Source organism: Aegilops tauschii, chromosome 3 (genome assembly GCF_002575655.3).
Source record: "Aegilops tauschii subsp. strangulata cultivar AL8/78 chromosome 3, Aet v6.0, whole genome shotgun sequence".
Classification (NCBI taxonomy): Eukaryota; Viridiplantae; Streptophyta; class Magnoliopsida; order Poales; family Poaceae; genus Aegilops; species Aegilops tauschii.
In genome coordinates this window covers 269,196,097-269,268,185 of record NC_053037.3, presented here as the reverse complement: position 1 = coordinate 269,268,185, position 72,089 = coordinate 269,196,097, and the positions used below count along the sequence as shown (strand labels likewise).

At 48.0% G+C, this 72,089-nt stretch overlaps 1 protein-coding gene across 17 annotated transcripts; it reads right to left on the bottom strand.

Moving 5' to 3' along the window:
• Positions 1-28,675: 28,675 nt before the first annotated feature.
• On the bottom strand, positions 28,676-53,925 carry LOC120976671 (uncharacterized). 17 transcript variants are annotated; one of them, XM_073510405.1, is made up of 11 exons: positions 53,483-53,925; positions 53,090-53,361; positions 51,986-52,047; positions 50,907-51,282; positions 50,765-50,805; positions 49,913-50,010; positions 49,750-49,846; positions 48,711-48,887; positions 44,544-47,598; positions 33,899-34,623; positions 28,676-29,598 (listed from the first exon to the last, which is right to left on the bottom strand). In XM_073510405.1, exons 9-11 carry the CDS (start codon positions 45,260-45,262, stop codon positions 29,480-29,482), a joined length of 1,563 nt encoding a protein of 520 aa, XP_073366506.1. In that variant the 5' UTR covers positions 45,263-47,598; positions 48,711-48,887; positions 49,750-49,846; positions 49,913-50,010; positions 50,765-50,805; positions 50,907-51,282; positions 51,986-52,047; positions 53,090-53,361; positions 53,483-53,925; the 3' UTR covers positions 28,676-29,479. The 17 variants fall into 17 exon arrangements, with proteins under 17 accessions (XP_073366506.1, XP_073366490.1, XP_073366491.1 ...); XM_073510400.1 differs by lacking the exon at positions 28,676-29,598 and having other exon boundaries at positions 33,295-34,623; positions 44,544-45,237; positions 47,334-47,598; XM_073510401.1 differs by lacking the exon at positions 28,676-29,598 and having other exon boundaries at positions 33,295-34,623; positions 44,544-45,237; positions 47,357-47,598.
• Between the last annotated feature and the right edge of the window lie 18,164 nt (positions 53,926-72,089).

Below are 72,089 nucleotides of genomic sequence, written 5' to 3'. Positions count from 1 at the left end.
GGATTTTTATTAATACATTTTTATTCTTTAAAGAACAATTACTCTGGCTCGCGATGTTATCTATGCAAGACAATTATTTACTGCAAGAGCGATCGTCATGCCACGGATATAAAGCTCACATCCATAATATCATACACCAGCATCCGATCATACTGCATTGTTCAACAAATGTGTGTGCAAGTCACTAGTTTTGCAGCCCAGTCTACATCAACACGAGGTGACTCACTCGCCCATTCGCGCGGCTTACAACGTCGTGGCTGAATCGCCCGTTCCCACGGTTTTACAAAGCCACGGCCGATTCATGCATCCATGCCGTCTTCTAATGACCGTGATTAACTCTTGCATATACATCAACAAATCGGAGCCACGTCTACTCACACAAGCTACCCAATGGACATGTGCAAGTTGCCGCCCCGCGGTTTAGCATATTCCAGCAAACTCTGGAGCAAATAATAATATCAGCCTCCGCCGGCATCGGATGACTCAATGGACAAGCACACAAGTCGCCACCATTGCAGTTTTGGTTAACTTCAACAACCAGTCGGGATGAACCATTGACCGGATTATTGAAACAACTCATACGGGATCATCTCTAGCCCGCCATGGTCGACCTCAACCTTCTGTGGATTTACATCGTGTTATCAACGCCAAGGATATACAATGATTGTCGCGAAGATCATCAACTCGCCACCTCACCTCCAACTTCAACACATTCCAACATTCTACTATCAACTATATGCCGGCTTATGCCATGGCTAAACATGAAGAACCTCAAGCCAACTCCTCAAGTCGTCTTAAGACTCGGGAGCTACATAGTCATGACTCGGCAAACTTGGCCGATTTCAGCAAATTCAAGACCCTCGGGTTATTGCAGGGAAGACAACCCAGTCCCGGGGACCGCTGCCGCATTGGTGAAAAAATTAAAGATTGCTAGAAAATTTCAGGCTCAAAAAGTGCCGGGCAATCAGAAAATTTTCCAGCTCAAAAGAAAGTTTTCGGGTTATTAGAAAAGGTTCTGGCTCAACGTCAGGCTCAAGAGAAATTTGTCTCACAAAATTTTGAGTTCTCAATATCCGGTTCAGGAGGAATTCATCTCTTGCAAGTTCGAGTTCTCAGAAAAAATTAAAGGCTGCCAAAGAGAACTTGCTACCATGATGTGTGGTTCAAACATGGGTATCCTGCCTTATTGGCTTATCATATTATGATCAACGTAACAAAGCCGGCATCCCCAAAATTCGGGGCCTTTGTCGTTTCATCCCATATTTACTAGGTATTAGTCTTTATTAATTTATCATAAGCTCACTTGGGGGCTTCCAACTCACTGTGTTTAGCTTTCATACCCTCTTGACCGGCTTTATATCCCATATTGTGGGTTAAGCATGCCTGTTTGCAACTTGCTACTCCACCAGGTGACCTGATGTACTCTTCACAGTCAATCTTTCATGACCATGAACTTGTCAAGGTTAAAACGACGGCCTATGTCACGTGAGAGACGGCTTACAGAGAGCTAGGATAAACTCACCTTTCTGCTTGTTGCTACTCCGCTATGCGGCCCATCATACTCTTAACAGTCAATCTTTTATGACCCTGAACTAGTTAAGGTTAAACTGATGGATTTATGTCATGAGAGAGCTGGCTTACGGGATGATAGGCTATCATGCCAAGCTTCTTTGAAGCAAAAAAATGAGTTTTTCAAAACCATTTTTATACTCTATCATCATACACATACATCATCATACATTGCATCATCATAGCATGCATCATATATGCATGGATATACTGGTCTATATTGCAGGAACAGGTTTTCAAACCGGGTTATATTATTCAAATCTTAAATAGCCAACATGGCTGGGTTTTCCTTATGGTTATCATAGCCAATATTGCATGATTGAGGTTCTTCAAAGGTGCTTTAGTAAATGGCTATTATTCCCTCATCCAAAACTACCAGCTTACAGCAAGGAGCATGGTTAAACATTGATATGCAAGGCTTTCAGCAACATCATTCAGACGGTGGATATGATTTTATTCTACAATGGAAGGAATAGTCCTGAGTCGCTGCATGCACACGACCCGGAACTTGGGGGCTACATTATTGAAATCAACATTATATCAAGTATGCAAGTCCCATGTCACTTCAAGCATGCACCATGGCACTTGGGGGCTAATGCAAGTTACTTTTAAAGTTGTCACATTGTCAACAAAGCCGGTTATCTCAAGGAGATGAGAACGCCTTTTCATCATTTTCTAAGTCCCAGCCCAGTCTTATCTTACTGAGTCGGCACTTGAGGGCTACAGTATTCAGTTCTTTACCAAAGTCATAAGGTCTGATTGGGAAGACCCGACCCATCACATACTGATGACCCGGTCCTTGGGGGCTACACTTTGCTCCTCAAGTCTATATAAACAGATCTGCAAAAGTCCCTGCTCATTATTGCATAATGACCCGGCCCTTGGGGGCTACACTGGCTGAAGTTTTATGAGCATAAGGAAATTACAAGTCCTAGGTTGCTGCAGGCAAGACAACCCGGTACTTGGGGGCTACATATGTGGAACATTCAACTTATGACTGGTGACTCAGATGAAAAATCCAGATTTCTCCAAAGTTGCAGCATTTATATTGAAGCAAGTCTTAAGTTATCACTACGTTCCCCTCTTAAGACTTGGGGGCTATAGGTAATACAGATATAAGTACACCTTCAAATTCTCAGTTATGAGTGAACCAGGTCTCATATTTTTTGTGAAGAAATTGGCAAAAGTCTATCTTCTCCAAGCTAATCACACAAGTCAACTCAACATCATATGGATTTTTGTTCATCAAAATCTGAAGCATTAAAAGATTGGTACAATATTAGACGAATTTTCTTTTTATCAAGCCAAGGCGTTTTGAAGTCAACTCAAGATATCATATGGGTTATTTTTTCTGCATGGAATTATTATTGGCATATTGATATGACAGAGACCCAGGTTTTCAGGAGCTTGTTCACTATCTATTCTTATTTCAAGAAGTTGAGCATGAATGCATGACAAGTCTGTATTCAAGCTAGTCTGGGGGCTAATGTCGGGGGAATTACCCGCGGTTTAACCCGACTCACGGTGTTAAGTCATCTATGGACTTAAGCAGCCATGTTAACTCATTTCAGGACTTAACCCGACAGGTCCTGACCCGATAGGTTCTAGCCCAACAGACAGTTCTAACCCGGCAGATAGATTGTAACCCGACAGACAGTTGTAACCCGACAGACAGTTGTAACCTGGCAGACAGTTATAACTTGACAGATTGTGACCCGGTAGATGCATGGAGTCATGGAGATGAGCCCTGAAGATGAGCCGCGTGGTGTTAAGAAGCCCATGTTAAGAAGCCCAGAGTTAAGAAGCCCATGAAGAGAAGCCCAGGGTTAAGAAGCCCGCGAGAAGAAGCCAGAAATAGGCTAAGTCCTAATCCTACAAGGACTCTACATGTAACCCGCCCCTTCGACTTATATAGGGAGGGGCAGGGCGCCCCAAGAGGGTCGGGTTTTTACAGGTCAAAATAGTCAGGGCTTAGACAGACAAGTCTTCGATAAGATCAAAGTAGATGCTCTCGAGATAAAGGTAGCGAAACATCGCCCTTGTAACCAAGATCATCATTATCATCAATATAAATCAAGCAGGATGTAGGCTTTTACCTCCATCGTGAGGGGCTAAACCTGGGTAAAATCTCGCGTATCTCGTCCCGCTCAACCCCGTTCAAGCTACCACTTAGATGCGTTGGCCTCATGACTAAGTCCTCACACTAGGACACCTACCGTAACAAAACCACGACAAAGGTCCTCCTACAGGCAGAACCGGATGTCGTGGACGTGAACCGGGACGTGGAGGCTCAACTTGACACGGAGGGTGCGGATGCCACTGCCATCGAGGCCCTCCTAGACTTGAACAGGGTAGCGGAGGCTCAACTCGATGTGGAGCGCGCGGATGCCGCTGCCATTGAGGCCCTCTTGTAAGCCGAACCGAACATCGTGGACGTGAACCGGGCGCTACTCGCGTCCGTGCAGAGCGTCCGCATGCTTCACGTGAACGAGTAGCTGGAGGCCTAGGAAAACCACGTTGTGGAGACACACACCGGAAGCTCCGCCTGGTTCACGCCGGCAGCCAAAGACGACGAGGCCGACTCGTTCCGCGAGCAGTGATAGTTTTTCTTTATGTTGTTGTTTTTAGGGATCTTTTGCTGTTTTAAAACATATTTATGCGAGTCGACTCACTTTCATCATTTGGGTCAGTCGACCATTTTAGGCGGTTGGATGAAGATCCTACGTCTCCTAACCTTTCTTCTTACTCACCTCTTCTACTTCCCCAACAGGCCGCCGCATGGGCCGCACGGATCTTCCCCAACAGGCGGTTGGATGAACATACTATATGAATGAAAATTAGGTGTTAGCGGTTGGATGGCTGAGTTTGATTTGATCACATGCGGTACGTCCAGCTTAGCACGAATCTTCCTCACCTTTTCATTTTGAACTTGTAAATAATAACATCTGATTTGCGAGGGTGAGCGACTTCGATTTTAATACGTACTGTATTAAAAAGACGGGCGGGGTTTTCCTTCACGGGATCGATCGATACAAATCCCGATTAGAAATGCGACGGCGGGGCGGCCTAGTGTGTGTGTGGCCCATGGTCAGATTGCTGACATGCTTTCCCACATGCGAATGAAATACCAAGCCGATTTGCGTTGAGCCGCGTGGCAGATTGAACATGCGCTGGTCTGATGCGAACGCTACAGGCGTGTGGCGAGTGTTACTTTTCCTCGTTTTAAACTTATGAAGATAACCCCCTCAACAATTTTTTTTGAATATAACACTTGGTGGTTCTTTGCCTTCGTGCTATACATCAATGGAAATCCTGACTATAATGACGCTGAATTTTGAAGTACTAAATCTGGTAAAAAGGCGTCCTCTTCGCCCCTCCGGCCGCAATCATCGCGCTAATCATATACTCTCCCCATTTTTGTAGAAGTTGTAGGAACGAAGTATGTCTACCAGAGGGGCGGTGAATGTGAGTTTTAAATTTTCTTCGGAAAACTTAAATCTCTCAGAACCTAGCAGCGGAGTAAGCAACAAACAAAGTAAGAAGAACTACAACATATGACCGAAGGGAAACTAAAGCATGCATCAAAGTAAAATACATGAATAAAATGCATCAAAGGTAAACTTGAGTAACAGAGATAACCGGTGGTGCTTGATGGCGATAAGGTATTCGTTCGACCAGTTCATCCTTCTGTAGAAGGACTACGTCTGGTTGGAGGGGTTGTGACTTAACACGAAACATAAACTCTCTTCACCCTATTCTCCTCGACAATCGACTTGTCAGCCGATGCCGATCACTCTTGGTAGATACTTGAAGGCGATCTCCAAACATTTACGGACTTCTTCTTCGAGAACCACAATTACTCTTGGTCTCTGAAGAATTTGACACCTAACGGTCTAGACTTAGATTCCAGTGATGCTAAACCACTATCTAATTCTTTGGCTCTAGGGTTTTTCTCTCGGTGGATTTTAAACTCTAATCGCTTAGAGAGGGGGTTGCTCAACAATCTTCTCAGAATTCAAACAGACCAGCCACCGGACAATGCCGGCGCGGGGTGGCTATTTATAGCCGCAGCCTTCCTAGATGGGAAATTACCATTTGTGTAACACCCACGATGCGGCTATATCTCCCACATGCCGAGGCACGACTTGGAGGCATAACCGCATGGTGGTTTTGTCGCAAGAAGGGTCATCTTCACACAGTCCCATGTAATGAACAAGAATGGGATAAAGAGTTGGCTTACAATCGCCACTTCACACAATACATTAATTAAACATACATCATCCAAAATACACACATAGTCTGACTACGGACAACCAAATGAAAAGAAGATAACCCAACTGCTAGATCCCCGATCGTCCCAACTGGGCACCACTACTGATCATCAGGAAACGAAACATAGTAACGACCAAGTTCCTCGTCAAACTCCCACTTGAGTTCGGTAGCATCACTCGCACTGGTATCCTCGGCACCTGCAACTGTTTTGGTAGAATCTGTGAGTCACGAGGACTCAGCAATCTCACACCCGCGAGATAAAGACTATTTAAGCTTATGGGTAGGAAAGGGGTAATGAGGTGGAGCTGCAGCAAGCACTAAGCAAATATGGTGGCTAACATACGCAAATAAGAGCGAGAAGAGAAGCAACGCAATGGTCGTGAAGCTAGAAGTGAACAAGAAGTGATCCTGAAACTACTTACGTTCATACATAACCCAAACCGTGTTCACTTCCCGGACTCCGCCGAAAAGGGACCATCACGGCTACACAAGCGGATTGGTGTATTTTAATTAAGTCAAGTGTCAAGTTCTCTACAACCGGACATTAACAAATTCCCATTTGCCACATAACCGCGGGCACGGCTCTCGAAAGTTTATACCCTGCAGGGGTGTCCCAACTTAGCCCATCAGAAGCTCTCACGGTCAACGAAGGATATTCCTTCTCCCGGGAAGACTCGATCAGGCTCGCGATCCCGGTTACAAGACGTTTCGACAATGGTAAAACAAGACCAGCAAAGCCGCTCGATGTGCCGACAAATCCCGATAGGAGTCGCATGTATCTCGTTCTCAGGGCACACCGGATGAACACTACGTACAGCAACCGAAGACCCCGGGTGAGGGGGTGGCACCGCAAGTGGCTCTAGGTTGGACCAACACTCGGAGGAGCATTGGCCCAGGGGGGTAAATAAAGATGACCCTTGAGTCTGCAGAACCCAAGGGAAAAAGGCTTAGGTGGCAAATGTTAAAACCAAGGTTGGGCCTTGCTGGAGGAGTTTTATTCAAAGCGAACTGTCAAGGGGTTCCCATAACACCCAACCGCGTAAGGAACACAAAATCAAGGAACGTAACACCGGTATGACGAAAACTAGGGCGGCAAGAGTGGAACAAAACACCAGGCATAAGGCCGAGCCTTCCACCCTTTACCAAGTATATAGATGCATTAATTAAAATAAGAGATATTGTGATATCCCAACATATCCATGTTCCAACATGGAACCAACTTCAACTTCACCTGCAACTAACAATGCTATAAGAGGGGCTGAGCAAAAGCAGTAACATAGCTAAACAACGGCTTGCTAGGAAAGGATGGTTAGAGGCTTGACATGGCAATATGGGAGGCATGATAAACAAGTGGTAGGTAGCGCGACATAGCGATAGAGCGAACAACTAGCAAGCAAAGATAGAAGTGATATCGAGGGTAATGGTCATCTTGCCTGGGATCCCGCAAGGAAGAAGAACGAGTCCATGAAGTAGACGAACCAAAGTAGTCGAACGGATCCTCACAACCGCAACATAACCGGAACTATCGAGAAGAAGCACAACCGAAAAGAAGCAAACAACATGGTAAACAAACATCACATAGACATGGCATGATGCACAATCAAGTATGATGCATGTCCGATTTAATGAGCATGGCCTGGCAAATTGCAAGAAACAACACTACAAATTAAGTGGAGCTCAATATGCAACGAGTTGCATATTGACGAAACACCACACTCAAGTTATTTAGTTCGCTCTCGTTTATGTACCCAACAATATTATATGTTGATTAACATGGCAAGAGGTGAAGCATAAGTAAACTACTATTTAGGCAAGTTTAAATGAGGCCGGAACAACAAACAACAATTCCGGAAAATCCTCATGTCCATATTTTGAATTAGCTACTGTTCTGCCCTAAATCATATTTTGAATTTGTTAAACATCAAAGAAAGTGAACCAAGTTATTCTATGCATTTTCTACCCCATTTACATATAAAGTTTATTTAAAATGGAGCTACGGTTATTTAGTTATGAAATAAAGCATTTTAGCATGGCATTTATACAAACTTATGCAAACAGCAAGTTTAAACATTTTAAACATGCATGAAAGTTGGATATTATGAAACTAGATGAAATTCTAAGCACTTTTCATATATAAATTATTTACATATGATGCATGATTAATTAGTTATTAGATGCATGAACACTAGGGGTTTTTCTGTAAAACTGCACTCTCTGGATAATTAGCAAATTCGCAGAACAGGGAAAAAACATGACACGGGCCGCATCTGAATAGTGCACTGGGTGGCTGGGTTGCTCACCTAGCTGGGCTCGGCCCAGGTCGGTGGAGGTGGGAGCTGGGCCGCGGTCAACAGGTGAAGGGGAGGTGGCCTCGCGCGGGCGAGCGGCGCTCGTCCACGCTGGCGCTGGACCGGTCAACGCAGGGGGGCGGCAGCGCTTGCTCAAATCGGACGAAGCAGAGGCGAGGTCGGGCATGGCGGCGCGGGACTTGGCGAGGCGGCGGGGCCGGGCAGACCGAGGGTCGGGGAGCTGGTTCCCGACAACGAGGAACTCCGGCGATGGCGCTGCTCGAAGAAGAGGCGAGGCCAAGTAGGTTACTGTTACCTGAAGAAAAACAATGGAGAGAACGACAGAGAGAGTTGAGCGAGAGAAGCAGAGAGAAGACGGCGGGAAGAAGCAGAACGCAAAGAGGAGGAGGCAGGGCACGGCGACATGACCTGCTGGTCGCCGGCGGCGGCAAAATGAGGTGGCGTCGGGGTTCGCAGGGGGGTCGGAGAGGAACTTGGTGCTGGGTCGTCCTCCTCGCGCAAGGGCGAAGCAGAGGAGGCAAGCAGGTCAGCGGTGGCTGAGAGCAGAGCTCCAGCGAGCGGTGCGAAGGGGCGGCGAGGTCTTGGGCGTCCGGATCTGGCCGGGAACGGGCTTGGACGGCGCCGGTGCAGGGACGACGCGGGGACGGACTTGAGGCGCAGGGGAGCGGCAGCGGCGGCAAACCAGAAGCGGAGGCGGAGCTCGAGCGAGGTGCCCCCATGGCGTCCTGTGGAACACAGAAAGCAAGAGAGTTTGAGAGACCAAAGGGAGAGAGAGAACCGAAGGGAGAGAGAAGGAAGCAGGGGCATGGCCTGGCCGTGGTCGATGCGGCGCCGAGCGCCATGGACCGAGAGATGGGAGCTTGAGCTCCTGGATGCTGCTGGTCGAGGAGGGCCGTGGGGATCTCTGGTTGGTGGGGATCGATGGATGGATGGATCGACGGGATTGAGTGGCAGGGGAGATCGAGGTAGGAGGAGGCTGCGGCTGGTTGGTCCGGTGAAGAAAACGAGGGGGGTTTTTTGGATCGGGAGGGGATCCCGAGGTGGGAGACGACCAGGTGGAGTGTGGCGGCGGCTAGGAGGACAAGGGGGAGGATTTTTAGGGTTATCCAAAATGGACTAGGAATGGACTATATATATGGAAAGGAGGGAAGTTTGGATCTTCTGATTGAAATCTGACGGACGAGAATAAATAGGCTACGGAGTCCAATAAATAAAACAACGATATCTTAGGGATACTTGGAGATTATCCGGATCCATCGGTAACGACAGCCGGGTTTGGGTTCGGGGAAGTTTCGGAAGTGCGCGCAAGGGGGTCTGAGAATTGTGTAGAGAGGGTCAAACGGTTGGATGACAAAAGAACGATTGGTTTGAGAAAGATCAACAGAGGCGATGAAGATGCGGCAACTACGAACGGACCACGAGTTTTAAGAAAAACATGCGGATGCAATGCGGATGATGCGATGATGAATGCAACAAGCAAAATAAAACACATGACGATAATGAAAAACATGGAAGGCGTCTGAAGCGTCGGTCTCGGGGCGTTACAACACTCCACCACTACAAGAGGATCTCGTCCCGAGATCTAGGATGGCACTGGAGAAAAGCGAAAGAGGTAAAACAAAGTTGCTTCTTTGACAAACGAGTGAAACCAATGAACCTTGAGAGGTTGAAAAGTTGAAAGAAAGAACACAATAGAGTTGAACACAATTGAGAGCACTCCAATAGAAAAGAGAACCAAGGAACACCATGTGAACCTTGGAGGTTGCAAAGCTATGAATGACGAGCACAATGGACAAGAAGGAATCGAAACCACTCTGGTTGAAACGAGATAAACAAGGAACAAGGAAGAACAAATTCGGACAGCACTCCGGTTGAAAAGAGATGCAAGACTTGACAAAAAGGGAAGAACTTGAAAAGAGGACACGACACTCCGGTTAAATGGATAAGCAAGAAAAAGAACATGATCTTTACAAAACGAGGTGATGGGTGAAGAGAGCAACATCACAATGCCTCCGGAAACAATGCATGATAGTTAGATCGTTGGAATGAATAGAACGAAGAATGAAACCAACATCTCCTACCATAACTGAATTTGAAAGAGCATCCTTACGAAGTAGGATTGAACGGAGTTGTTTGAAAAACAACAACGGTAAGAATAAGCTTGTAGCGGGCTTATGGAAACATCTCAAAATTATGAGGTGAGCTTCTGCCACCAACGGAAACAAATGATTGGATTGATATCAACAAGGAGACGAGAAACTTATTTCACCGGGAGGACAAATGAAGAACTTGGGTCATTTATAAGCACCATAAATAGCAACAATCCTTAGGGAAAGCTTTAGGTGAAATATAACCCAAGATAACTCCAATGAAGAGATTGATGGATTTAAAATACCTCATTCTTGACAACATGTGAATCATGAAGCATGAAGGGAAATTGTCAAGAATGACATAACACCACCTCAAAAGATAAGGTAGAAAGAATTGCACTTCAGAATGCAAGATCAAGAAATGCTTGAACTCCTCCAAACAAAACATGTGTTGAACACCATGTTTATTTTAGAGTATAGCTTGGCGGATCTTAACTTTGAAAGAAATCTTGAATAACAATTGAAGAATGAAAGGAATCCTTGACGAACCACCATGTAGAGCCTCCATGAAGAACTCCAGTAATAAAAGGATGCTAAAAAGAAAGAGAAGTTGACAACACAAGGTGTAGCCTTGGAATGATTTAGATGAAGCTTCGGGACGATATAACCGAGAAAACTTGGAACTCCGGAAAGAAATATGAACAACATAGAACTGAGAAATTGATACCATTACGAACTCCGGAAGAAGGAATTAATCACTTGGATGAAACAAGAACAAGAATTATGTTATGCGTATGTAACACCCCGGATGTAACTTGCCATATTTGTAACTCCGACTCTTGCCATTTTCGGCTATGTGTTATGATATTCCCTCCGTGGTAGGGTTTTGTCTTTTGTTTTGCATTTTGTTTTCGTCATCCATCTTATATCATGTCATCATGTGCATTGCATTTGCATACGTGTTCGTCTTTTGCATCCGAGCATTTTCCCCGTTGTCCGATTTGCAATCCGGCACTCCCACCTCCTCCGGTGCACCCCTCTTGTTTTTTTTCGTAAGTGGGTGTTGAACGTTCTCGGAATGGACCGAGGCTTGTCAAGTGGCCTTGGTATACCACCGGTAGACCACCGGTCAAGTTTCGTTCCATTTGGAGGTCGTTTGGTACTCCAACGGTTAACCGGGTAACCGCAAAGTCCGTTTGTGTGTTCCAGCAAAACCCCCTCTCTAAACAGCCCAAAACCCCTCTAAGTCACTTCCATGCTCTAGGTCGTTCGATCACGATCGTGTGGGCGAAAACCGCACCTCATTTGGAGTCTCCTAGCTCCCTCTACCTATATATACACCTCCCCTCCCGAAATACATTCGCAGATCAAACCCTAGCCCGTTCCCCTCGCGCCGCCGGACGTGTCCGCCGCCGGCCGGACGCGAACCCGCCGCCGCCCTCGCCCACTCGCAGAGTGCCACGTGGCACCCCGGGCAGCCCCGCGCCGCCGGCCCGAAGAGCCCGCGGGAGGCCCCCGAGCCCGTCTCCTCGCCCGCGCGCCCCGCCTCCTTCCTCCACGCCGACGCCGGTCGCCGCCCGGCCTACGCCGCCGCCGTCCTCCGCTCGCCGGACCCCGACCACCGCCGCCGCCCGCGCCCACGGCTCCGCCCGCGACCGCCGTCCTCCTTCCCCGACCCCGGCGCCTCCTCTCCGTCCCGTCGCCGGCCGCCGCCGTCCGCTGCTCCGGCGAGCCGTCCCGTCGCCGGCCGCCGCCGTCCGCTGCTCCGGCGAGCCGCCCCGTCGAGCTCGCGCCCCGGCCAGATCCAATCGAGCACCGGAGGTTGACTTTTTCTTCTCCCCGAAATAATCTCCAAGTCCTGAAATTTTGACATTACATGCCCATGTTCATCGCATCATAACTCTCTGCATATAGCTTCGTTTCGTGCGTGTAATATATCGAAATGTTCGCCTCGTGATGCTCTTCATTTTGTTCCATTGCACCATATTCATTTGAGTCCATCTTGATGCCCAAATCTCTGTTGCAAGAGTGCTAGTTCCTGTTGACTGCTGTTACTTATCAGAACTTGAGGCTTTGTTATTTTTGTTGCATTTAATCTGTGCATCTTATGGGCATGAGCTCTACATGTGTTTTGTTGTATGACATGCCATCTTTACATAGGTGTATGCCATGTATTTTTGTGATCTCTGTGGTGACTAGCACAAGCATGCAAACTAGGCTTCGTGATGTTTCTGATTTCAGGGATTTAGTGATTTTACTGTCTGTGACTGCTGTTATTTTGTTGCTTTGTATCCATGTGTCTACAGAGAGATCCATGATCCTTTTGGAGATGTTCAGTAAGGATGTTTTGTAGATATTGTTGTAGTTGATTCATTCATGCCCTTGTTTGCAATTATGGAGTGCCCTAGCATGACTCAATCTTGCTCTACTTTTGCTATAAAATATTTCTGGCAGATGGTTTATGTGTTATTCAATTTTGCCAAGCTTGTTGTAGTTGATCCATACATGCTATGTACTTTCTCTTGCCATGGATAGCTTCATAAACATGCCATCTTGCTGTAGGTATGCTTTTTTGTCATGGATTGCTTTGTGATGAGTGCATCAAGCTCACAAAGATGCCCTCATAATGTCTGTTTCTGTCATTCTCTGTTTTCTGCTAAGTCTGAAACCTGTTAACGAAACTTGCTATGTTTACATGGTTGCCATCATATCTTCTGGTCCTTTTTGGCTTATGGTCAGTAAGGGACTTTTCTCATATGCATTTAGTAGAATACTACCATGCCTTGTTTTGCTATGTTAAGATCCTGTAGTATGTTGATTTCGTGCTCTGAACATTGCTATCTGATGCTGTTTCAGGCATGTCCAGTAATTTTCACCAAGTCTGTGAACCTGATATCTTTTGCACTTTTGCCATGCTTGTTTGAACCTGTTATGTTATGATCTAGCCATAGCTCAGTGTTCATCTTTTGTCAAGCATCTCCTGTAGATTACTGCCATAGGCTTTGTTGCTACGTTGGAGTGCTATAGCTTTGTTATTGTTGCATTCTAAGTGCTATCATGCTGTTAATCGCAGATTCGTGTCATTCTTGTTTTGCTTGCCATTTGCAAACCGTGCATCCGTTTCCGGTGTTCTTTATATCGATTTCGACCGAAATCATCTCATCTTTCCAGTGGCATGCTTGGTTTGCCAAGTTACTTCCTTGTTCATCATTTCCCTTCCGGAGCACGCATATGCATCGCATATCATATCTTGCATATCATTCATGTATTGCATCATGTTGCTTGTGCATTCCCCGTGATTGATTGTGGTTCCATTGCTTGTGTTCTTGTTTTGGGTAGAGCCGGGAGACGAGTTCGTGAACGAGGAACCTGTTGAGTACGCTTACGAGGATCCAGCTTTCGACAACTCTGAGAACCTTGCAGGCAAGATGACCATACCCTCGAAATCACTTCTATCTTTGCTTTGCTAGTTGTTCGCTCTATTGCCATGCTGCGCTACCTACCACTTGCTATATCATTCCTCTCATATTGCCATGTCAGCCCCTAACCATCCTTTCCTAGCAAACCGTTGTTTGGCTAAGTTACCGCTTTTGCTAAGCCTTTCTTATAGCGTTGCTAGTTGCAGGTGAAGATGAAGTTGGTTCCATGTCGGAACATGGATATTTTGGAATATCACAATATCTCTTATTTAATTAATGCATCTATATATTTGGTAAAGGGTGGAAGGCTCGGCCTTATGCCTGGTGTTTTGTTCCACTCTTGCCGCCCTAGTTTCCGTCATACCGGTATTATGTTCCTTGAGTTTGCGTTCCTTACGCGGTTGGGTGATTTATGGGACCCCCTTGACAGTTCGCCTTGAATAAAACTCCTCCAGCAAGGCTCAACCATGGTTTTACCATTTGCCACCTAAGCCTTTTCCCCCGGGTTTTCGCGAGCCCGAGGGTCATCTTATTTTAACCCCCCGGGCCAGTGCTCCTTCGAGTGTTGGTCCGAACTGAGTAGACTGCGGGGCCCCCTCATGGAAACTCGAGGTCTGGTTTTACTCGTAGGATGTCTCATCCGGTGTGCCCTGAGAACGAGATATGTGCAGCTCCTATCGGGATTTGTCGGCACATCGGGCGGTTTTGCTGGTCTTGTTTTACCATTGTCGAAATGTCTTGTAAACCGGGATTCCGAGACTGATCGGGTCTTTCCGGGAGAAGGTTTATCCTTTGTTGACTGTGAGAGCTTATGATGGGCTAAGTTGGGACACCCCTGCAGGGTATTATCATTCGAAAGCCGTGCCCGCGGTTATGAGGCAGATGGGAATTTGTTAATGTCCGGTTGTAGAGAATTTGTCTCTTGACTTAATTAAAATACATCAACCGCGTGTGTAGCCATGATGGTCTTTTCTCGGTGGAGTCCGGGAAGTGAACACGGTTTGAGTTATGAATGACGTAAGTAGGAGTTCAGGATCACTTCTTGGTCATTACTAGATGACGACCGTTCCGTTGCTTCTCTTCTCGCTCTCTTTTGCGTATGTTAGCCACCATATATGCTTAGTGCCTGCTGCAGCTCCACCTCATTACATCATCCTTTCCTGTAAGCTTAAATAGTCTTGATCTCGCGGGTGTGAGATTACTGAGTCCTCGTGACTCACAAATACTTCCAAAATAGTTGCAGGTGCCGACGATGCCAGTGCAGATGATGTAATCGACCTCAAGTGGGAGTTCGACGAGGAACGTGGTCGTTACTATGTGTCTTTTCCTGATGATCAGTAGTGGAGCCCAGTTGGGACGATCGGGGATCTAGCATTTGGGGTTATCTTTTTTTCATTTGGATTTGACCGTAGTCTGTCTATGTGTGTATTTTGGATGATGTATGATTTATATTTATGTATTGTGTGAAGTGGCGATTGTAAGCCAACTCTCGTTATCCCATTCTTGTTCATTACATGGGATTGTGTGAAGATGACCCTTCTTGCGACAAAACCACAATGTGGTTATGCCTCTAAGTCGTGCCTCGACACGTGGGAGATATAGCCGCATCGTGGGCGTTACAGCGTATCCTTCACCAATATAAATTGATGACAAGCAACGGATTTGGCATACTACTTATTCTCGTAGAAAGGATTGAAAAGAGATATTGCTCAACTTGGGAAGGTCTTCAACGAATCACCGGTAGGATTGAAACAACGAATACATTAATATGAGGACATAGGAAAATGAATCTTGAACGAACCACCGTAAGAATTGAAAATGAATGAAGAAAAGAGAACGAATCACCGGGAGGCATTAGAAAACGACGTTGATACTTGAGGGAATTTAGATACAAATGAACGAATAGATCATGAGCTGATTAGAGAATGCTTGAATGATGCACCGGTAAGATTTGGAGAACGAGAGCTGAAAGTTGAGAATGAATAAACCCAAAATGATGGCCTTCGTAGGAATAAAATGGAAAGAACTCATGAAATGCTTCGGGTGGGTGTGAAAAGAATTCTCGCAAACGAAAATAATTATGAGAGGATGGAATCAAGCTTGAACCATGAATCTTTGGAGAATGGGTAAGGATTTGGAGGAAAAACTCTTCTTCGGTCTTCAAAATCCGAGAATGACAATGAGAAACGACCACCATGAATTGTTGAGATACTCCGGGATGAAAATTAGAAAGATTGAACTAACAATGAAAAAAATTGAAAGATCTTGGAGAAGGACATTTGACTGATGATAATTCACTCTTACATCAAACTTTGAAATGAATTCGAGAATAACTCCGGAAAAATAGAAGAGTCAGGTAAGATCCTGGGAAAAGACCTGTGGATTAGGGCCCACTCAAAAGAAACACCGTTGAACGATTTAAAAGATAGATTGTGCCGGTTGAATTAAATGGCTTGAATAAGTTAAGACCTCGAAATAGCTTGAAAGGATTACGAATAGAAACTTGAATCTTCTGGGATATCTTCAGCACTCCAGATAACATGAATAGCAAGAGGTGGATGATTAAGAGATGCACCGACATGAGAAAGCATTTGGAACGAGGAAAGAAATACGATGAACACTGAAAGCTTGAATTGAATCCACCGGAAAAGAATACGAGAATGAAGAATGATAAACTTGAAGCTTCCTGAGAATCACCGGATAAGAACATTGATGGAAAAGAATGGAGAGACTTCGCATCAATAAAATGGACACTAGATTAAGAAATCTGAGTCCTTGAAGAAAGAGGGTGGGAGGGCGGGAAAACAAAGGCAACTTGGGATGAATGAAACAGACATCATTGAGAAAACTTAGAATTGATCTTGCGGATGGGGAGAATGATGGGATCATCTTGAAGAGAAGCGCACCAGTTGGAAATAGAATTGGGATGACACTCTTGATGACCAAGAAGGATTAACACTCCCATAGAAACATGAGAACACCACTTGGAAAAGGTATGGAATCAACACTTGACATTGAAGCAACTCGAATACCACAACTTAAAACAAAACAAGGGATTGGCTTGCAAAATAAGCCGGAACAAATACATATGATAGAGATTTACCCAATCCCATATCATGCATCTGTCGAAAAGATATCCTACGAGATACTTGAATTCCCACCTATAAACTCCCGAAACTTTCTGGTTATGCAATCAGGTGTTGGGGATACAGGGGACGCAATATACCTCACCCAAACTAACAATCCCTTGATCCAGCTGTATCCATCCGTCAATACATAACCAAGAAAACTCCGGAAATTGTGTACCTCAACCTTCGAAAAGCATCCGTTATACGAGTTTTGGTAATACTCCCGAACTCCCACCCTAGTACTGGGTGGCGTCGAGGTACTCTCACCAACAACTGCATAAAAGAGATTTTCGATGTCGGCGAAACTCAGGTATTCCAGAACTGCAACGATAAAATTGTGATGACAACACCTCGGAGCTCAACTCCCCGGGACACTGCCACAACCCCTAAATGTCAGGAGGCACCAAGAACAATGTTCTCGTCACAAGAATATTGGAATGATTCCAAGATACCCGCGTGATCCTAAAAAATTTAGTGAAATTTGAGGAGAGGAAAGTCAAAACATCTACGTCAGGAGACCTCAGCAAAGCGGCGAAGGGACTGAGGAGTAAAAAGAATCCTACTCTCCGATATATATAATCCTAAGACTCAAAACATTTTTTTTGTTCTAGACTCAACAACGCCAGCGATTCGATCAAGCAGGGGGCTCCTAAGTCGGGGATGGCTCTGATACCAACTTGTAACACCCACGATGCGGCTATATCTCCCACGTGTCGAGGCACGACTTGGAGGCATAACCGCATGGTGGTTTTGTCGCAAGAAGGGTCATCTTCACACATTCCCATGTAATGAACAAGAATGGGATAAAGAGTTGGCTTACAATCGCCACTTCACACAATACATTAATTAAACATACATCAGCCAAAATACACACATAGTCCGACTACGGACAACCAAATGAAAAGAAGATAACCCAACTGCTAGATCCCCGATCGTCCCAACTGGGCACCACTACTGATCATCAGGAAACGAAACATAGTAACGACCAAGTTCCTCGTCGAACTCCCACTTGAGTTCGGTAGCATCACTTGCACTGGTATCCTCGGCACCTGCAACTATTTTGGTAGAACCTGTGAGTCACGAGGACTCAGAAATCTCACACCCGCGAGATCAAGACTATTTAAGCTTATGGGTAGGCAAGGGGTGATGAGGTGGAGCTGCAGCAAGCACTAAGCAAATATGGTGGCTAACATACACAAATAAGAGCGAGAAGAGAAGTAACGCAACAGTGTGAAGCTAGAAGTGATCAAGAAGTGATCCTGAAACTACTTACGTTCATACATAACCCAAACCGTGTTCACTTCCCGGACTCCACCGAAAAGAGACCATCACGGCTACACACGCGGATTGGTGTATTTTAATTAAGTCAAGTGTCAAGTTCTCTACAACCGGACATTAACAAATTCCCATCTACCGCATAACTGCGGGCACGGCTCTCGAAAGTTTATACCCTGCAGGGGTGTCCCAACTTAGCCCATCACAAGCTCTCACGGGCAACGAAGGATATTGCTTCTCCCGGGAAGACCCGATCAGGCTCGGGATCCCAGTTACAAGACGTTTCGACAATGGTAAAACAAGACTAGCAAAGCCGCCCGATGTGCCGACAAATCCCGAGAGGAGTCGCACGTATCTCGTTCTCAGGGCACACCGGATGAACACTACGTACAGCAACCGAAGACCCCGGGTGAGGGCTGGCACCGCAAGTGGCTCTAGGTTGGACCAACACTCGGAGGAGCATTGGCCCATGGGGGGTAAATAAAGATGACCCTTGAGTCTGCAAAACCCAAGGGAAAAAGGCTTAGGTGGCAAATGTTAAAACCAAGGTTGGGCCTTGTTGGAGGAGTTTTATTCAAAGCGAACTGTCAAGGGGTTCCCATAACACCCAACCACGTAAGGAACACAAAATCAAGGAACGTAACACCGGTATGACGAAAACTAGGGCGGCAAGAGTGGAACAAAACACCAGGCATAAGGCCGAGCCTTCCACCCTTTACCAAGTATATAGATGCATTAATTAAAATAAGATATATTGTGATATCCCAACATATCCATGTTCCAACATGGAACCAACTTCAACTTCACCTGCAACTAACAATGCTATAAGAGGGGCTGAGCAAAAGCGGTAACATAGCCAAACAACGGTTTGCTAGGAAAGGATGGTTAGAGGCTTGACATGGCAATATGGGAGGCATGATAAACAAGTGGTAGGTAGCGTGACATAGCGATAGAGCGAACAACTAGCAAGCAAAGATAGAAGTGATATCGAGGGTAATGGTCATCTTGCCTGGGATCCCGCAAGGAAGAAGAACGAGTCCATGAAATAGACGAACCAAAGTAGTCGAACGGATCCTCACAACCGCAACGTAACCGGAACTATCGAGAAGAAGCACAACCGGAAAGAAGCAAACAACATGGTAAACAAATATCACATAGACATGGCATGATGCACAATCAAGTATGATGCATGTCCGATTTAATGAGCATGGCCTGGCAAATTGCAACAAACAACACTACAAATTAAGTGGAGCTCAATATGCAACGAGTTGCATATTGACGAAACACCACACTCAAGTTATTTAGTTCGCTCTCGTTTATGTACCCAACAATATTATATGTTGATTAACATGGCAAGAGGTGAAGCATAAGTAAACTACTATTTAGGCAAGTTTAAATGAGGCTGGAACAACAAACAACAATTCCGGAAAATCCTCATGTCCATATTTTGAATTACCTACTGTTCTGCCCTAAATCCTATTTTGAAGTTGTTAAACATCAAAATAAAGTGAACCAAGTTATTCTATGCATTTTTGTACCCCATTTACATATAAAGTTTATTTAAAATGGAGCTACGGTTATTTAGTTATGAAATAAAGCATTTTAACATGACATTTATACAAACTTATGCAAACAGCAAGTTTAAACTTTTTACACATGCATGAAAGTTCGATATTATGAAACTAGAAGAAATTCTAAGCACTTTTCATATATAAATTATTTACATATGATGCATGATTAATTAGTTATTAGATGCATGAACACTAGGGGTTTTTCTGTAAAACTGCACTCTCTGGATAATTAGCAAATTCGCAGAACAGGGAAAAAACATAACACGGGCCGCATCTGAATAGTGCACTGGGTGGCTGGGCTGCTCACCTAGCTGGGCTCGGCCCAGGTCGGTGGAGGTGGGAGCTGGGCCGCGGTCAACAGGCAAAGGGGAGGTGGCCTCGCGCGGGCGAGTGGCGCTCGTCCACGTTGGCGCTGGACCGGTCAATGCAGGGGGGGCGGCAGCGCTTGCTCAAACTGGACAAAGCAGAGGCGAGGTCTGCCATGGCGGCGCGGGACTTGGCGAGGCGGCGGGGCCGGGCAGTCCGAGGGTCGGGGCGCTGGTTCCCGGCGACGAGGAACTCCAGCGATGGCGCTGCTCGAAGAAGAGGCGAGGCCAAGTAGGTTACTGTTACCTGAAGAAAAACAACCGAGAGAATGACAGAGAGAGTTGAGCGAGAGAAGTAGAGAGAAGACGGCGGGAAGAAGCAGAACGCGGAGAAGAGGAGGCAGGGCACGGCGACATGACCTGCTGGTCCCCGGCGGCGGCAGAATGAGGTGGCGTCGGGGTTCGCAGGGGGGGTCGATGAGGAACTTGGCGCTGGGTCGTCCTCCTCGCGCAAGGGCGAAGCAGAGGAGGCGAGCAGGTCAGCGGTGGCTGAGAGCAGTCTCCGGCGAGCGGGGCAAAGGGCGGCGAGGTCTTGGGCGTGCGGATCTGGCCGGGAACGGGCTTGGACGGCGCCGGTGCAGGGACGACGTGAGGACGGACTTGAGGTGCAGGGGAGCGGCAGCGGCAGCGAACCAGAAGCGGAGGCGGAGCTCGAGCGAGGTGCCCCCATGGCGTCCTGTGGAACACAGAAAGCAAGAAAGTTTGAGAGACCAGAGGGAGAGAGAGAACCGAAGGGAGAGAGAAGGAAGCAGGGGCATGGCCTGGCCGTGGTCGACGCGGCGTCGGGCGCCATGGACCGAGAGAAGGGAGCATGAGCTCCTGGATGCTGTCGGTCGAGGAGGGCCGTGGGGATCTCTGGTTGGTGGGGATCGATGGATGGATGGATCGACGGGACTGAGTGGCAGGGGAGATTGAGGTAGGAGGAGGCTGCGGCTGGTTGGTCCGGTGAAGAAAACGAGGGGGGTTTTGAATCGGGAGGGGATCCCGAGGTGGGAGACGACCAGGTGGAGTGTGGCGGCGGCTAGGAGGACAAGGGGGAGGATTTTTAGGGTTATCCAAAATGGACTAGGAATGGACTATATATATGGAAAGGAGGGAAGTTTGGATCTTCTGATTGAAATCTGACGAACGAGAATAAATAGGCTACGGAGTCCAATAAATAAAACAACGATATCTTAGGGATACTTGGAAATGATCCGGATCCATCGGTAACGACAGCCGGGTTCGGGTTCGGGGAAGTTTCGGAAGTGCGCGCAAGGGGGTTTGAGAATTGTGTAGAGAGGGTCAAACGGTTGGATGACAAAAGAACGATTGGTTTGAGAAAGATCAACAGAGGCGATGAAGATGCGGCAACCACGAACGGACCACGAGTTTTAAGAAAAACATGCGGATGCAATGCGGATGACGCGATGATGAATGCAACAAGCAAAAATAAAACACATGACGACAACGAAAAACATGGAAGGCGTTTGAAGCATCGGTCTCGGGGCGTTACAATTTCGGACACGAGGTCCAGCCAATGGCCAACCGACACGTTCTCAACGGTCGGATTTTTCAGCAAAGGTAACATTACTTGAGGAACAACTAATGCTAACTCCTCGGTTCGAGGCAAATCTCTCACAGCGAAGAATATCATAGTCTCTTGCTGGCAAGTATTTGCTCGGAGCACAAAGAGATTTCTCTCACAGCTTTCATAGGTTTGGGTTTAGCATCAGATTATCAAGGCTTCGAAACGCTATGCCCCTCTTAATAGTACGGTGGTCCTATGACTCAATGAAAGAAGAAGAACAACGAAATAAATGCTACGTCTTCACTTCATCTTCACTTTGTCTTCATTCTTCGTCGAACGCAGTCATTTGCTTCGAACAATCACCGACCAATTGCTTAGACTTCATCAATTTTTAGGGGTCACTCTTGCTAGCTTTATCTTCGGTGATAACATTCGTTGCCTCGCATGGAAATTATCTTCGTCATTTTCATCAAACACCTCGACTACTCCAGGGACATGTTACTCTGTGTGCACTAGCAAACACATAAGTCTCCAAACTGTTTATGTCAACAAACTCCAAAACATAAGGGGCCTATCATTGCACCAACAATCTCCCCCTTTTTGGACGGTTGTTGACGAACAGATAATCATCAAAGTGAAGATAGATTAAAAAAATTAAATCGAACAAGAGTGAACTTGCTTTACTTCACTCGATGTTGAAATATATTCCCCCTGGATGTATGCAGTTTCAATTGATATAAAATAGAATTCCTTGCGATTCATTTAAGAGTGTGGAGAATTTTTAATCATTAATCATACGAGGTAATGATTCGCACTGATGACGGATAATCCAATGAGAGTAAAGTGCAATCATTCATAACTTCTGTTACCAATTTCACCTGCAAAACAAAGAGCTTTGAGAGAGAGTAGTGCAGCAGGTGGGGTTATTGATATTACAGCTCATAACAAAAGTTTTACATCAGAGCGATAAGAAGATAAATACCAAATCCAACAAAGCAAATCTATGAAACTCTCGATGTTATTTTCCCCCTTTTTGTCAACTAGTGTCAAAAAGGTGATGAAAAAACACGAGTAGAAAACTATGAATATGATTCACTCTGAAGCATTGCCTGTGGAACTGTCTGACGAATTTTCTGATTTGGAAGTGTGCGGAATCTGTTCATCTTCAGCGGCAACAGCAGCAGCTGATCCTTCGAGACTGACTTAGTTCTTGGACGAGGAAGGAATATTGGGGCCAGCCTCATCACACTTGCGAGACAGATGATTTCTTCAAAAGGCTTGACAGTTGGCGAACTGGCTTCTAATTCATCAAGAAATTTGTGCAGCTGTATTCGAAGTAAATTCGTTGTAGGTTCACGAGCTGGCATAGGTGGAGTGGAGCGATCGTGAAAATCTTCATCAGTAAAGCCTTAGTCAATGTACTGATAGAGTTCTTGAAGGTGAGATTTGCTGAGTTGCTTCTTGGAGAAAAATTTCTGAAGTAATTTCCATATGCGCTTCTTGTTTTCTGCTATAATCATGTGCACAACTTTTGATCGGTTGTGAATAGCATTAAGTTCGGCAGCCAGATGTTCTTTCTCTTGGCGGTCTTCAGCCATATGCTTCAATAGCAACTGCTGAGTGCGCATGCTCACTTCAAGATGTGAAGGAGGTTGAGTATTCGGCAGACGATCACGCTTGGGAAGCTTCATTCCATTGAAAGTGCTGTGATAGTCAGAAGTGCTTGACCTTGGTGCTTTTATTGAAGAAATATGTTCCATAACTTTAAGCATATCACGCACATGAGGAAGGAAGCTCTTGCGATTGACTTTAGCAAGATATTCGCTCTTCATTGCATAGTTAACCACATCCTGAATCCATGGTACGAATACTTTGATGGTTTTAGGACACTGAACGGATTCCATTAGGATGTGCAAGAACATGTCTTCGACATCCACTACAAAAAAGACACATCCGTGACATTTTGGGCCGAACGAATTTTTTTTCTGTCATGCTTATGACACTTCTATGATGATAATTGTGACAAATCCCCGGTATCATTGTAGATGTGGTGGGCTCCTACTTCTATGACAAAAAATCATGACAGAAAATGGGCTTTTCGTCCTGGGCGGGCCGGAGACGCAGTTGCATGACATTCTTTGGGCCGTCCATGACAGAAAAAACCGTGGTAGAAGGGAGGGCGAGGATAATATCGGGGAGTTTCCGGTTACGGTGGGTGGTCGGGGCCGAGCGATGCACTGTGATTTGCGAGTTTCTCTCGTGTACGCGAGTGTGTGCGAGGCGTTGGCTAAGTGAACCCGAGCGATCGCACGTTACAGAACCCGAGCGATCGATCCCTTGGCAGTTAACTGAACCTGAGCGATTCATTCATTGCTGACTGAACCCGAGCAATTCCTTTGCTGCTGCTGCTAACTAAACCCGAGCGATCGATCACTGTTGCTGCTTACTGAAGCCGATTGAGCTCCCGTGCGAGACGTGGCCAGCCGGTGTTGGGTTGCCTCTCGATGAACAGTGACCATTGCTACCGTGCGTGCGGTACGTGGAACGTGTCGAGACGTGGTGAGTCGAGCCGGTTCATTGGATGTGGATGAACAATTCCCGATGGGAGTTGGATGAACTGTTCCCGGTGGGTGTTGGATGAATAGGACCCCGTGGTAGTAAGCCGTTGCTGCTAGATGAACAGGACCCCGAGGAGGCCGCCGCACCCCAGCCGGTTGGGGGTGGATGAACAGGACCCCGGGGAGGCTCTATGAACAGTAGCTGGTGGAGGCTGCATGAACAGTAGTCGTGCATGGACAGTAGCCCGTGGGGGTGGAGGAGGTCGACGGTGGATGAACAGTAGCCCATGGAGGCTAGAGCGAGGCAGTAGACTGTGGATGAACAGGACCCCGTTTCGACCGTAGGCGCTCCAACACAAGTCCGTTTCCTCCGTTTTGCGGTACGCCACACCCCTCCCGATCCATAGGACCCCGTTTCGACCGTAGGCACTCGAACACAAGTCCGTTTCCTCTGTTTTGCGGTACGCCAGACCCCTCCCGATGAACAGGATACCGTTTCGACCGTGGCCGGTTGAACACAAGCCCGTTTCCTCCATTCTGTGGTACGCTAGGCCCCGTTTCGGCTGTTCCGTCCAAGCCGGTTGGCTCCCGTTGAACAGGATGCATTCCGACCCAGTCGGTTGCCTCCCGATGAATAGGACGTTGTTTCTCCATTCCGACCCAGCCGGTTCGCTGCCCGATGAACAGGACGCCGTTGCTGCCATCCGTAGCCTCTCCATGTACACAAGCCCTGGACGTCCGTATATATACGCGCGAGTACGCGCTCGAGATCCCGCCCGTATGTACATGCATGACCGTATTTTTGCCCTGTGGCTGTACGTATGTGTACAGGACTTAGATGGGACTGCGTGAACTGCTATGTCGGGTGCTCTACAACGACACGTGCCGCTACTTACTCGGCCACGGTTCATACTTGTAGAGAGACCGATCGACCAGTATGTACGTACACGTTCACGACCAGACAGAAAACGCTACGTACGCTTTGACCAGGTGGGTCCCAGCGGTCAGGGAGGATAAGGACACACTTCCTTGCGTGCGAAGATATAACTTCTCGGTCCTAGCTGTCAGGGGAAGGAATCATTTTTATTTTGCGAGTAATAAGGAGGCACTTCCTTGTGTTCGAAGATGTAGCTGGTGGGTCCAGCTGTCAGCCTCACCTCCTAAAGTCATCTTCCGATGGCTATCCTTCATTGACCAAATTGACCGCATCGCGCTGAGAGCACCAAGGTGGTGGACGACGGCGAGGCCTAGGAAGGGAATGACGCGGAGCAGGAAGACACGACAGTGGATGCCCACGCGGAGGGGAGTACGTGGGTTGACTACTTCAGCTGCGGTGTGAGGGTGCTGTCGCCGGAGAATAACAGGAGGTGTGGGTGAGTATAGAGGGATGGCATGGCGAGCGGTGGCAGCACAGTCGGACACGGGAGGCAGCACCAGGCTGCACGGCCGACGCTGGTTTGGGCGGCTGGAGCAAGAAGACCAGAGGTTGAAGAAGCACGACGGCCGTTGGATGGACATCGTACGGTCACTGCAGCTAGAATCGTTTATATTGACTAAGTTGATAAAGCCCTTGGTACGCGTCAACTTAGTAGGCCCACAGGCCAGCCTCCAAAATGGTGCGCCCCAGATGTCAGGGGGAGGAATCATTTTTTGGGCGGCTGAAGCCGAGATTGTAGAAGAATCATGACATCCGTTGGATGGACATCCAACAGCAACTGCTGCTAGAACCGTGTGTTGACTATAAGTTGACAAAGCCTTGCATACGCGTCAACTTAGTTCTTGTTTTTTTAGGGGACGCGTCAACTTAGTAGTCCCACAAGTGTGTGACTGAGAACATATAGCCCATTTGCGATTTGTAAGAATGTACAACCCATTTTTGAATTCTAATGGAATTTACTACAACCCATTCACAGTTTGTTAAAAGTACAACCCATTTCTAGCTAGGACAACGATTAATAGTTTCAACCAACCGCTCAAAACAGAATTCAATAAAAATTTCCCACATTTTGATGGGATCCGAAATATTTTTATCCCGAAATTTCTAGTCAGATTAAATATAATTTCAAAATAAATTTGTATTACGTAAAAATTCAACGAAATATTGCGCGCGCAACAAGTAGTGAAATTAAAATTTTCAAATTCCAAAAATAATATATTTTTTAAACTAATTATGTGTTTGGTGCATTTTTTGTAGTTACTGCCCAGCTTTATAATTACATCCCATTATTATTTCTTAAAGCCCATTTTCTTGTTAAGCCTAATGCATCCCTCCTAGGAAAGATTTGCAGCCTAGCGGGGCGGAGAATAACCAGTTGACCCGGATATTGTGTACAACTGTCGGCCCAGTTGCATTGCTGATGTTGGAAAAAAAAGGCATGTGTAGTACAGTACAACTTTACATGGCTATGCAGCCCACATTGAGCGACGCCGGAAATGCACAAACAAGGCTTCTGTACAACTTTTTGAAGTCACTGAGCTCAATTAATAACTTAAGAAAAAAGTTAGAGTACAATGGAACCTAATTAAAAGCTGTCACGAGTGAAGAAATAATTCAACGGGTTCCACTTGTGCGTGTGTGTGTGTTTGTGTGTGTGTGAGTGAGAGAAAGAGAGAGAGAGAGAGAGAGAGAGAGAGACCCATCGGTCGATGCTCGTAAATACATCTTTCAGCCATGTGCATTATTGATGCTCAGTAAAAACTTATATAGTTGACACAATCATATAGAACATCATAGCACACTGAACTTGCATACAAAAATTTCACGCAGGCGACACAATCAGGGTGGAAGCAGTGGATCGCTACGGGTAGGGCTATGTTGAAACCAACGAACTCGTACGTAACGGTTCATCGTCTTTATCAATGATGGGGAAATACCTTGAATGTTGTGCAAAGAAAACAAACAAGCAACACAATATATAAGTTCTGCTAGAACATTAAGTTGACGTACAGCCCTTTCTAAAAAAAGTTCAGGTAAAAAAATAGAACAGGTCACAATCAAATGTACTGGCACATCACTTATTCACACCCATAGCTTGGATTTAACTAGTATCTGACAAGATTCAGTTGTTACCTCAAATTAGAGCACATCCAGGCAGCCAGCCCTGCCTCTTCTCCCAAAGAAGCAGTGGCCTCCGCCGCGCGATGGAGTAAGCCCTGTGCCATCCATCATTCCGAGCAACACGGGGAAAGTCTGACGTTGACTCTTGTAATGGACGTCGTTGACGGACCCGGGCACCAGCGGCGGCGGCAGGACTTCGATTGATGGATTGACCACTTCTTCGACATGCACGAACACTCGATACAGGTACATCCCTAACGTGGTCCGTGGTGGCCTTGGTGGCGATGAATAGTACAACCCCGGTTCCTGCACCGGTATCTCAACACCAATCTCCTTCGGTATGGTGGACGGCTTCCTCGTCCATGCCAAAACCGTCAGAGCCCAGCTGTCTGGAGGAACAAACATACTTACGAGCTCACCTCCAAGGTCGTTGATAAGCTCATTCATGGACTCGCTGTTCCAAGCACGTCGAGGCATGCCGTGGAAGGTAAGCTTTGTTAAAAACCCAAGCTCAGAGGACACCGAGCCCCATCCTGGGTGCCACCGATCGAAGCTCACTAGCGAGCCATCGCAGAACAAACACCGGGAAGATTTGAATACATGACTGTAGTCGAAAGTTGTCCTGAACCTGACGAAGAAATCAGCCGGTGGTGGACAGACATCGACGAGTAAGTCACTTATTTGGATGCCGTGTGCAATGCCAAGTGCTTTGACAAGGTCGTCTGGCGAGACGGGAGGCCGGTCGGCGTTGATGGTTACCATCAGTACTTTGCCAGCAAACTGGTCGTCAAGCGCCGCCATGCCACTGTTGAGCGACAGCACGCAGCGCTCGAAGGCAGGACGGACCTCAGGATCTCCGGCTCGGAGATCCGCATTGACCGGCGACATGATAGTGCGCTTGAGTACAGGGAGTACATGAGGAGGATTTGGGGGAACTAGAGTAGGAATCGAGATTCCAGAGGTGGGGGAGGGGCGGGAGATTGGGGATGAAAAGGTAGCATGAATTTCAAACATGCGCCAATATGCTCTTGGCGTGCAAGCGCACGAAAACACCAGTGGCGCCCACATGTCGGCCTAAGTGTCCGAATTCTTTCTTTTTTTGAGAGCCCGGCCTTTTTTTAGGATCTTTTGAGAGCCCGGCCTGAGAGTCATAATTGACCTGTTTGGCATCGTGTTACTACTCAGCCCATATTCGACGACACCTCACTGGCCCAAACAAGTGTACATCATTGAAAAGACACCGAGCTCAAATTATCTATCTACTCTTATAAAAAGCAGAGTTGGTGATGATGGTGTGCCTGCCATCCTGCAATATAGGCCGTCCGATCTATATCTAACGGATAGGAAGGAAACTATGACAATTTACCCGCACTCCTCTCCACATTTACAGATAAGGCCTTCCCTCGTTCATCCTTTTCTCCCACAAGATCTTGATGTTCCGTGCAACAGATGGGCATCTTGCTAGTAACTTGAAAAAAGAAGATATACTCTGAACACTGTAGAATGGTGATGCCCTCATTTAGCCCACCAGCAGTTTGAGACAATAAACAGTTCGAAACAACGATATATACAACATTCAAACACTGACTAGTGACTACTACTGACATAAACAACAAGACATGATAGTCCATAAGAAGTCTTGCTACACCACCAAAACGTACCCATCTGCAGCGCTAAGACTCTCGTGATCCAGACGAGAATGACATTCTAAATAGAGGCAACTATTACATATTAAGAGTGACATAGACGAGGATGACCAAATGACAAGGAATATGCAGAACAAAAGAGAGAGCTACCCATCTAGAACAAGCAGCAAAGACAACAAGTCATTCAAAGAGGGGTGATCCAACACCATCATAATTTGCAGCCCTACTTCAGCCACCAGTGATCCGGAGACACCAGTACTCCACCCTTTCGACGCAACAGCCCAATTACCTATCAACCTGAAGGCTTGAACCAAATTACTGTCTATCGGACTCGACACATCCAAGGATCAAAGTTAATCCAGATGCCTTTGTCATTCTCACCCTCTTTTGGCTGCAGGCTGTATCGTTGACAATCAGGGGGGTTTGCTCCCGAACTCCTAGGGCTCGCCGTGTGGACACAGTTTCCATAGCAAACAGAGCCTCTCTGCCATCAAGGTCCTTGCCAACGGTGATCTCCTGGTTAATCGGATAATTGAGTCCAAGAAACAGAGAGTGTGAACCAAGGTTGTTTACCCGCCTCCAACTCAAAAATCCTGAAGGCCCCAACAAGCTGGTATCCTGCTCATAGACGTAACAGCCACCGTCCGGATACTCACGTATTTCACGGTGCTTGTATACAGTGGGGGTTTTGCAATATAACTTTTCCGGCTCATGTGTACGAATGATCATCAGTCTTTTGTCGTCGTCTGATCGAGCGAGGAACCAGTTGTGCTTTCCTGTTTTTTGGCAAAGGTGGTGTGATTACAAAGGGCAGTAACTGTAGTGACACTGCATCATATCACAAAGGACATGCATTGTTAATGTAAGATCAGCATTGTTCAGAGTATGAGTAGGATAATGCAAGAAACAGCATTGATATGTCCCTGTTGGAACTGGGAGGAAAATACAGGGAAATGTATACTGGGTTCGAAAATATAGAAGTGCCATGCATGGTTATACTCATGTTATCTCACAATCGATTCTTCACAGGAAACTACCATGTCATGCATGTTATGTAATCATGTTCTCCTCACAAACATATTCTTCAAGGAAACTAACAGACCATGCATTGTTATGTACTCATGTTCTGTGGGCAAAATTTTTGTGAGGATATTATTCTAGCCATTGATTGCTGAAGGGTGAATATAGGTATGTACACATGGTAAGCATTGCAGGATTTCACTACTTCCAAATATAGAGTTCTCCATATGCACATTTACTTCCCTAATGTATGGTTAGATGAAACCAACAGCGTGATGCATGTTTCTACATCATGAAAATGAGGAAACTAACATGGCCATTGATACACACTCATATTTAGTAGTATATAGATTACTATAAAATAAGGAGAATATCCATATCTTCCTAACCGTTTGATTATTTAGGGGTACAAATTGGCTGTAATGACATGGTCACAATCGCATGAATTAACTCATTCCAAATATAGATGATTTACGGCGTCTCTAATACATTGCCATAGTTCTACTCAAATTCTGCTCAAACAAGGATACGCCAATCATCACAAAAAGTTCAAACAGTGTCATGGCGTCATCATTAACATAAGAAGGAAACAACTTACATCCGCTGTCCCAGAAATACGTGGTGCCATCTACTCTGTCGATCACATAGATGATGCCATTGTGCTCACTAGCATCACAGAAGTGTGTATCAGCTTTGACGATCCACTGAGAGGCGAGCTGTCTCCAGCTAAAGAAGGCACCAGCGGAAAGATAGGCGAGTCCGCAGTCGAACAAGGCAATTAGCTTGAAGTTTGCGTAATTCGCATGTCGTGTGGGCACTTGGCAGAATACAATCTTCTACAAAACAAGGTGCGTCCAACTGACTTTGTAATCTAGATGACTTGGACCGGGATGGTAAAACCTTATATAATCCAACGTAGGAAGGATGATCTCATGGGAGGTGTGGAAGTTCACGAGAACCAACTTTTTCCGGTCTTGTATGACGGCAGCCATCCAGCGGGAGCTCATGCCAACCCAGTACATACCTGCCAAGAAGTTTCGGGCGATGGTGATTGGATCGAAGTCGAGGATAATTATGTATGGCGACGCACTACATACCTGTAAAGAAGTTTCGGATAATGGAGGTCAGATTGAAGTCGAGGGGCATCATGTACGCCTCTGTATCATGGTGAGCAAATCTTTCAAGACCAGATAGCAGCAAACAGGGTGTCTTGAAAAGCTTAGGCCTCACTTCGATGATGGTCGTGTGCATGTCCCTCAAGCATGCAGTCAGCCGCAGGGCGCTCAACTTATCCATACACGAACAACAGAGCTCGAGGATGTCACTTGGGAGATTGCTCCAATCGCGGCTCATATGGATGTTGCGCGGTTCGCGTTCGGACATGGTGGACTTTGGAAGGTGGGGTTTTGGGGGGCTTGATTTGTGGGGGAGAAGGCTCTCGGTGCTGGAGCGGCTAGCGAGGGAATAGTGGTACTAGGGGAGGCGAGCGAGGCGAGGGTACGCGGGGGCACGGTGAGATGATGAAGAGTGACCTCAGGATCTCCGGCGAGATGGAGATGGAGATGGAGTGGTGCTAGGGGAGAGGGAGACGAGGCGAGGCATGCTATAGAGCGGCGGTGACAGTGACTGCACTGTACACAAGGTGAGGCTCACTTTGGTAACCAGGACACGCCGCCTGGACTGGTGTCACCTCGGGCGCAGGGTCTTGTCACTTTAGTAAGCTTGTCGATGACAACAAAGATAGCATCATTTCCACGCTTGGACTTTGGAAATCCAGTCACAAAGTCCATTTCGATATGATCAAACTTCCACTCTGGGATAGCAAGAGGTTGGAGGAGACCAGCTGGTCGTTGGTGTTCTGCTTTCACCCTTCGACAGACATCACATTCATTCACGAATTGAGCTATTTCTCGCTTCATTCGAGTCCACCAATACGACTGCTTGAGGTCATGGTACATCTTCGTACTTCCAGGATGAATGGAAAGAAGAGAATTGCGCGCCTCGTTCATAATGACTTTCCTTAGATCACCTTTAGGAACCACAGTCCGGTCCTCAAAGAATAAAGTGTCTCTGTCATCAATGCGATAGCACTTGTATTTGGAAAGACCCTTGTCGATACCACGTTTCACCTTCTTCACCATGGTATCCAGGAGTTGTGCCTCACGAATTTGATCTTCCAAAGTAGGAGAGACTATGAGGTTGGCAAGAAAGCCTTGAGGAACAACTTGGAGATTCAGCTTGCGGAAAGCTTCACAAAGATCCGGTTGGAATGGCTTGAGAATTAAGCTGTTGCAATAAGCCTTCCTGCTCAAAGCATCTGCAATGACATTGGCTTTGCCTGGAGTATATTCAATACTCGGATTGTACTCTTGAATCATTTCGACCCATCGAGTTTGCCTGAGGTTGAGGTTGGGCTGAGTGAAGATGTACTTGAGACTCTTGTGATCGGTGAATATGTCCACTTGTCTTCCCAACAAGAGATGTCTCCGTGTTATTAATGCATGGACAACTGCCGCCAACTCAAGATCGTGAGTGGGGTAGTTCTTTTCATTGGGCTTCAACTGACGAGAGGTATAGGCCACAACTTTCTTCTCTTGCATTAACACAGCACCGAGACCTTGAAGACAAGCATCACAGAAAACTTCAAAAGGCTTGGATTCATCAGGAGGAGTTAAGACAGGAGCTGTGATGAGTTTCTCTTTGAGAGTGTTGAAAGCAATGTCACACTCAGGAGACCAGACATACTTCACATGCTTCTGGAGGAGGTTGGAAAGAGGCTTTGCAATCTTAGAGAAATTCTCAACGAATCTTCGGCAATAGCTTGCAAGACCAAGAAAACTGCGAAGTTGCTTGACATTCTGAGGAGGTTCCCAATTCACAATTGCAGACACCTTCTCGGGATTAACAGCGATGCCCTTGGCAGAGATGATATGACCAAGGTAAAGAACTTCATCAAGCCAAAACTCACATTTTGAAAACTTCGCATAGAATTGATACTCTCTGAGCTTGTCGAGCACCAATCGCAAATGTTTGGCATGATCCTTCTTATTCTTGGAGAAGACCAAGATATCATCGAGATACACCAGGACGAATTCATTGGTATAGGGGTTGAAGATGAAATTCATCATCTGAGAGAATGTTGGAGGAGCATTGACAAGGCCGAAAGACATGACAGTGTATTCATAAGAACCAAAGCTTGTTCTGAATGCTGTCTTGGGAATATCTTCTTCACGAATGCGAATCTGATGATAACCCATACGAAGGTCAAGCTTGGATAAAACTTTAGCACCCTTAAGTTGCTCGAATAACTCATTAATGTTGGGAAGTGGATACTTGTTCTTGATTGTCTTCTTGTTCAATGGACGGTAGTTGGGAAGTGGATACTTGTTCTTGATTGTCTTCTTGTTCAATGGACGGTAGTCGACACAAAGTCGTTCCGTGCCATCCTTCTTCTGGACAAAAAGAACACCACAACCCCATGGAGATGAACTCGGTCTGATCAAACCCAGACGCTCTTATTCATCGAGCTGTTTCTTCAATTCCTTCAGCTCCTTGGGTCCAAGCTTGTATGGACGCTTGCAAACGGGTTCAGTGCCCGGCTCAAGATCGATAACAAACTCAACTAGCCGGTGAGGAGGCATACCCGGAAGCTCTTCTGGAAAGACATCTTGGTACTCACAAACGACTGGAATCTGAGAGATGGCATTCAATTCGCTCTTCTCATTGAGAGAAAATAACCGAATGGTTTCATCACGAGCGGCATAGATGATAACATCCTCAGAAGAGTGTGTCAATGGAATTTCCCTGGCAGCACAATCAAGTTGAGCCTTGTGCTTAGAAAGCCAGTCCATCCCGAGAATTAGATCAATATCCGAGTCACCAAGAACAATTGGAGAAGACAGAAATTTATAGTTTCCCATCTTGATAGAAACATCGGGAGCAACCAAACTAGAAGTCATAAGCTTTCGTGGAGAAACAACTTGCATAACTTTGGATAAAATCTCGGTGTCAACATTGTGCTTCGATGCAAATGGGTATGACATGAAAGAATGCGATGCACCAGTATCAAATAAAACTTTTGCAGGAATATCATTAACTGAGAGATTACCCATTATCACATCAGTAGATTCCTCCGCTTGAGCTGCATTCATCATGTTCACCTTTGCAGTCTTGGGATTATGCTTGACCACTGCATTGCTGGAAGATCTCACAGGAGGAGGAGGCGGAAGGCGCCTTTGGTTGAAGCACTTGTTAGCATAGTGACCTTTCTGCTGACACTTGTTGCAAGTCACCTCTGAGAGTGGACGATGATAAGGAGCATTCGACTTTGGAGCTTGATTCTGAGACTTGTTCTGATAGCCAGAGTTGGATGAGTGGGAAGATCCATGGCCACCTTTGTTCTTCTGCTGGTAAGGCTGACGAAACGGAGGAGGAGGAGGCAACCAGAACTTCTGTTGCTTAGCAGCCACTAGTGAGGAAGAAGAAGACTGAACTACGTCCTCAGGCCTGACATTGCTACATTCAAAATGCTTGTTGATGTCCACGAGCCAATCATCGGCATCTGTGGCCTCGGCACAGTAGCTGAAAGACTTGGGCTGATTTGCGAGAAACTGGTTGAGGGTAGCAAAGTGAGGCTGATTGTTGCCTTGGCCTTGATTTCCTTGATTGCCTTGCCCTTGGGTGCGTTCTTGCAAGAGTTGCAGAATCATCTGAGCATTGGCGTTGGTGGCTGCCATGATAGCTTGCCATGCCTCCGGAGGCGGAGGTGGTGGCGGAGGGTTCGCCCGACTCCCATCATTGCGTTTCGGATTCTGACGCGTTGGCGGAGCCATCCTGAAGAGGGTGACATGCGTTAGCATCTTGATAGACAAATAGTCAAGTTGAATCAACGGATAGAAATTGCAACATATAGTCTTCACAATAAACATTCGAACGAGGATGAACGAATGAATTCCATAGTAAATCATCACACTTCCATTAAGTTGAGAAGCCACTTAGAAAAAGGTATGGAATCAACATTTGACTTCGAAGCAACTCGAATACCACAATTCAAAACAAAACAAAGTATTGGCTTGCAGAATAAGCCGGAACAAACATATGATAGAGATTTCGTCCGAAGTTTTCATGGTGGGGCCCACACGGGCTCGATCATACAACACCATCATGTACAAGGCAGTGCACATGACATACGAAGCGTCCCCGAGTCGGCATAGCCAAGGACTCTTTAAGACACTACGAGACCACTGTAAAACCAACCGTGGAAAGGCGGACCACTAGACGTCGAACCCCAATCTCATATCATGCGTCTCTCAGAAAGATATCCTAGGAGCTACTTGAATTCCCACTTATAAACTCCCGAAACTTTCTGGTTATGCAATCTGGTGTTGGGGATACAGGGGACGCAAAATATATCACCCAAACTAGCAATCCCTAGATCCAGCTGTATCCATCCGTCTACACATAACCAAGAAACCTTCGAAAATCGTGTACCTCAACCTTCGAAAAGCATCCGTTATACGAGTTATGGCAATACTCCCGAACTCCCGCCCCAGTACTGGGTGGCGTCGAGGTGATCTCACCAACAACTGCATAAAAGAGATTTCGATGTCGGCGAAACTCATGTATTCCAGAACAGCAACGATAAAATTGTGACGACAACACCTCGGAGCTCAACTCCCCGGGACACTGCCACAACCCCTAAATGTCAGGAGGCACCAAGAACAATGTTCTCGTCACAAAACTATCGGAACGATTCTAAGATACCCGCGTGATCCTTAAAAAAAATAGTGAAATTTGAGGAGAGAATAGTCAAAACTTCTACGTCAGGAGGCCTCACCAGAGCGACGAAGGGACTGAAGAGTAAAAAGAATCCTACTCTCCGATATATATAATCCTACTCGTCGAACTCCCACTTGAGTTCGGTAGCATCACTTGCACTGGTATCCTCGGCACCTGCAACTATTTTGGTAGAATCTGTGTCACGAGGACTCAGCAATCTCACACCCGCGAGATCAAGACTATTTAAGCTTATAGGAAAGGATGGTGTAATGAGGTGGAGCTGCAGCAGGCACTAAGCATATATGGTGGCTAACATACGCAAATGAGAGCGAGAAGAGAAGCAACACAACGGTCAAGAAGCTAGAAATGATCAAGAAGTGATCCTGAAACTACTTACGTTCATGCATAACTCAAACCGTGTTCACTTCCCGGACTCCGCCGAGAAGAGACCATCACGGCTACACACACGGTTGATGCGTTTTAATTAAGTCAAGTGACAAGTTCTCTACAACCGGACATTAACAAATTCTCATCTGCCTCATAACCGCGGGCACGGCTTTCGAAAGATAATACCCTGCAGGGGTGTCCCAACTTAGCCCATTATAAACTCTCACGGTCAACGAAGGATAAACCTTCTCCCGAGAAGACCCGATCAGTCTCGGAATCCCGGTTTACAAGACATTTCGACAATGGTAAAACAAGACCAGCAAAGCCACCCGAATGTGCCGACAAATCCCGATAGGAGCTGCACATATCTCGTTCTCAGGGCACACCGGATGAGACATCCTATGAGTAAAACCAGGCCTCAAGTTTCCCCGAGGTGGCTCCGCAGTCTACTCATTTCGGACCAACACTCGAAGGAGCACTGGCCCGGGGGGTTAAAATAAAGATGACCCTCGGGCTCGCGAAACCCAAGGGAAAAGGCTTAGGTGGCAAATGGTAAAACCAAAGTTGGGCCTTGCTGGAAGAGTTTTATTCAAGCGAACTGTCAAGGGGGTCCCATAAATCACCCAACCGCGTAAGGAACGCAAACTCAAGGAACATAACACCGGTATGACGAAAACTAGGGCGGCAAGAGTGGAACAAAACACCAGGCATAAGGCCGAGCCTTCCACCCTTTACCAAATATATAGATGCATTAATTAAATAAGAGATATTGTGATATTCCAAAATATCCATGTTCCAACATGGAACCAACTTCAACTTCACCTGCAACTAGCAACGCTATAAGAAGGGCTTAGCAAAAGCGGTAACTTAGCCAAACAACGGTTTGGTAGGAAAGGATGGTTAGAGGTTTGACATGGCAATATGGGAGGAATGATATAGCAAGTGGTAGGTAGCGCAGCATGGCTATAGAACGAACAACTAGCAAAGCAAAGATAGAAGTGATTTCGAGGGTATGGTCATCTTGCCTGCAAGGTTCTCAGAGTTGTCTTAAGCTTGATCCTCGTAAGCGTACTCAACAGGTTCCTCGTTCACGAACTCGTCTCCCGACTCTACCCGCAGCAAGAACACAAGCAATGGAACCACAATCAATCACGGGAAATGCACAAGCAACATGATGCAAAACATGTGTGATATGCGAGATGAGGTAAGCGATGCATATGCGTGCTCCGAAAGAAAAATGATAAACAAGGCAGTAACTTGGCAAACCAAGCATGCCACTGGAAAGATGAGATGATTTCGGTCGAAATCGATATAAAGATCACCGGAAACGGATGCATGGTTTGCAAAAGGCAAGTAAAACAAGAATGACACGAATCTGTGATTAACAGCATGATAGCACTTAGAATGCAACAAGTAACTATACTACAGCACTCCAACATAGCAACAAAGCATATGGCAGTAATCTACAGGAGATGCTTGACAAAAGATGAACACTGAGATACGGCTAGATCACAACATAACAGGTTCAAACAAGCATGGCAAAAGTGCAAAAGGTATCAGGTTCACAGACTTAGTGAAATTACTGGACATGACAGAAACAGTATCAGGTAGCAATAGTCAGAGCAAGAAAACAACATGCTACGGGAACTTAACATAGCGAAACAAGGCATGGCATGAATCTACTAAATGCATAGAACAAATGTCCCTTACTGACCATGAGTCAAAAAGGATCAGAAGATATGATGGCACCCATATAAACATAGCAAGTTTCGTTAACAGGTTTCAGACTTAGCAGAAAACGGAGCATGGCAGAAACAGACATTATGAGGGCATCTTGGTGAGCTTGATGCACTCACCACAAAGAAATGCATGACAAAACAAGTATACCTACAGCAAGATGGCATGTTTATGAAGCTATCCATGGCAAGAGAAAGTTCATCGCATGTATGAAACAACTACAACAACCTTGGCAAAATTGAATATCATATTAACATTCTGCCAGAAATATTTTATAGCAAAAGTAGAGCAAGATTAAGACATGCTATGGTACTTCATAATTGCAAACAGAGGCATGGATGGATAGAGCACAACTATATCTACAAAACATTCTTACTAAACATCTCCGAAATAAGTATGGATCTCTCTATAGCCACATGGATACATAGCAACAAAATAACAGCAGTCACAGACTTGGTAAAATTACTAAGTCCCTGAAATCAGAAACATTACGAAGCCTAGTTTGCATGCTTGTGCTAGTCACCACATAGATCACAAAAATACATGGCATACACCTCTGTAAAGATGGCATGGCATAAATCAAAACACATGTAGAGCTCATGCCTATAAGATGCACACATCAAATGCAACAAAAATAACAAATCCTCAAGTTCTGATAAGTAACAGCAGGTAACAACATATAGCACTTTTGCACCAGAGATTTGGGCATCAAGATGGACTCAAATGAACATGGCATAATGAAACAAAATGAAGAGCATCTCGTAACGAACATTTCGATATATTACACACGCGAAACGGAGCAGTATGTAAAGAGTTATGATGCACTGAAGTATGCCACAAAATACAATATTTTTGGGGACTTGGCAGAAATTAGAGGGATCTCGGGGAAAAGTCAACCGTGCTCAGATCGGATCAGGGCCGAGCTCGCCGGAGAGAGCTCTCGCCGGAGCTCGCGGGGCAGGGGCCGGAGCTCGCGGGGGGAGAGGGAGGAGGCCGGCTGGAGGTCGGAGGAGGCGGCGGCGGAGCAGGGGGCTCGCTGGCTCGGGTGCGGGCACGGGCGGCGCCGGCGACGGGTGGCCGGAGATGGAACGGCGGCGGCGCGGGACTGCGGGAGGAGGCGCGCGGGCGGCGGGGCGCCTCGGGCCGCGGGGGCCGGACGCGGGCTCCCGGGCCGCGGGCGTACGGGCGGCTGGGTTGCTGACGTGGCGGCGCGGGATTGGTTGTGGGCGGCGGCGCGATTTCGTCCGGCGTCGGGCGGACACGTCCGACGGCGCGGAGGAGCGGGCTAGGGTTTCGGGGATCCGGAATTTCGGAGGGGAACACATATTTATAGGTAGAGGGAGCTAGGAGGCTCCAAATGAAGTGCGGTTTTCGCTCACACGATCGTGATCGAACGACCGAGAGCATGGAAGTGACTTAGATGGGTTTTTGGACTTTTTGGAGGGGGTTTTGCTGCAACACACAAAAGGACTTTGCGGTTGCCCGGTTAACCGTTGGAGCGTCAAACGACCTCCAAATGGAACGAAACTTGACAGGTGGTCTACCGGTGGTATACCAAGGCCACTTGACAAGACTCGGTCCATTCCGAGAACGTTCAACACCCGCTCACGAAAAGAAACAAGAGGGGTGCGCCGGAGGAGGTGGGAGTGCCGGATTGCAAAACGGACAACGGGGAAAATGTTCGGATGCATGAGACGAACATGTATGCAAATGAGATGCACATGATGACATGATATGAAATGCATGACATGAACAAAATGCAAAAACGAAAACGAAAACCCAACCACGGAGGGAAATATCATAACACATAGCCGAAAATGGCAAGAGTTGGAGTTACAAATATGGAAAGTTACATCCGGGATGTTACAAACATTGTCCATGTAAAACTTCAACTCTTCTGTTGCACAAACCGACTCAGCATAAGCCGCATCACCTTCTTCACACTCCAGAGCAATCTTGCGGCTCCCATGCACGGTTATAGTTCCCTTGTGACCCGGCATCTTGAGCTGCAGATAGACATAACAAGGTCGTGCCACAAACTTAGCATAAGCTGGCCGTCCAAATAGGGCATGATACGGGCTGCTGATTTTCACCACTTCAAAGATCAAGGTTTCTGATCTTGAGTCATGCTCATCTCCAAAAGCCACCTCCAGAGCTATCTTACCAACAGGATATGCCGACTTACCAGGCACCACACCATGGAACACCGTATTGGACGGTTTAAAATTTTTATCTGTTAGCCCCATGCGACGGAAAGTTTCATAATAAAGGATATTGATGCTACTCCCTCCATCCATGAGTACCTTAGTGAACTTATAACCTCCCACCTGAGGTGCCACCACCAGAGCCAGATGGCCTGGATTATCAACCCGGGGTGGATGATCTTCTCTACTCCACACAATCGGCTGCTCGGACCAGCGCAAATAACGGGGCACAGCCGGTTCAACGGCATTCACCACTCTTTTATGAAGCTTCTGATCGCGCTTGTCCAAGCTAGTGGTGAAGACATGATACTGTCCGCTATTCAACTGCTTTGGGTTGCTCTGGTAACCCGACTGCTGCTGCTGCTGATTGCCCTGATGATTATAGCCACTTTGATTACCCTGATTACTTTGATTGTTATGTCTACCCTGATTGCCATGGAATCCTGAACCGGAATTTCCTCCGCCATAACCCTGCCCATGAGAGCCAGAGCCTGAACCGCCTCCTGATCCATGATCATACCGGAAAGAGTCAGAATTTTTGAACTCTTGCATGATGTAACAATCTTTCCAGAGGTGTGTGGATGGTTCCTCCTTCGTCCCATGCTTTGGACAGGGCTGGTTCAACACATACGACAAACGGTCCGGATTAGGATTTGGCATTCCACTGCGCCGGGGCAGTTTACCCTTACGCCGCTGGTCCTTGTCGTGTGTACTAGTGTTAGCCACAAAGTCTAAACCGTGGTCCGCTTTACGCTTGCCACCGTTTCCATGACCCGCCGGGTTGGGGTGCTGCCCCTTGGTGTTGCCGCTCTTCTTTTCCTTCCCTGTCTTGTCCTCATCAGACTCGGGATCCTTGGTACTATCAGAGTCGGCATACTTCACTAGCGCAGCCATGAGGGTTCACATATCATTACAATGACGTTTGAGCCGTCCCAACTTCAACTTCAGGGGTTCAAACCGGCAATTGCCTTCCAATGTTAAAATTGCGGTGTCAGCGTTGATGCGGTCCGATGAGTGCAAAATCTCCGAAACCCGGCGCACCCAACGGGTTGTTGACTCTCCTTCCTCCTGGACACAGGCAGCTAAGTCCACAATTGACATGGGCTGCTTGCATGTATCTTTGAAATTCTGAATAAACCGGGCTCTCAACTCGGCCCATGACCTGATAGAATTAGCCGGTAAGCTCTTTAACCAAGTGCGGGTCGTTCCTTCTAGCATCATGGTGAAGTACTTCGCACATGCCGCATCATCCACATCCAGCATCTCCATGGCCATCTCATAGCTTTCGACCCATGTTTCAGGGGATAAATCGGCGGTGTAATTTGGCACCTTGCGCGGGCCCTTGAAATCTTTGGGCAAGCGCACATTGCGCAACGCTGGGACAAGACATGGCACTCCCAAGAACTAGAGGTAACTCCTGGTTCCACCGATGTGGTTGGACGAACCGGAGTAAGCTGACGGGCTTCATGCTGCACCGCTAATTCGGCCTCTCTGCGTGCCCGAGCCCGGCCCACCACCTCTTGAGCATCACCAGCACCACCCGCCGGGTGATTGCCACGGGGCGGATCACGGTTCCGCGCATTGCTTGACACTGCCGGTTCATCCATACGTCTTCTGTAACTCCGGCTTGGACGGGGAGTGGAATGAATCCGATCGCGACTGTACGAATAAGCCTCCTGTTGAACCAAAGCTGTCTGAAGGAGCTCCTTAACCCGGCGCGTCTCGACCGCCGCCGGAGAATCGCCTTCGATCGGGATGGCCGCCAGCCGTGAAGCGGCAGCGACAATGTTGTCCATCGGGTTAGAGTAATGACCCGGCGGCGTGGGGACATGTGGTATTACAGCGTTGTTCTGACGAGGCGGATCCGCCGAACGTGGCTAAACCGGCGCCCCCGCTCCAGGTGCCTCCGCCCGGCTTACCACCGGCAGATTACTGGTCCCCGCTCCTGGGGTGTTAAAGAGATTTCTAGCGTCATAAACCGGCGGCAGGCGAGATCGGTGCCTCCTCTTCAGGACTTCGTTTGACGCACTCTGGTCCAGCATAATCCGGTAAGCTTGTGCATCCAAAGCGGCCCGCTCCGCGGCTATCCTGGTATCCTCAGCTGCTAAGTCTGCTTTGACCTGGGTGATCTGATCTTTCACTTTCGCTATTTCCGCATTGTGCACATCTTGATCCGCCGGGTTAACCTCCGCCATCAGTGTTGCCAATGCGTCAAACAAATCAGACAGAATCTGAGTTGGCGGTCGCACAGGGCCTCCTGCCCCGGCCGCTGCTGCCGCTGCCGATCCGGAAATCATTGCCGCTGCGGTCGAAGAGTTAGCACCAATTGCGTACCGGCCATGAAGATCGCAACCCGGTTTGGCAGATCAGAGGGGTCTGGAATACTGTCGCCATCGGAACAGCCCCCAATCCGGCCATCTTGTAACTGATATAACGACTCGATCTCTCCGGTCGATGACTCGTCGCCGGAATAAACGACGGTCTCACCACCAGATTCCGATCTATCCTCAGATTCTCCTTCATGGATAACTCCCACGAAGGCACGCTTCATGACAGGCGTGACCCGGGCATATCTCACACGCTGAGCCGTTTCGACGAGGTCGGTGCAGATGTCCGACTCAGGGCCCGGTTCGCCGATCTTGCCAATGAAAACGTGTATGCCACCAAAGGGGACCGGGTACCCGTACTCGATTGAGCCGGCCTCAGGGCCCCAGCTTGCATCGTCGATGTAGAGCTTGCCGCGACGACTCTTGGTCATCCGGCCCACAGCATAACCCTTGGGTCCTTCGAAGTTGCCCTCCAAGAACTTGAAACCATCGTGCGATAGCCCCACGATGGGTGCCGACTGTCGTGGTTTTGTCACGGCAGATGTCCTAGTGAAAGGACTTAGTCGTGGAGCCATCGCTACGGGTTAGCTTAAAGGGGTTAAAGAGGACAAGGGACGCAAGAGAGTTTTATACTAGTTCGGCCCCTTACGATGAAGGTAAAAGCCTACGTCTAGTTGTGATGGAATTGATGGGGTTTCGATGACCAAGGAGCGAATACGCTTTGCCTGAGTCTCGAGTTGTTGTTTGTTGTCCCTGAACCGCCGCCGGATCGTCCCCTTATATACATTGATTGATGCCCGTCGGTTTACAGACTCCGAGGCCGGCTCATAATCGTGTCCGGCTCGGTCTCTGCTACTTCTATCTTACAACACAAGTTTACATATCAATGCCGGTTTGTGTCTACAGGCCTTAAACTGGCTTTGGGCTCTGAGCCTTCATGAAGCGTCACCGTCTGTCTTCATGGGCTTCAGATACAGATGAACTACTTATGAGGTTAACCCGGCCTCTCCCGGCCGGTTTACGCCCAGTGATAATATCCCCAACAGTAGATGTTATGGTAATGGTAATGGAGGGAATAATAATCAGAACCACCAGAGTATGCATGTGAAGAGGGACATTAGCCAGGTTCAGTGCTACAAGTGTAGGCAGATGGGCCACTACTCCAATGCTTGTCCAGGGACAAGAACGGTAATGGGGATTCAGGAGTCAGCAAGCCAAACCCCTTCCAAAAGGGTCATGTCAACCATGTTAATGTTGAGGAGGCCTATAATGAAGCTGGTGCAGTGATTGGTAAGTTCTTGATTAATTCAGTACCTGCACTTGTTCTTTTTGATACCGGTGCATCACATTCATTCATTTCGAGGGTATTTGTTGATAAACATGGATTGCCAACCAAAACACTTAGTATGCCTATTGGAGTGAGTTTCCCAGGAGCTGAGATGATAGCAGATGTGGGTTGCCATCAGTTGACTTTGTCTATTGGGAAGCATGAGTTTCCTACGGATTTGATTATATTGAAGTCACAAGGTCTGGATATTATTTTAGGTATGGATTGGTTGCAGTTATATAAATGTCGTATTGATTGTGCCAGTCGATCTATTACTCTCAGTGCACCAGGAGGTAAGAGGATCGAATATGTATGTAAGTATAAGCATAATCATGTACAGGTGAACTCTCTTAAGGGGGTAGCCTGGAAGAGGTGCCAATTGCAATGGACTATCTAGATGTGTTTCCAGAGGAGTTGTCAGGTATGCCACCAAATAGAGATATTGAGTTTCTTATGATTTAATACCGGGCACTGGAGCTATTGCAAAGAGACCGTGTAAAATGCCTCCTCAAGAGTTTGAGGAATTGAAGAAGCAGATAAAAGAACTGCAGGCACAAGGATTTATTCGCCCAAGTTCATCACCTTGGGGAGCTCCAATTTTGTTTGTGGAGAAGAAAGATGGGACCTTGAGGATGTGTGTTGACTATCGTTCTTTGAATGAGGTAACCATTAAGAGTAAGTATCCTTTGTCTATGATAAATGATCCGTTTGACCAGTTGGAAGGAACTACTGTGTTTTCTAAGATTGATCTTCGTTCTAGTTATCATCAATTAAAGATTCGTGAGCAAGATATTCCCAAGACTGCTTTTACTATAAGGTATGGGTTGTATGAATACACTGTTATGTCATTTGGATTGACTAACGCTCCTGCATACTTCATGAATATGATGAACAAGGTGTTTATGGAGTTCTTGGATAAATTTGTGGTTCAGAGTAACAATAATCAATACATCTATTTCAGAATAACAATGATTTAGATAGAGACATGGTTACCTCATTAGGAAGCTCTTTAGGTTCCAAGAAGCATCAATATAATGTGCAGTTACAGCCATATAGCCCCTCTTTTGATGGCCAGCCGTCCACAAATCTGTTGTGATGGCTACTCGGTTCTCAAACTTTGCAAAGTACTTCACCATGCTATTCTTTTGGACACCAAACATATTTATGATGTCCGGCCTAATGGTATTTCTAGACACCACCTTGAACATTGGTTGCAAAGTACCACAAAATTTTCGGAATCCAGCATGATCAACAATAGACAGAGGGTACTCATGCACACATATCATCAATGCAAGTTCCTTTCTAGCAAGTTCTTGATCAAAAACATAAGTCTCCAAATTTACTTTCCCATCAACACATTTTGATAACTTTAATTTGCTTTGTTGTGGACCCACTGGTGCATGCCGAGCCGGACAATTATTACAATGAGTCCTTAAGTGTGACGTACCAGAGGTTGATTCTCCGGCATATGACTTATGACACCAGTTGCATATTGCCTGCCATTTCCCATTGATTAGTTCTGTCTTAAAATAATCCCATACATCTAATATACGCTTCCTTCTAGAACCAGTCAGTTTTGGCTGCTCCACTGCTGTACTGCTACCCTCTTGTGGAGTTGAACTTGCGACCACAGCAGCTCCAGCCACGCCCGAGACATCCACTGTAGGAGCAACGCTGTTTTCGGGAGCTGACAAAAGAATGAAAGATGCCATCAACCATCTAGCACTAATGTTTTGGACTGGGTATTAGTGATACTAAATTATATGAGTAGAAGTTATCTAGAGCAAAAATTCATTATAGATCAGGCTCCTTCATGACAATATATCTAGATAATGAATCTTTTAATAAGAAATGAAAATTCTGCATAGTAATGGTCAGTAGATGGTTTCCAATTATAGCAAAGATGCTGATAATAAAGCTAGTCTATGACAAAATTTAATAAGAACAGTAAATTGTACAAAAGTGATGTCAGTGAATTGTTTCTAGTTCTAGAAGAAATACTATTAATAAAGCTAGTTCATGACAAAATTTAATAAGAAAGTAGATTCTACAAATGCAATAGAACACAGTTTATGCTAGTTTATATAAAATCTCTCATGTCTCATAGTCATAGATCACAAGCAAGGAGAGCACTGAGTTACAAAAACTGTAGCAATTACCCTTTTCAGTGCTAACTTCAGAAACGAAATTGGAAAAGGGACAGAGATACATTGCACTGCTGGGCTTCGAGTGCACAGTGGGAGCCCAGCCCAGCTCCACCTCGTCCTCCTCCTATGTACAGGAGATAGGAGGTCGTGGCGCACATCCAGGGCGCCATGCCCGTGGATGGCCACCACGTCGCCCCGCCCCCCCCCCCCCCCAGGCTATATGTACGTCCCCTGGAAACCCTAAACCACCCTCTTCCTTTCCCCCCTCGCTCCCCCTTCGCCCCCTTTCTCTACTTCCTGAATCCGATCTAGGAAGATCCGCGGTGACCGTTGCCTCTCCGTCGTCGACGCGTCCACCGGCCCCTTCGGCGTGCAGGAGTACGTCCAGGAGGTCCACCGCCCTCGACTTCCTCCGTTTAGGACGCCTCATCAGTATGGGGAGCCACGTAGCCGACGCTGTCTTCCTCTGACCGCCGCATCTCGCCGTCACCATCGCCTCTCCGGCCCGTCCCCGGCCTCCCCGAGAACGCCATCCGCCCCGTTGTGAGCTCCTCTCTCCATACCCCTCTTTTCCTTGCTCGATCCGTCGCCATATCGTCGTCCTCGCGAGCCTGGCCTCCATGGCGGACGCTTTGCGTCCGTGCGCAAGGTCGCCTGCCCATCCCCGCGCCTCTGCTCCTCGCAGCGCGCCTGCAGCCGCTCCTGGTCGCGCCCAGCCTTGCGCCCGGCCGCGCGTTGGCGCACGCGCCCGTCCCCGCGTTGCCGCGCTCCCGGCCGCCCCTGCAACCCGCCGCAGCCTGCTCCTGCGCTGGCCGCTGCTTGCTACTGCTGCCTTCTACTGCGCTGCTTTGCCTCTTGCTGCTGCTATGCGAGGCCGCCGCCGCTGCTCTCTGCCTACGTGCTGCCTGATGCGCTGCATCGCTGCTGCTGATTGTGGTCGGTCGCCGACACCTGTGTGTGCGTATGCGCGTGCAAGCACGGCGATGGAAAGCTAGGCTCTGCCCAGTAAGGCCGGCCCCGTTTAGACTAGGACTAGTGGTTGGGGCGCCACCCAGTGGCGCCTCTTGAGGCGGGCTTGCGCGCACTAATCTGGCTGTTGTATTTGTTAACGTGCCTTTCTGACAATAGGTTTAGTTTAGTGAGAAGACAAGCAGCACAGATGATACAACAATAAAATCCCGTCACACGTAGTGCACATGCATAAAATAGATCAGGCTTAGAAGCTGACATGAGCATCTTGGTGCTCGGAAAATGAATTTATTTGGCTCCATTGCTTACAGGCAATTGTGTTAGACTGCATGTAGATTTTTACATTATTTTGCAGAGTGGTAATTACAAACAAGATTGGTTAATTCCTGCTTATTTCCAATTTATGAACAAAATCTTAGTTCAAGTTTCAATACTTAAGTTGGGAAAAGTTCCTGGTTAGAAAATACTGTGCATGCTCTACAGTTTTTCATGGACAACTAAGATCAACCACCGAATCATGTGTAATGCAATAGTTCAGAAGTACAACATGGCCTAGAAACACCATAAGAATAAGATGACTTCAAGGTTTGATGCGGTAAACAAAGAGATGTCAAGCAAGTTCAACAGTTTAGTTGCAAGGATCTAATTTGGAAATCAGATAAGAGACCTTCTAAATAAATTTTTATTAACCTGCTGGAAGATAAATTAGTGCCCCCTGTCTGAATAAGTATAGTATATCACAACAGAACCATTTAACAATTTAAGATCCAGAAGAACCAAAACGTTGACAGCTGGACTTTGCCAAGGTGAAGCATTCAACTTATCTTCTTGTTGGTAAGTAGACAATAGAGCATAAACCAGATATGTAGAAGACGAACACCCAGCCATGTCAAAGTAAAAGTTAGATATGACGACTCTACATTTGGTGTCTCCTGCAATGAAATACCAAAAAATCACCAATAGAATGGCGAAATTTAAGGTTTTCATACTGGAAGGACGTTTATCATTAGCAATAAAGAGAACATAATGAATAATCTAGAATTGGTACACAAATAGAATGGCCTAGCAGCTGAGCTCCTCTTTCCCACAATCATGAAGAAAAAAACAGTTGCTTGGTGAAAATTTTGGAAAATTATTCGGCAAGATCTTATATGTACTGACCAAAAAAACATGAGTGTGCATAATGAAAGAAGTTTTAAGTTCATTTGATCATGAAACTCCAAAGGTACTTTTGGATACTCATAATATTATTCTGTTTTCCCAAAAAACATGAATAGTACATAACAAAAAAGGTTTTATAAGTTAAATTGATCATGGAAACTCCAAAGGAACTTCTGGATGATCATTACATTATTCAGTTTCGATAAACAAGTACTGCTTTTCTGTGGGTTCACAAAATTGACTGAGCAGTAGGACACCGAACTGACTATTAGAGAGAGTACTGAAATAGCTAGGTGCCTTTAAAACAATCTCCCTGAAATTTCCTGATTTTGCGAAGAAGGATCTCTAAACCCTCTTCCTATAGCCTTCTTAAGAAGTCCAGAGTCAATCATTTTCCGGATGTACCAAGTCCCAAAAAATGCGGATTAAACGATGAAGTGTCTTTTTAAAGGTTTGTGATGCAGCAAAATTTGATTGGGCGTTGAGCGGCTGCATCATGTAGTTGATATTGGTTCATGCATGCTTCGTCTACCTTTATAAAGTGAATGGGAACTACATAGGGCTTATAGGACCGATTTTGAATTCAACTACCTAGCCTCCAATATTTCTTAGTGAAAATCAGTAGAGTATAGTAAGTAGTGATAAGTTTTGTTAAAAAATGCAATTGATAATAGGTTTACTTTAGCATAGCAAGGGAATTTCCTTGGTGAAATGGGCCAGTGTGTTCAGATGCAAACAATTTGTAATTGGCAGCAAAAGCAAGCTAAATGCTCAAACAGAGGATGCCAAACTTATGGATCAATGGACTAATTGCATAGAAAGTGAATAATGGTGAAGGGGAGATGAATCTTGACCCTAGATTGAACAAAGAAAATTAGCTCACCTTGCCACTTAGACGACAAACGACCAACCTGAAGGAAGAAGACGAGGCCGGCAAGCAAGATTTCCGAGGGAAATTACCTGTGAAAAAGACGAGGCCCCCCTTCTCTTCAATCCACGTTTTTGGTGTCCCGGTTAGTCTCAGAAGTTATGCATTGAAATAGGAAGTTCCAAATTGGTTCTGTAACAGTTAATATTATATTTTGCAGAAGTTAAAAACCTGAAAAAGTGTGCTAAAAACCGACAGTTACCTAAGAATTTGCAGCAGTTAAACCCTGAATTTGGAGCGATTAAAACATGAAGCCGTTTTCGTTTTTCCTATGAAGGATCATAGGTTCAAAACTACACTGAATACAGCAAACCTGTTCTCATATCGTGTGAAAAACTACTTCATTATTCTTTGTGTTTTCTAATGCATGTTTGGTAGTGGGAGTGGGATGTGGAGAGGGAGAGAGAGCAGATTCCAAATGGAATGGAAGGGAAGGCCTGCATAACCGGAATCTGGAATCTATTATATTACTAACAGAGTAAATATGATCTTGGGTAACTAAACTTATTAATCAAATCAAATTGATCATTGTTCCTTAGCATGTGGTTTGGCATAAATCCTGATTAAGTTCTTTGCCACATCACGGTGCTTTGAAGTGACTTGGTACTGCCGATGTGACAAAGGCACACCAAGGAAGCACATGGACAGTGAAATTTGCATACAAACACCTTTATTTATTCACCCTTCACGTTTTTCTTTCTTGTTATTATTCACCTCCAAGGTTATTATTCATTCACCTTACCATTGTTCTGTTAGTATCTGTTCGACAAATGAGTGATAAGCATTTCTTTGCCTCTGATTTATGAACTTATATTAGTTGATATTTGGCCGAATATCTGTGAAACATCTAGATGAGTTTCCCTGAACTATGACTCATTGCTCTTATGACATAAGCACGAGCACCTGACGGGCGCTAACTCATGAACACAATAAACCAACCAAACGAACAGGAACAAGAAACCACATCCATAGATGTTCGCGTCAGGAGACATACCTTAACACGATTGTAACGTCGGGCCTCAACAAAAGAAGACGACCAGGAAGAACCTATCCAGCAACGTTGAACAATTGTGTGCTCACTTCACACCCACCTGCAAGAACGGGTCACATTATGTCAGAAGGAAGAGGAACAACAAGAAGGTCACTGAGACAATCACCTCCATTGGCGCCATGAAACCGAGAGCAGACAATCACCTCCATTGCTGGCGGAAGCTCGGCGGTGCCAAGTAGGTAAGCGCCCCTTTCACTTTCTTGTCTGTACTTGATGTTATTTTGTCAGATTCAGAAGACAACAATATGAAGCACTGGTACATGCAAGTTCATATTACTGTTGTGGTTTAATAAGAAGGAATGAGGTAAAACTGAAAAATACTTAGTATCTTGTATGAAGGCACTTGAGTAAAAGGAAACAATACCTATAGGAAACACAATGGATTCACCATTGATGCAAATAAAAGAAGCTCCAGCACTATAAATGCAACTAAGCTCAATACAAATAAATAGGAGTATCTATATTTGTACACGCCAGGACAAAGATTTCCACCCAGAAAAACTGATACACACTGCTACTACCACAGAAGCTGAATTACTTTCAACTTTAGATGGTTAAATTTTCCAAAATCTATAGGATACTATTTATATAAGATACAACATCCTGCTTAGGTGCATTAATCACTGAAAAAACAGTACCAAGTAGTACATTCAAAGAATTGAACCTATCAAGCACCAGCTAGTTCATTACATAGCAAACAATAGGATTATGTGAATTCGTGGCTGCAACCAAATAGGTTAGTTTGTGCTTCCAACAAATCTTTAACTACTACCCTTAAGCTTATTGCCCAAAACCTATACAAGAACTAATGCAGTAAAGTTAAGACTACAACAGTTAAATGCACACCACATGGGAGAACAACTAATCATTCTGAGGATAAGGTTCCAAAATCTTCGAGCAAGCCATTCACTGCAAGATCCACTGCAAAGGGTTATCGGGATTAGACCCAGGAGCTCACCTTCAAATGAACACACAGGTCCCGGTCCATGGCCTTGGTGGCTGGAAGAATCAAGGGAAAATACACACATGAGAAACCCACAGATCTGCGGAAATCATCATACGAAACGGCGAAAACAGTGGGACCGGAGAGGACATCGTACCTCAAAATTGGGGGAATCGACGGAGACGTGGCGAGAACGGACGGGAGCTGCGATTATGGCGAGGAGGCGAGTCGTCCCGCCTCCTTCCACGACGTGACGTCGCACGAATCCGCTCTGCCTCGTGCTCCTTCCGGAGCATCCCGCCGCCAATCTGCTCTGTCCCACGTCCTGCCTTCCGATGTTTCTCGCAGATCCACTACCGCCGCCGCTCTTATGTGCGACGAGGGGTGGGCAAGGAAGCAGAGAGAGGAAGAAGAGGCGGCGGGTGCAAGCCCTCCACAGCAGATCACTAAACCATCCAGTTAACCATATCAAGCAGAGAGCTTCATCCAAACGCCTTGCCGTCTCAGTTGCTTGTTTGGTGTGATGAACAAATCTATGTAAGAATATATAGTGTTAGTTATTGTGTGCATAAGAGATGGCCGGAAGAGAGCAAGAAGATCTGGCAAAAAAACTCAAATGCAACAACAATACTAAGTCCAAAACCTGGAATATCTTATGGTAAAATATGCATCACTCTGAAATAAAAATGTAAATATGTATTCCAGCAGAACAACTGGGAGTTTGTCTATCCTACCTTCTGTCAAGCACGATTGTCAAGTAGTTGTTTCTCAAATTACATTTTCACAAGTCACAGTTGAGATCCATAAGTACATTTAGGTGAAAAGATTTCTAACAGAAAACATGGATCTTCTGTGTTACAGCCCCATGTGAAATTTGAGCTGCAATCTTCAGGCCCAAGGACGAGTAAGAAAACAAATGCATTCATAACTTTCAGTGAATGCACTATCTGGTCTACTGATTATACACACATTTTGGATCTTTACAAAAAGGATGGTAAGGAAAGACACAAAAAATAGGGACAATCATATTTCTCTCATCCAAGACATGCATCTATCAATATATAGGAAGGCAAGAAATCGACATAAGCAAGCAAATAGCATGTATCTGGCTGTCACCAAGGTGAAAATAATATATAGACACAGCAAAAATATGATCTCCACATTTGATCCGAACCAATGAGAGAAGAGGATCATGTGTATTTAAGATAGATTCTGATGTGTGAGAAGAAAACTCACCAATCTGTTTCAGATTCTGCAACCTGAATGCGTAATATCTCAGACCCCGCAACCTGAATGAGCTAATGCAAAGAAATAAAATCATTAGGTCATCCAAATGTGTAGCAATTTTTTTGGAAAAATGAAGTCATCTCTGAAATTCATTGCCACTAGCAAACTGACGAGCTAACTGCTGTCCTTTTTAGATGGTACTTCTACGTGTAGCATCTTACTCTAATACTAAGTGGTTAACGCACTTCCTTTCTCCAAATATATGATTGCACTATTACTGGCTGATATATGTCATTTTCCTGTAACCCTTAAAGACTGAATCGATGATCGGTGCATGCAAATCTTGTCCCGAGCAATACAAAATCATCACTATGGTATGTTCTACATACATATATAGTGAATGCTACTGATATTTATCACAGTGGTTGTACCTATTTCTTTCAAGTAATTTTCCTGTCTTACTAAATCAAACTGCTCACGAGCTTACACATGACTTCACAAATATAACACGTACTGAACCTGAATATACACACATGCGATTAAGCACTAACTTCACTATGAATTTGATTCAGTTCATCATCATGAATGACTTGACAACTGTAACACGTACTAAACCTGAAAATACACACGCGCAATTCAGCACTAACTTCACTATGAATTTGATTTAGTTTATCATCATGAATGTGGATGCCACCATACGCAGCACCCGGCCGTTCACCAGATACTGCTATGATTAGCTTTAACAAGGGGACAAACAGTATAGTGGTCATCTTAACAAGAATCTAAACAATCCATGACATTCACTCCTAAGAAGCTGAACAACCAAAATAACTTTATATTTTCTTAGCTGATCCAGCAGGGTTATTCTTTGCACCTAAATCAATACAGGAATAAAAATAAGCATACCATCCCCCATTATAGAGCTATATGAGGTCTCTAGGCACTTATCATGCCTAATGACATAAACCACATCACCTCAATCGTACTCGTATCTGGCCAATCTGGGTCATACTGCTTCAACCCCTTCACCCGCCCAAACACATCAATTTCATTACCAGGCAAACATTGAACCCAATTTAATGCTTTCTAAAAGCAGCACAGCCAGTCTAAGACCTGAGGAGTTGCCGTAGACAGCATCGGCGGAAGGTCCCGGCACTGGTCAAAAAAGTAGTCAGCAGCACAAATAGGACATGGTACGTGTATTGTCCTTAGCTCCGCCCAGTCCAGCCACCGGAAGTCCTGCACTGACACAAATTGCACACACAGATGCGCTGAAGAGCGGCGTCGCACACGGTGATCTGCGCGTGGGGTAATCATATAAATCAGAAGAAACAGAGGCAAGAGGGGGGGTGTTGATGTGCTGAAACAATTTTCTTCGCTTTACCCTGAAATTGTGTAGCAAGGAAGAGCACAGAAACAGATTAGAAAAGAAACATATTAGAAAAGAAAGGGGATGAAGATCTGCAGCACCTAGGAACATGTAGAGGCAGGGAGTTGAGTTCGTACCTGGTGCATGACTGGTAGCGAATGGATGGGGCACGAGAGGGCAAGCCACGAAGAGGGCCAACAAGGCGGACGGCGGCCAGAAACAGCGGGCCGCCGGAGTGGCGGTCCTCGAGTTTGCGCGAGGCCCGGCACTCCCTCCTGCCGACGGCGACAACTCCGGGAGGAGCAGATGCGCGAGCAGCAGCCGTGGCTCCTCCGAATATGGTGACGCGATGGAGAAGGAAGTGTGGCAGGGGCACATCGACCTCGTCCGGGTGGAGCTCATCCTTGTCGCCGCCTTGCCGTCAGGGCCGTGGGGAAGAGCAGCGCCACATCTGGGAGCCAGTGGTGGCGGCGGCTGCGGGGAGGGCGGCGGCAGCGGCACACGAGGGAAAGGGAGAGGGAGAGAATTGGGGGATGGGGATCGGGGCGCGTTTATTCCTTTGTGTAAAAAAGAAATAGTTGCGACAGTAAAAGTGGCCATGTGGCATAGCCCTTTGTGCGCCCTAGTAGCGATTGTTAATGGGAAATGTTTAGTTTAAACCGGATGATTTTTCTGTCTCGGTAAGCCGCCTCGTACGCACGTCATGTGCCCCCCAGTCCATCGCTTTTTCCTTCCACCTTATCCCTTCCGGCTCCTCCTCCTCCACTCGTCCCCCTCCTCATCTTCTTCCTTCCTTTTTTCTCCTCCACCTGCCGCTGCAAGGAAGAGCCGACGCCGGCTAAATCCACATCAACCATGGAGAAGCTCCCACCTGGGCGGGGCATGCGGTGGGGGGGGGGGGGGGGGATGGACGACGAAACATCCGCCCTCGGCGTCGCATCGCCGGCGCTGCAATGGAGCTTCACCGGCGAGCCCGGAACTGCACTACAACGGGCGGTGCTGCATTGTAGCTTCACCGACGGCTGCATTGGAGCTTCACCGGAGCCCCTGAGCTGCGATGCATCGGGGTAGGAGCTGCAGTGTAGCATCGCCGGCGCCGTCGGCAAAGCGTCGTTGCGCTGCCGGCGAGGGAGGCGCGGCTCCTACTGCCAGCATGCGGCCCTGCGTCCCTACGGCGATGCGGTCGTTGCTTCCGTTGACCCGATCAAGCGGCTCTAGGAGGATGCATCGAACGGCTGGCGACCCGACTTATTTCCCTAGGAAATCAGTCGGTTGACGCCTAGCATCGCACCGTCACCACCGCGTGCTGCGTCGCCCCATTCCCCGTCGGCATCGTGTTGCGTCATAGCATCCGCCCGTCGCCACCGCGTGCTTCGTCGCATCAACCGCATTGCCGTCATGCTACGATGGAGCACCGCCGAGCCGGAGGGGGCGCTGTAGTGAAGCTTCACCGGAGGCCCTTGGGTGCTGCCATGGAGCTTCGGCGAGGGTAGTCGGTGCTACAGCGGAGCTCCAGCAAGCGGTGGGGCGCTGCAGTGAAGCTCCGCCGACGGGGCCGTCGGGTGCTGCTATGAAGCTCGCCGCGTCGGTGCGGGCTGCAGTGAAACATCACCGACGGCGTCGAGTGCTGCTATGGAGCATCGATGGACCGCCGTCGCGCCGGCGTCGGTGCTGCAGTGAAGCATCGTCGGCGCTGCAATGGAGCTTCACCGGCGAGCCCGGAACTGCACTACAACGGGCGGTGCTGCATTGTAGCTTCACCGGCGGCTGCATTGGAGCTTCACCGGAGCCCCTGAGCTGCGATGCAGCGGGGTAGGAGCTGTAGTGTAGCATCGCCGGCGCCGTCGGCAAAGCGTCGTTGCGCTGCCGGCGAGGGGGGCGCGGCTCCTACTGCCAGCATGCGGCCTTGCGTCCCTACGGCGATGCGGTCGTTGCTTCCGTTGACCCGATCAAGCGGCTCTAGGAGGATGCATCGAACGGCTGGCGACCCAACTTATTTCCCCAGGAAATCAGTCGGTTGGCGCCTAGCATTGTTAATGGGATTAATTATAATTAGATTAGGCTAGATTAATGTTTAGTTAGACTAGTGGCTCAATGACATACGGGTCCCACTTATTTTACAGTCTAAATAATTGACTAAATACAATTACAGTATATGAAATGTGGGACCACCTGTACTATTCACCAATTGACCGGTCAAGCGCTGACTGGGTCAACCGTTGCAGACTGGACCGCTCTGGCCCACTGTCAGCCTCTCAGCCCCTCTGGCTGGGTATAATAGTGGGTACACTTAGTAAAATCCCTTTTTACTTCGAATTAATAATTTTAGAAAAACTATAAAACTTTACAAAATCATATAAAATAATTTGTAACTTGGATGAAAATAATTTATATATGAAAGTTGCTCGGAAAAATTCAACGAATCCGAATACATGGTCCGCTCATCTATCACATGCCCCTAGCATGCTGAACATGGAACCGTCCCCTCTTTTTCATCTGTCCGGAAAATACCAAATGCCGGGGAATCATCGTCGAATGTTTTCCCTCTCCGTCTACAACGTGTCGTACCGCGTTAGAACGCCCCTAGCACGGCTTATCGTCATGCCATGCTTAGTGATGCATCTACTTGCTTATATTTACTGTTTTTCCCTCTTCTCTTCGGTAGACCTCGAGACCGATGCTGCCCCTGTGATCGACTACGTCACTGATGACTCTTCTTCCTTTGCAGCAGAGCTTCCAGGCAAGCAAAGCCCCTTGATCATTCTGATATCGCCCATTTCTTTCCCTCTCATGCTTGCATCTGCTACTGCTTTTTTATGATCCTATTCTGATGCATAGCCTATTTTTGTTACCTCCTTTCATACCTTACCTGCTTATCCTAAACTGTATAGTATAGGTTGGCTGGTGATCCACCAGTGACCCCTCACCTTGTCCCAGTTGCCCCTGCTTTATGTTTGATGACTCGATCAATGTGATCGATGTCCAGGCCCTGACATCGCACATCACCCCCCTTAGTTGTATGACTTTGCAGAGTTACTATCGAGTGCCGAGGGTGATACCTCGTCAGCACTTCTGATGTTAACCCTGTAGTGTAGCTAATCGGTCGTGGTCCTCGAGGGTGATTCCTCCTTCACCACTTCTAATAACAATTCTGTCGTGCAACCCCTCAAGTGTCGACCATCGAGGGTGATTCCTCCAAGTCCACCTTGACAGTTACATCGAGTGGGAATCCATTGAGGGTGGTTCCTCGGGTTTCCCCCTTGCTGTTTTGGACACACGATTACTTTGACTTAGCACAGAACCATGATGACATCGGGTCGGCCCTGAGGGGTACCCATGAGTGATGTGAAGTCGGGTTGACCTGGAGGGTACCCGAGAGATAATTACGTGGCACGGCCGAGCATTCTTAGCCCTTGCCATAAGTCCACGAGACGGGGCGACGGGGTCACATGATCGTGAGTCTCTGCTCGTTACCGCGCACTACCAAGACACTAATGGTTTTGATATTTGATCCGAGTAGGCCTCTGGCCTTTTTCGCACTAACCACCACGCGGGAATAAGTATGGGCACTCTGCGTCGTATGTATCAGCCGAAAGCTCTTCTGACGTCAGCAATGGAGCGGCGCGCGACGGGTTGGACTGCATAAGCACCTGCCTTTTTTAAGAAGGTAGCTAGGTCTGCTCACCGGCCACGTACGCAACATGTAGGAGTGCAAAGGGCGATGGGCCGAAGACCCCTGCGCGCTTAGGAGGTAGACCGACGTGCTGGCCTCTCTGATGAGCCTAGGTAGGATTGCAGTGTGTTGATCAGCCGAGGGCGGACATGACCTGATGGTGTGTCCGGCCGGAGTTGATCGAGCGTGTTGGGTAAGTTTGTGCACCCCTTCAGGGAAGTATTCTATCTATTCGAATAGTCGTGTCCATGGTAACGGGCGCTCGGAGTTGTATCCCGAACGATACAATTAGAACTTGACGCTCAGGCATGTAATTGATATGATGGCTCCGGGATTTCTTTCTCACAGGGAGTCGAGGAAGTGATCTCTGGGCGATGTTACAACATACTTACTAATAATATAATATGCTACTCTTATCTCTTCTGATGCTGCAGGATGCTTGAGGATGCTAGTCTTCGATAGGCTAGGTTTTCGCTTCTCTTCTGGCATTCTGCAGTTCAGTCCACAGATACAGCCCATTCCTTTGATACAGATGCATACTTAGTTTAGATTTGATGTAAGTCTTGCGAGTACTTTGGATGAGTACTCACAGTTGCTTTGCTACCTCTTTTCCCCCATACCCGATTGCTGCGATCAGATGACGGATCCCAGGAGCCAGACGACACCGCTGACGACTACTACTACCCCGAGGGTGCCTACTGCTACGTGATGGCCGCCGATGACCAGGAGTAGTTAGGAGGCTCCCAGGCAGGTGGCCTTTCCTTTTCGATCGTGTTACTTTTGTGCTAGCCTTCTTAAGGCAAACTTGTTTAACTTATGTCTATACTCAGATATTGTTGCTTCCGCTGACTCATGTGTATTCGAGCCCTCGAGGCCCCTTGCTTGTAATATAAAGCTTGTATTATTTCATTTTGTGTCTAGAGTTGTGTTGTGATATCTTCCCGTGAGTCCCTGATCTTGGTCGCACACATTTGCGTGTATGATTGAATCGGGGCCGTCACACCCGGTTAGTCTAGTTCTTCGTTAATGTATCCACTCTCAGAAAGAAACTTTCACTTTATCGAAAGTTTCAGACTCTTTGAGTGTTATGCACCCATTCCTTTCAAAGATGTGGAAGTGTTAGCACGGGTGCCAAGTCCAGCTTACTGCACGTTTGCGAAGTCTAGGATACTTAGCTCACACCGAACACACATAATCTTTTCTTGTAGAGAGGCTTGGTGATGATATCAGCAAGATTGTCTTCGGTCTTGATGTGATTGACAACAATATCCTCTCGAGCCACATGATCGTGAATAAAGTGATGTCTGGTGGCAATGTGCTTCGTGCGAGAATGCTGCACAGGATTGTGTGCAATTTTTATAGCACTCTCATTATCAAAATAAGGAGGTATATGCTTGACCTTGATGCCATAATCCTTCAGTGTCTGCTTTATCCACAATAACTGAGTGCAACAAGAGCCAACAGCAATATATTCGGCCTCAGCCGTAGATAGAGATACGCAATTCTGCTTCCTGGAAGACCAACAGACCAAGGATCTACCGAGGAAATGACATGTCCCTGAAGTTGATTTCCTATCAACCAAGTCACCAGCCCAATCTGAGTCTGAATATCCAACAAGATCAAATTGTGCTCCCTTAGGGTACCATAAACCTAAGGTGGGTTGTCATCCAAATATCTCAGAATGCGCTTGATCGCTTGGTGGTGCGATTCTTTTGGTGCAGCTTGATAGCGGGCACACATGCACACACTCAACATAATGTCAGGTCTGGATGCACAAAGGTAAAGAAGAGATCCAATCATTGAACGATAGGCTTTCTGGTCATAATCCTTGCAGTACACATCTACATCTAGCTTACCATTCATGGGCATTGGAGTTTTATAGCCCTTCATTTCGGAATCTTGCATTTTGGACCTCTTCAGGCACTCCTTCAGATATTTTTCCTGGGAAATGAAGATGATATTCTCTTGTTGACGTATTTGCAGTCCGAGAAAGAATTTGAGTTCACCCATCATGGACATTTGATATTTATCGGGCATCATTTTCCCAAACTCTAAGCTGCAAGCATTGTTAGTACAGCCGAAGATAATATCATCCACATAGATATGACAAACGAATAAATCATTCTCAACTGCACGAGTAAAAAGAGTGGGATCAGTGGATCCTAGTTTGAACCCCTTGTCGAGCAAAAACTTCTTCAGGGTGTCATACCAAGCTCTAGGGGCTTGTTTTAGCCCATATAAGGCTTTCTTCAACCTGAAAACTTTGTTAGGAAACTCACGGTGTTCAAAGCCAGGTGGCTGTCTAACATAAACTTCCTCATCAATTTCACCATTGAGGAAAGCACTTTTCACGTCAATTTGATATAGCAGGATATCATTGTAATTTGCATAAGCATGTAGAATGCGAATTGCCGCAAGGCGAGCAACAGGAGCATATGTTTCACCAAAATTAGTGCCTTCTACCTGTGTGTACCCCTGAGCAACAAGTCGTGCTTTGTTTCTTACCACAATACCATTTTCATCTTGCTTGTTCCGGAAGATCCATTTTGTGCTGATGATATTGTGCTTCTTGGGATTCGGTTTGTCAACCAGTTCCCATGCATCATTTAATTCAAATTGCACCAACTCCTCTTGCATGGCATTCATCCAATCCGGATCATTCATGGCTTCTTCATATTTGGTAGGTTCTGCCAATGAGACAAAGGAGAAACTGCCACATTAGTTAGCCAAATGAGTACGCGAACGTGTTGTGGGTCGATAAACTGGATTCTCAAGTTCATCGAGAATTAATGAGGGATCAACTCGATTTGCCACTCGAGGATGAGCATTTTCTTCGTGATGGTCATTATCATTAGCATCTGCATTTGTATCATCATTCCCTTCAGGATGGCCATTTTGATCGGCATTTGTGTTCTGATTGCCATTTCCATTCGGAGGAGCATTCGCTTCGGCAGAGGCTTGAAGAGTTCTGCTTCGAGTCATGGGAGCATCATCATCAGATGACTCAGGTGCATTTCCTTCAACAGGCTTGACACTCCCAATGACTATTTGCCGAATTGTTTCCGATATCAGCGGTTCATCTATCACATTTGGCAGGTGTTCCTTTTGAGATCCGTTAGATTCATCAAACCGCACATTTACCGTTTCCATAACTTTCATGTGGTGAGAGTTATAAACTTGATACGTATGCGAGTTTCAGCCATAACCAAGAAGTAAACCTTCATGTGCCTTAGGTGCAAACTTGGAAGAATGATTCATATCAAGAATATAACAAGGTGCACCAAAAGCAAGAAGGTAAGAAACATTTGGTTTCTTGCCAGTGATAAGCTCATAGGAAGTTTTCTTAAGGAACTTGTGAAGATAAACACGATTGATAACATGACAAGCAGTGTTAATGGCAACAACCGAGAAACGAATGGGAGTTTTATACTCACTGAGCATTGTTCTTGCCATTTCAATGAGAGCTCTATTCTTCCGTTCAACAACTCTGTCGAATTCAGGGCTCCACAGACCCGAGAAAGATTCAAACTCTTGGGTGCGTGCGAAGAACTCGATCTCCTCAGTCTGCCAGCTCGTTGATCTCTCGGCCTAGCTCGACGAACGGGAAAGGAAAGGGACACGACAGTTTACCCAGGTTCGGGCCACCTTGCGGCGTAAAACCCTACTCCTGCTTTTGGGGTGGATTAGCCTTGCGAGGTGCTGAGGATGAACTAGTAAAGAGGAAGAACCACCTCAGGAGGTCAGTTATTGTGTTGGTGTGAGCTAGTGAGGGTTCGGATGGATCCGCCCCTTCTATGGTGGTGGCTAACATATATAGAGAGAGAGGCCTCAGTCCTCTTCCCCCAAAATGTAGGCGGGAAGGGATTCCACAACAGCCAGTTTGAAGGGAGACAACTAGTACATCTTATCCTGACGAAAGGTGGTCTTCACCTGCAAAGCTTATGGTCGTGACGCCATGGTGGGCTCGGCGATGACCTCCGCCCTACCATCCTCGCGGTCTTGGTCTTGTAGCACGGGAATGGAAACCTTTGGCTGATTCCTCGAGACTCCGCGTCTGCGCTTGCCTCCTTAGCACCGAAGAGGAAACCTGCTGCTCTGTGCCCGCTGGCGCCCGCCTGGCCTTGGTCGTCATTGTTTACGTCACCTTAACCTCATGAGGTGAGCGACTACATAGAAATCTCCGCTCCTCACGAGCCCGCCTAGGGGGGCCGCTTCCTCCGAAGGTCTTGGTGTCGTCCGCCTCACGAGGCCTGCCCCCCGCGAGGGTCTTGTCTTGTCAATGCTGAAGATGGGCCATACTAGGCCGTCGATGAAGCCATGTCGTGTGCTGCAGGCAGGCAAGTCTGGGTACCCTGGTTCCCAGAACGCCGACAATAGCCCCTGGGCCCAAGGCGCGCTTGGACTTGGCTTCGGAGCGAAGCCAAAGGGCAAGGGCGAAGCGCCGTGGGCCCCAATCGCTTGCGGACCGGGTCGATGCGTGGCGCTTGATGGGACGTGGGCATCTCCACTTCCCCACACCGCATCGGCAACCGTTCGACTTGACAACACTCTGCTGCATGCAAAGAATCATCATTATTGGAGATCGTGGGAGGCCGGCGGTTGGCCTTCCTCTGCTCATCTCTGTCTTCTTGTTGCTTGCTCCTCCTTCTTCCTTCTTGTTCCGCCGTCTCGTTGAAACACCCATGGCGCCGGTAAGGAGGTTTTCGGCAACAGAGAAGGGGAAGGCCCCCAAGGAGGGGCCAGGCTCGCCGCCGCCCAAGAGAGGCCGTGGGCGGTCCCGGAAACACGCGACGACTCCGGCAGCGGCTCCTCGGGGGCGCGGGTGCACCTCTTCAACTGCTGGTGTTGCCTCCGGCAGCCGCGCTGGTGCTTCTTCTCGCAGTAGGAGCCACCATGAATGGGGCGACCTCAGCAATGGGGGAAGGTGCGCGGCGATCGCTCGGCCACCACGGCCGCGCTCCCACTCAGCCGACGCATCTCCGGAATTCGTCGTGTGGTCGGGGAGGCCAGTGGGCATCTGGTTCTAGCTTCTGTGCTCCTTCGCGAGCGCGCTGCCAGCCAGAGGGCCTGATGGCCTTTGGCTGCAAGCCGACGGCTACTGTAGCAAGGCTTCATGGGTGGATGTTGAAGTCACCGCCGGTGGCAACGTGTTCCTGCACAACGGGTGGCAGCCGTTTGCCCGCGCGCACGACCTGCATGGGAGGTGCACCCTCCACTTCGGGTATGATGGCGTCGTGACCCTCTATGTCAGGTCTTCTGGGAAGACAGCCGGCGCCTAGGGTGCTGTCCGGAGAGTGACAGCGATGGCGAGGACGACGAAGGCAGCACATGCGCTGATAGTGAGCTTGCCCTTGGTGACGGCCGCGCCGCCCCAAGTAGTGGAGGTTCCTCTTCTGGGCAGAGTAGGAGCGATGACGACTACGACGAGCCGCCACGCCACCGGGCTTGGACCGGGGAGGGCGACTAGCTGCATCGCGGACGCGCCCTGGTGAAGCAGGAGGAAGACTCCGACTGAGCTCGAGCGTTGCTAGGGCCGGGCCCCAGGAGCCGTTGTAGTTGCACAACTTGCTTTTGTTTCTTTCTTTCCCCTCAATGTGTTCGCGGTAGACTCCCATGCTGCGAGGGCATGCCCTTTCAGGGGCGTCTTCCAAGGGCTTCCTTCTTGAAAACTCGAGGATCGTTGAGCCTCCGGACGCACCATGTGGCTGCAGGGTTAGAAAACCTCATGAGGCGCCATACCTCGCGCAAGCCCCAAAGCGTGGGTTGGTTGTGGCTAGTACGCCATGTCGCGATGCCCGGAGGCACGGACTTAAGAGGGTGCACATGCCTGTGAGCTCGTTTGAGAGCATTTCGCGAGGATTAACGCGACAAAGCTGGGGCAGCAAGGTTTTCGCGAGGTGTGGTCGCGGGCGAAGCCCGGGCGCACACACCATACCCAGCCCCCGCGTGCGGGACGCGTGAGGAAGAGAGACGGGCAACTGCCACTCTTCCTAAGACAAGGTTTCAAAGGGCGAACACTGCGGAGGGAGAAAAGAAAGAAATTTTCCAACTCTTGCGGGCGAAAGACACGAAAGCTCCTAATTTCATTCAAGAAGTCGAAAACCAGCTACGGAAAGCAAGCAAAAGAACAGCCGTGTCCGGCACCTAGACTAGTCTTCTTGTCTCGCCACCAGCGCGGAGCATGGGGCCTCCACTAGGACGTGGGTGGGAGCCCCTGTGAGGCCCAAGGGCGACACTCAGGAGACTCCGGGGCGTGTACTGCCCCAACTCATTATTACATGAGAGTGTCACGAGCGGAGATGTTCATAGGCACGGGACCTTGGTCATGGGTAGAACTTCCGGAGGTGCTGGATGTTCTAGGCATTCTGGATGGGGACCCCCCTCCTGCGCCTCCAGGCGCGCGGCGCCAGGCCTGGAGACACGGGTGATCCTGAACGGGCCCTCCCACATGGGGGAGAGCTTATGAAGCCCTTCCCTGGAGAGCACCCATCTCAGGACGAGGTCAGCCACCTCGAGAGTCCTGGAGCGGATGCTGTGGCAGTGATACCGCCGCAGCGCCTGCTGGTACCTCGCTACACGGAGCGAGGCTTGACGGCGGCGTTCCTCCCCCAACACGAGGTCCATCCCCCGTGAGGCGTCCTGGCGTGCCTCGTCGAAAGCCAAGACCCGCGTGGAGCGATGCCTGACCTCGGGTGGGAGGACCGCCTCGGCTCCGTAGACGAGGAAGAACGGAGTCTCATCCGCGGTGGTGCGGATGGACCACAGCACGGACTGGAGCTCATCGAGCCAGCCCCCTGCCGCAGGCCTCGAGCTTCTTCTTGAAGGTCCTTGCCTTGAGGCCCCTCAGGACTTCCGTGTTGGCGCGCTTAGCCTGGCCATTGCTCCGTGGGTGTGCCACCGAAGCGTATCATATCTGCGTTCCAAGGTTAGCAAAATATGTTTTGAAAAGGTTGCTCGTGAACTGTGAACCATTGTCGGTGATGATGCGGTTAGGAACCCCGAAGCAGCTCACGAGGCCCTTGACAAACTTGACGGCCGAGCCGGCTGGGATGGTGCGGACGGCCTCGACCTCTGCCCACTTGGTGAACTTGTCGATGGCGACATAGAGGTAGCGGTAGCCCTCGGGCGCTCGGGGGAACGGGCCTAGGATGTCCAACCCCCAGACTGCGAACGGCCACGAGAGCGGGATGGTCTGGAGGCCCTAAGCGGGCTGGTGGATATGCTAGGCATGGAACTGCCAGGCCTCACAAGATCTTACCAACTCCGTGGCATCATTGAGCGACGTGGGCCAGTAGAATCCGCTGCGGAACGCCTTGCCCACGAGGGTTCGCGATGAGGAGTCATGCCCGTAGTCCCTGCCATGTATGTTGGCCAGCAGCTCACACCCCTGCTCCCTGGAGATGCATCATAGAGAAACATCGTTCGGGCGCCTTCGGTAGAGCTCACCGTCCTGGATGTAGTACGCCGTGGCCTGGCGGGCCACACGCTCCACGTCTTCCTCCTTCTCCGGCAAGGCGCCCCGAAGCAGGTACGCCTTGAACTCCTCGGACCAGCACCACTCCTGAGGCTCGAGCGCAAGGAGCAGACGGGCTCCCGAGGTTGGGTCACAAGCTGGGGCGCCAGGGGAAGCTCCCCCTGAGGCAATGCTGGTCCCGCAGGGGGGGAGCTGCTGATGGCTCGAAGAGCCGCTCCTCAAAGACGCCAGGCTCCTACCGTCGATGCCGGGACACCCTCTTGGCGATCTCGTCTGCCTTGTTATTCGTGCCATGCGGCACGTGATGCAATTCCAAGCCTAAGAATTGTTTCTCAATTTTGCGTACCTCCTCAAGGTATGCCTCCATGTGCTCGTCCTTTGGTTTGTACGCCTTGTTGGAGAAGTTGATGAGGAGCCGGGAGTCGCCCCTGATGGTGAGGTGCCTCACCCCCAGAGCCGCCGCTTCCTTGAGGCCGGCGATTAGGCCCTCGTATTCCGCGATGTTGTTGGAGACCTTCTCACCATGCTGGAAACAGAGTTGCAAAGCATAGTAGAGCTTGTCCTGGGTGGGCGAGATGAGCTCGGCTCCAGCTCCCGCGCCCTGACGCGCAAATGGACCATCGAAGTACATGACCCAACCATCCGGTGCTTTGTCCACAGGCACGAGAGAGCGGTCCTCGCCCACTTCGCGGTCAGGGCCATCAGTCCACTCCGCCACAAAATTAGCGAGGGCCACACCCTTGATGATCCTGGTGGGGCTGAACTCCAACTTGAACGCCAGCAGCTCGATATTCCATTCGGCGGCCCTTCCCGCGGCGTTAGGGCTCCGGAGTACCCTCTCCAAGGGGTAGGCTGAGGCAACCTTGATGGGGTGGCCTTGGAAGTAGTGATGTAGTTTCCTGGAGGCAACGAGAAGTGCGAGCAGGAGGTTCTGTGTCATGGGGTAACGCGCACGAGCATCATGCAACACTGTGTTGACAAAGTACACGGGGTGCTCGACACGGGAGGAGGCGTTGGTGGAGTCCCATGCCTCCTGAGGCGGGGGAGCCTCAGGAGCTTGGTCGCCTGGCGGGGCAGTCGTGACCTCTGGAGCGACACCTCGCGGGGCAGTCGTGGCCTCTGGAGCGACATCTTCGGGAGCTCTGCCGATTGGAGGGGTGGCCGAGGCCTCAGGAGCGTCGTCCTGAGGCCGCGGCATCTTGGCCGGATGTGGGGCGTACGCCACGGGCCCTTAACCGGATGCTCCTCCTGGACTGCCACGAGCGCCGCACTAGCTGAGTGAGGTGTGGCGGCCAGGTAAAGCACCAGGGGTTCGAGGGGGCGCGGCACCACCATCACCGGTGGGCTGGTGAGGTACCTCTTGAGGTCTTGGAAGGCCGCCTCGTCCTCTGAAGTCCACTCAAATGGGCCCTTCTTTTTCATCAGCTTGAAGAAGGGGAGGGCGCGCTCACCTAGCTTGGAGATGAAACGCCCAAGCGAGGTTACGTAGCCCGCCAACTTCTGCATCTCATTGAGGGTTTGCGGCGGACTCATTCTTTGTATGGCCTTGATCTTCTCCGGGTTGGCCTCGATCCCGCTGTGCGACACCAGGAAGCCCAGCAGCTTGCCAGACGGGACGTCAAACACACATTTTTCCGGGTTGAGCCACAGGTTCACTTTGTGCAGACTTGAGAATGTCTCCTCCAGGTCTTCGATGAGGGTTCTCGCCTCCCGAGATTTCACCACTATGTCATCGACGTATGCCTCGACGTTCCTCCCGAGCTGCTGCCCTAGAGCGATGTGCATCAGCCGTTGGAAGGTTGCTCCGGCATTGCGCAGCCTGAACGGCATGCAGGTGTAGCAGTAGACCCCGCACGAGGTCAGGAAGGTCGTCTTCTCAACATCCTGCACCGAAATCTTGATTTGGTGATAGCCCGAGAAGGCATCCAGAAAGCATAGCAGATCGCACTCGGCGGTGGAATCAACGATCTGGTCGATGCATGGGAGAGGGAAAGGGTCTTGAGGACAAGCCTTGTTGAGGTTGGTAAAATCGATGCACATGTGCTCCTTCGTGCCCTTCTTGGGGATGATAACCGGGTTCGCCAGCCAATCTGGGTGCCCTACTTCCCGAATGATGCCGGCTTCTTGCAGCTTGCTGGTCTCCTAGACGATGAACGACTGCTTCTCCGGGGCTTGCCACCAGACCTTCTGTTTTACTGGGTGTGTGTTGCGGCACAACATCAGGTGGTGCTCGATTATCCCCCAGAGAACCCCGACCAGGTCTGCCGCTTCCCACGCAAACATGTCCTTGTACGCGTGGAGGAAGTTGACCAGCGCCTCTTCCTAGTCTGGGGGGAGGCTAGTGCCTATGGTGAAGGTAGATCCTGATACCCCATCTTCATCGACCGGCACCTGCTTCGTCTCGGACCGGTCTTGAGAGAACAACTGCTTCTTCTTTGCTGGCGCAGTCCCCGAGCCCTCCAGAGCCCCCTCCCTGCTTGGCTGCGCGGCCGCTACAGCCCTGAAGGCGAGCTTGCGGGCCGAGAGCGCATCCTTGACATTCCCTGCCACGGTAAGGACACCGTTGCTTCCCGGCATCTTCATGAGGTTGTAGCCAGGATAGGTCGCCGCCATGAACTTGGCCAAGGCTGGATATCCGAGAATGGCGTTGTATGGGAGGCCGATGCGAGCGATGTCGAAGTTGATGAGCTCGGTGCGGTAGTTGTTTCGTGTGCCAAAGGTGACGGGGAGGCGGATCAGCCCCAAGGGCAGGTGGAGCCGTCAATGACCCCAGAGAAAGGCTTGGTGGCGAGGAGCCGACCGTAAGGCACATGAAGCAGGCCGAACGCCTCCACGGAGAGGACGTTGAGGCCAGCACCGCCGTCGATGAGGGTCCTGGTGACTGCTACATTGCAGACGGTGGGGGTGAGCATAGGGAGCGCGTCGGCGCCGACCGTGGTCTCAGGGTGGTCCCTCGAGTCGAAGGTGAGGTCAGCCTTAGGCGCCACCCAGCGCGGAGGGGCTCCCCGCTGTGCTTGGGCGGCGCCAACCTGGCAGCAGAACTGCTTGACGTGGAGGTCCGAGGCCGGCGCTTACGACCCGCCAAGGATGGCCACGACGATGGGGGGCGCCGGTGCTGCGAAGCGTGCGATGAAGAGGCCGCGCAACTCTTCCATGGAGGCCACTGAAGATTCCGGCAAGCCAAGGAGCCAGGCACGCGACTCTCTTGTAAGGGCCATAGGGAGCCAATTTGCCATGACCTTGTCGTCGCCGCCGGCTGCCCAGAGAGCCTCCTCATATGCCTGGAGGAACCCCGCCGGATCCACCATGCCACCGTATCGAGGCGGCAGCTCTGGCCTGAACTTCGGCGGCCATTGCACCTGTCGCAAGGCGGGGGAGAAAGCCCGGAGGCCCGCAACGCTTTCGAACGTGCCCGGCGGCCCAGCCAGTGGAGCAACGCCCGCCATGGGAGCCGAACAGCGAGGGCGGGGTACAGCAGACGGGGAGGCGAATCTTCGACGCACCCCTACCTGGCATGCTAAATGTCGGATTCAGGGCTCCGCAGACCCGAGAAAGATTCAAACTCTAGGGTGCGTGCGAAGAACTCGATCTCCTCAGTCTGCCAGCTCGTCGATCTCTCGGCCTAGCTTGATGAACGGGAAAGGAAAGGGACACGACAGTTTACCCAGGTCCAGGCCACCTTGAGGTGTAAAACCCTATTCTTGCTTTTGGGGTGGATTAGCCTCACGAGGGGCTGAGGATGAACTAGTACAGAGGAAGAACCACCTCAGGAGGTCAGTTCTTGTGTTGGTCTGAGCTAGTGTGGGTTCAGATGGATCCGCCCCTTCTATGGTGGTGGCTAACCTATATATATATATATATATATATAGAGGCCTTGGTCCTCTTCCCCCAAAATGTAGGCGGGAAGGGATTCCACAACGGCTAGTTTGAAGGGAGACAACTAGTACATCTTATCCTCACAAAAGGTGGTCTTCGCCTGCAAAGCTTCTGGTCGTGATGCCGTGGTGGGCTTGGCGATGACCTCCTCCCTGGCATCCTGGCGGTCTTGTTCTTGTAGCATGGGAATGTAAACCTTTGGCTGATTCCTCGGGACTCCGCGCCTACGCTTGCCTCCTTAGCACCGAAGAGGAAACCTGCTGCTCTGCGCCCGCTGGTGCCCGCCTGGCCTTGGTCGTCATGGCTTACGTCACATCAACCTCATGAGGTGAGCGACTACATAGAAATCTCTGCTCCTCAGGAGCCCGCCTGGGGGGCCGCTCCCTCCGGAGGTCTTGGTGGCGTTTGCCTCGCGAGGCTTGGCCCCCCGCGAGGGTCTTGTCTTGTCAATGCTGAAGATGGGCCATACCAGGCTGTCGATGAAGCCACGCCGTGGGCCGCAGGCAGGCAAGTCTGGGTACCCTGGTTCCCAGAACACCGACAAACTCCATTTTCTTGAGGAGTGTAAGCAACAGAGAACTCATGAGTGATACCATGATCATCGAGAAATTCAACAATGTGAGTATTTTTTAACTCAGTTCCATTGTCACTTCTGACATGCTTAATTCGCACATCATATTCATTTTGGGCCTTCTTAGCGAACCATTTGAAGATATCTTGAGTACAAGTCTTGTCTTCGAGGAAGAATACCCAAGTCTATCGAGAGAAATCATCAACAATAACCAGATCATAATGACAGCCACCGAAGCTTGCATAATTTTGAGGACCGAATAAATCCATAGGAAGAATTTCCAGTGTTCTTGTTGTGGCCATGACTGTTTTGGATGAATGATGTTTCTTAGCCAATTTACCAGCTTCACAACCAGCACAGAGACGATTATTGTCAAATTTCACATTAGGAATGCCACGAAGATGCTTTTTCTTCACCAGATTCTGCAAGTTTCTCATACCTGCATGACCAAGTCTATGGTGCCACAGCGATCCTTCGGTTGCTTTTGCAAGCAAACAAGTTTGGACTGAGGGACCCTTAGAGAAATCCACAATATAAAGATCACCCTTTCTAATTCCCTCAAATACGAAGGAATGGTCAGAGGCCATGAAGACAATGCATTTGGATATAGAGAATAATACTAGCATGCCTAAATCACATAACTTGCCAACTGACATAAGATTGAATCCAAGGGATTGAACAAGTAGCACATCATCAATAGATTTGTCCTTGGAAATAGCAATTTTACCTAAGCCAATTACCTTCCCTTTGTTGTTGTCGCCAAAAGTGATATTTTTCATAGGAGAAGCAGTTAAGTTGGGGTCGACAAACAATGACTTGTCTCCGGTCATATGACTAGTGCATCCACTGTCCATAATCCATTCAGTACACCCGGAGACATAGTCCTGCAGAAGAATTAGGCTTTCTTAACCACCCACATCTTTGCAGGTGGCTTGGAAACAAATGAACGAGCAAGATATGATTTCCTTCGATAAGCATAGTTGCTGCTCGATGAGGAGCGAGAGTAATTGAAGGAATAAGCTTTAAAATTCCTTCCAGATGAATGAGCATAGTGATTGTATCTTGTATGCATATATTCATTCTGTCGAATTCTTTGCTCCTGCATGGTTAGATGAGTAGAAATATGCAGGGCATCAACAGTTTTCTTAGGCACCCAAATGGCTTACTTTGGGGAGCCATTTCTGTTGTTCAGTCCAACATAGCAAGCAATTGTTTCACCATGTTGATCTTTGAACAACTTATAGTTGTCCATGGAATCATCATCATGATATTCAGGAATGGGAGAGTCATATCCCGAAAGCAATGCAGGGTTGAGCGTTTTGCTCTTTGCAGGAACCCACACAGTCTGAGAATATTGATGTGGTTCCCAGTAAGTGCCATTGTCATTCAGTTTCCTTTCGAAACTGATCCCTTCCTTTCGGGGATTTTTGTGAAGAATAGATTTCTTCAGAACATCGCAAAGGGTTTGATGCCCTTTGAGAGATTTGAACATCCCCGTCTGAAGAAGATCCTTCAACCTAGCATTTTCATCAGAAATAGAACTATTTGCCTCGATTGAGGGGTTAGCACTCACAGATGATTCAACATTAGATTCAACATTGTTTCTTTCAACACATTTTAAACATGGTGTCACAAACACTTCAGGTTTCTCCTTGAGTTTTTGGGTGAGAAGAGAATTTTCTCTGTACAAGTCTTCATGAGCCTCTCTAAGTGCCTTGAGTTCCTGTTTCCTTTTTAGGAAATGATAGGTCAATCTCTCGTGGTCTGCGAAGAGAAAATCATGACGAGTTGTGAGTTCATCCATTCATGACTTGAAGTAGCATACTCTTCAGTTAGTGACTGATTATTTTCCATCTCCTCGACCAACAACCCTTCGGACTTTCTGAGGGTTTTCTCAATTTTCTCAAGAGAGTTTTGTTGAATGTTGGCAATTTTGATCAACTTAGCATGGTCATCCTCATCAGAAGAATATTGACCACTGGAGTGAACCTTGTGATGTTTGACGGGTACCTTTTCTTTCGAGGCTTTAGCCATGAAGCAGTAGGCAGGAGTTTCATCGTCGCTTGACGGGTTACCAAAGAACTTCGTCGCCGGGGAAGAGGCACATGCTATGCCAGCCATGCCTGACTGGGAATCCTCATCAGACTCATTTTCTTCTTCGGAAGCAGACGATTCTTCTACTTCAGAATCCATCTCCTTGCCGATGCATGCCTTGGCCTTGCGATAGGACTCTTGCGGTTGGAGGAGGACTTGGAAGGATTCTTTGAGGAAGATCTTGAAAATATTTTGAGGCAGAGCTGTCCTTCTTCTTGAAAAACTTCTTAGTTTTCTTCTCATCATCGGAGTCGTAGTTCTTGCTCTTGCCTTTGCTTTGATAGTTGCTCGAGTCATATCTCCCACCCGCACGGATTTTAGCTTCCCAGAGAGGGTAGTCCGAAATGAAGTGTCTTGGCTTTTTGCACTTGAAGCAGGTGTATTCTCCGATAGGTTTTAATGATTTTGAACCTCCAGAGTTGCTTGAACTTCTTTTCTGGAACTGGCTGTTCTTATGGAAACGTTGGAATCATTTTGTGATTAGTGCGAGATCCTTGCTGAGTCATTCTGGATCATCAGAATCTTCTTCGGTATTTCCATCGGAGGAGTAATTAGCCACGACCTTGAGAGCATGGTTTTTGCGTTGAGTTGATCCATATAGATCCCTCTTTTCTTCTTCTTGTTCTTCGTGAGTGTTTAGTCTCTCCATAACATCAGCAGAGCTGAGGCTCTTGAAATCAGGGCGTTCACGAATCATCAGAACAAGCATGTCAAATGAGGTGTCAAGGGATCGAAGCAGTTTCTTAACAACTTCATGGTCAGTGATGTCTTTGGCACCGAGTCCTTGAAGTTCATTTGCTATGTCACTGAGGCGATCGATGGTTTGCTAACAACTTTCATTTCCAATGCACTTGAAGCGATTGAACTTTGCCCGAAGAGTATCAATTCGAGCTTCCTTTTGAGTTGACACTCCTTCATTGATCTTTTCGGGGACATCCCATAGTTCTTTTGCAGTCTCACACTATCGGTATCGAAGGAATTGAGCTCGAGAGAGATGGCCACCAATTTCATCTTTGGCTTGAGCGTCTAGCTGAATGAGCTTCTTTTCTTCATTGG

Excerpts from the sequence above, each read along its gene's own strand:
- LOC120976671 (XM_073510389.1), bottom strand. The coding sequence starts at position 45,262 with ATGGCATCTTTCATTCTTTTGTCAGCTCCCGAAAACAGCGTTGCTCCT. Across the intron at positions 34,624-44,543 it reads CTAAAGAGCTTCCTAATGAG|GATGGCTCCGCCAACGCGTC; the intron begins GTAACCATGTCT and ends CACCCTCTTCAG.